At 46.3% G+C, this 72,089-nt stretch overlaps 1 protein-coding gene across 1 annotated transcript; it reads right to left on the bottom strand.

Moving 5' to 3' along the window:
* Positions 1–27,656: 27,656 nt before the first annotated feature.
* Positions 27,657–41,849, bottom strand: dusp5 (dual specificity phosphatase 5). Its single transcript, XM_038822279.1, has 4 exons — positions 41,359–41,849; positions 35,924–36,081; positions 31,614–31,833; positions 27,657–30,274 (listed from the first exon to the last, which is right to left on the bottom strand). The coding sequence occupies exons 1-4, from the start codon at positions 41,720–41,722 to the stop codon at positions 29,880–29,882; spliced, it is 1,137 nt and encodes a 378-aa protein (XP_038678207.1). The 5' UTR covers positions 41,723–41,849; the 3' UTR covers positions 27,657–29,879.
* Positions 41,850–72,089: the final 30,240 nt, after the last annotated feature.

Raw genomic sequence — 72,089 nt, 5'->3', positions numbered from 1 at the left:
GAAATTCCCTCCCCTTCCAGACTGCTTCACTCTGCCTCCACTTCACCCCGCGGTTCTTCCGAGACGCTTCTGTGCTTTAAAGGCGCCATGTCAATGAAAGTTCCCCCCTCTTCCCAACCGTGATCGTCTTAACGGGTCGGATCAGGCGTCAGCCGCCACCCGCCCACACTTTTCACAACTGACTAGTTCTTTGTGCTGGCGACAGACCCCCAACTCTCAACCGGGCTCTAATTAATACACGCAAGAACGGAGTTAAAATATATCCTGGCGGAAGAGGGTCAGAAACTGGGGAAGAGGCGGCTGCTGGAAGCCCGGCCTCGATAGGCCGCGGCCCGTCACTCAGGCTTCCCGCATGAGGGGTGGCGAACGGCCTGGCAGACACGGAATGGCACCGAGCGTTTATTCCCCCCCTCCCCCGCCGCCCGACCTCAAACGTCCTGGTGAGCGGCGCGGGCCCCGGGCTCGGCCCACTTTACCTGTTTAATGTACATCTCTCCGCTTCGGCCTTCAACCCGCCGCCTGTCCTCAGCGGGACCGGCACCGGATTGCGGTCCACGGCGGCTCCCTCCTCCCGCTCGGTGTTGGTAATTACTCACAAACTCCGCTGCCGGAGTCGCCGCTGGAAATACGGCGGAAAGAAAAACAAAACAAAACTCGGAAAGCGGCAAAACTCCGAGAAAATGGCGGCTCCACCGTCTTCTACCAACTCAGGATCGGGGGGGGACAGAAATATAGCAAGACGAATAGGAAGGATTGCAGCGTTGAAACAAACGTCCATTAACAATGTTGAGATATTTATGTGTCACTTTGTTCCCGCGCATTCATTTAACTTTAAAACAGGAGAGAGTTTTAATTTCCTACATAGTCTTATACCTTCCCTCCCCCCCCTATTGATTATTGGTGTGATCCCAGTGAGGTCAAAGGTTTGGCGCCAAAAGGCAGTCCCAGCGCCCGGAGCTGAACCGGACATTTAAAGGGGCATGTCATTATGTCCCTTTAAACGCTCCAGCCCTTTTTTTTGTCGGAGGGCAGTCATTTCAGAGGTAGACTGAGGGGTAATGTGAATTTCCTGCAGCTTGGCTGTTGCTGTGTCTGCTTTATTATTTCAAGGTTTGGGGATTTTTTTCTTTGCAGAAATCTGACTGCAAACATCCACAATATTTCTCAAAACAAAAACAGAAAATGCTGGATAAACCTTTACTCAAAATCTTTCTCACTGGTTTTAAACGTATTGGAAAATTATATGCCGTTCTCTAGGATCATAGAATCCCTACAGTGCTGAACAGTAAGATTAACACCAGGTTAAAGTCCAACAGGTTTGTTTCAAACACGAGCTTTCGGAGCGCAGCTCCTTCCTCAGGTGAATGAAGGAGCTGCGCTCCGAAAGCGCGTGTTTGAAACAAACCTGTTGGACTTTAACCTGGTGTTGTAAGACTTCTTACTGTGCTCACCCCAGTCCAACGCTGGCATCTCCACATTACAGTGCTGAAAGGAGACTATCGGACCATCGAGTCTGCACCGACTCCCACCACAGGTGGGAGTGAAGAAAGAGCTTGACGAATTGTGCACAACTATAAATAACAATGAAACAGAACACCCGGAGGCCTTGTTCATCGTGGCCGGGGACTTCAACCGGGTGGCCAACCTCAAGAGTGTACTGCCAAAATTCCACCAACACATCTGTCCTACCAGGGGTGCCAACACTCAACCACTGCGACACAAAAATCAAGGGCACCTACTGACCGCACTTCCGGCCATAAGACGGTACTCCTTCTCTCAGTGTACAAGCAGAAACTTAAGCAGGAGAACCGGGTTAAGAAGATCGTGCAGTGCTGGGCCGAGGCAATGTAAGAGCTCTTATGTGACTGCTTGGAGTCAATGAACTGATCCATATTTAAGAAATCGGCAACCAAGTATGCCACCACCGTCACAGACTTTATCAGCAACTGTGCAGAAGACTGCGTGCCAAAGAAGGTGGTACGTACGTTCCCCAACCGGAAACCATGGCTTAATCAGGAGATTGACTCCCTACTGAAGGCTGGGTCTGAGGCGTTCAGACAGTCGACTTTGACCTATAAGAGGAATCCAGGTATGACCTCGTCATAGTCATCAGGCATGCGAAGAAACAATATCAGACCAAGCTAGAGACACAGACGAACGTCATGGACTCTCATTGGTTGTGGCAAGGTGTAAACAACACAACAGGCTGCAAAGCGAAGCTGAGTAGAATCTCCGGTAGCAGCGCACCCCTCCCCGATGAACTCAATGCATTCTATGCTCGGTTCGAGCAGGAAATCATCAAACCGCTGTCAACTGCCCCAGCAGCCTCGGACACACCCATAGCTACCGTCCCAGCTTCCAAAGTCAGAGCAGCCTTCTTGAAAGTAAACCCTCGGAAAGCGACGGGTCCTGACGGGTCCCTGGTTATGCACTCCGATCCTCCACGGATCAGCTGGCAGCTGTGTTCACAACATGTTCAGCCTCTCCCTACTCCGTTCCAAGGTTCCCACCTGCTTCAAAAGACCACCATAATCGGTGCCAAAGAATAACCAGGCAACGTGCCTCAACGACTATTGTCCAGTGGCCTTGACATTGATCATTATGAAGTGCTTCGAGAGGTTGGTCATGAGGCACATCAACTCCGTACTCCCAGAATACCTAGATCCACTGCAATTCACATACTGTCACAACCAGTACACGGTCCACAGCAGACGCCATCTCCCTGACCCTACATTCATCCCTGGAGCATCTTGACAACAAGGACTCCTACATCAGACTCCTATTCATCGACCAAGACAACGTTATGATCAAGAAAGCACAACAGCGCCTATACATCCTCAGGAAACTAAGGAAATCCGGCATGTCCACATTGACCCTTACCTACTTTTACAAATGCACTATATAAAGCATCTATCTGGCTGCATCACAGCCTGGTATGGCAACTGCTCGGCCCAAGACCGTGAGAAACTACAGAGAGTCGTGAACACGGCCCAGTCCATCATGTGGCCGACCTCCCATTCATTGACTCTAGCTGCACCTCCTGCTGCCTGGAGAAAGCGGACAGCATAATCAAAGATCCCTCCCACCCAGATTATTCACTCATACAACGTCTTCCATCGGGCAGGAGATACAAAAGTCTGAGAACACACACTAACAGACTCCAAAACAGCTTCTTCCCCACTGTTACCAGGCTCCTGAATTACCCTCTTATGGACTGATCTGATTTCTTCACTCATCTTCTCTACTGAGTAATACTATACTCCGTATGCTTAACCCGATGCTTGTGTCTGTGTATTTACATTGTGAATTTATTTTTGCCTTATGTTAACTACAGCTCCGCCTTCAACACCATAATCCCAGCCAAGTTCATATCAAAACTCCAAAACCTAGGAATGGGCTCTTCCCTTTGCAACTGGATCCTCAACTTCCTGACCCATAGACCACAATCAGTAAGGATAAACAACAAAACCTCCTCCACGATAGTCCTCAATACCGGGGCCGCACAAGGCTGCATACTTAGCCTCCCTACTATACTCCATATACAAACACGACAATGTGACAAAATGTAGCTCCAACTCCATTAGGGGCAACACGGTAGCACAAGTGGATAGCACTGTGGCTTCACAACGCCAGGATCCGAGGTTCGACTCCCGGGTTGGGTCACTGTGAGGATTCTGCATGTTCTCCCTGTGTCTGCGTGGGCTTCCTCCGGGTGCTCCGGTTTCCTCCCACAGTCCAAAGAAGTGCAGGTTAGGTGGATTGGCCATGCTAAATTGCCCTTAGTGTCCAAAAAGATTAGGAGGGGTAATTGGGTTACGGGGATAGGGTGAACGTGAGTGCTTAAGTGGGTCGCTGCAGACTCGATGGGCCGAGTGGCCTCCTTCTGCACTGTAGGTTCTATGTTCATCTACCAGTTGGCTGATGACAAGACCGTAGTAGGGTTGGATGTCGAACAACGATGAGTCAGAGTACAGGAGGGACATAGAGAACGTAATGGTGTGGTGTAACGACAACAATGCCTCCTTCAACGTCAGCAAAACTAAGGAGCTGGCCAATGACTTCAGGAAACAATAGAAGAACAGATATACAGACAATTCACTGAGATGTATTAAAATTATAACAATAGGATAATTATATTAGGGGATTTCAACATCCCCAAAATTAATTGGGATAGTGTTATGATACCCTTGGCTAGTGCGTGTCAATTCCAGCCCACATGCCCCAGAGTCATAACACAACTGAATTAACCAATAATTCTCAAAAATACCCAAAGTCCTTTGCTGCCCAATAACTACTGTCAGCAGGTTTGTAAATGTAAACACAATTCTGTTTATTTCTAACAAGAACTATAATGAAATATGCAGCAGCACGACTGGTTAACTATAAGCAAATTGCTAATCCCCACTTTAGCCTGCCCCCACCCTCTACATACACACACAAGATAGGCAAACACAGAGGGGTCAAAACGTGTAAAATAAAACATAAGTGGAAGGAAGAAAGAGTCTTTGTTTCTGATGATGATTTTTAGCACACCTTTCTTTACAGCAACTTGCAGATTAAAGTCTTTGGTTTACAGCCTGTAATAGTCTCCTCTGTAGATTTGTTCATTTGTGTTCTCTGCAGTTCAGAAATTCAGCATTCACAGCTGGCGTCTGGAGAGATATAACACGTTCTGGACTTTGCTTGCACAGCCTGTAATGATTTTCGTGTAAATAGATTCACCCAGTCTATCTGCCAGTTCAGAAACAGAGCCCACACAGCTTTAATGGAGATAAAGGGAGGGTTGAGGGTAGCAGGACCTTTCTCGGGGCTGCCAGGATCAAGCTGAAACCTTGGAACTCTGAAAAGCATCCCAGTGGGATAGGTAACTGCCTGTTACCTGGCAGAATACAGCCTTTTGGGCCACCAGCCAAACAATCAAACCAGGTTCCACCTCTCTCCCTGGAGCTGAAAAGGCTACAGCTCCAGTTTAAACCAGCACAGACTTCTGGATTGTTCTGCTTCAATTAAAGATAAAGCTGCTTGACTTAAAGACATATGTCCATTAATTATCCTTGGATCAAAATCAGAACGGCCAAACAAAAGGAAAGGGATATGAACAGGAAGGACCATGACAATAGTCATAGTGTAAAGGGTTCAGAGGGGGCAGATTTCTTGAAATGTATTGAGGAGAGATTTTTATGTTCAACAAGGGACGGAGTATCGCTGAATCTAATTATGGGGAATTAAAATGGACAGGTGTACAATGGCAATGGGGGAGCATTTTAATGATAATAATCACAACACAATATGGCCGGAATTCTCCGGTCATCGGGATTCACTTTTGCAGCAATGTGTTGTGGTTTCAATGGGAAATTCCATTGACAAGCAGCAGGAAGACATGATCCAGCCGCCAGTGACACACGGCCAAGAAACACACGACTGGGGGACCGGAGACTCACGACCTGCGATTTAAGTTTGTTATGAAAAAGCAAAATGATGGGGCTGGATTGTCCCAAAATGGGGCTATTGTCCCCATGCCGGCATAAAGACACTGGCATTTCACTCTCGAGTTTCCAATAAAAAAGATAAGCCAATTCACTCACCTGCAGGGGGCTAGCAGGGACCCAGAGTGAATCACGCAGCTTTAGCTGCAGATATGGGCCCCTGCACTTTCGTTCTGGAGTCCGTACATGCGCACGGCCGCGACCTCCAGCGACGGCGCCGAGTGCCATGGCGGACTCGGACCGTGGAGGCAGCTTTCAAATGTAGGGCCCCCCGATCAACTGCGCCTCTCAAGATCCATCTGGCCCGATCTCTGCCCACAAGGCCCCCCCACCCCCGTGCCCGATCCCCCCCGCCCCCCACCAGGGCGGCGGCAGACTGAGTGCGCAGTCACCATGTGAGCATCCCAACCGACCATAGCATGTTAGTTCCACGCCATCGGGAACTCGGCCGGTCGGAAGCGGAGGATCACTGGGCGGGCCTCTGGCAATGGCCCCCCAGCTGCGCGGAGTACCACGCGCACACGCTGATTTTCGGGGCCCGGAGAATCGCCAGACTGGCGCCGGGCCCGATTTCGGCGCCAAATTGGATTCTCCACTCCTGCGCCATATGCGATTTCGAGGATCCGGCCAAAGTAGACTGGGGACTGTGGGAAAATCTACAGCAGAGCAGTGGGTTCGCTCAAAAACAAAATGATGAGCGTACAGGATGTTCTCTTTAGGGTGAAATATAGGAGCAACAACCCGAGAGAACCCTGGATGTTTAGGAATATTCAGGACAGGACAAGAAAGAAAAGAGAGGCTTTTAGCAGGTGCAAAGGGAGCAAATCAGCTGAGGCCTTAGTGGAGTATAGAAAATGCACGGGGGCGGAGGGGGAATTTAAAAATGCAATTAGGAAGCAAATAGGGTGCATGACGAAGCACAGGCAGGCAAGATTAGGGACAATCCCAAGATATTCTATCAGTATCTTAAGGGGAAGAGGATGACCAGGGAAAGAGTAGGGCCCATTAAGGACCGAGGGGACAATCTGTGCGCAGAGCCAGAGGACATTAATAGGGTGTTAAACAAGTAATTTGCAGGCTTAAAAGTGGACAAAACCCAGTGTCTAAATGAGTTGTATCCCAGGCTGCCTTGGAGGGGGGGGGGGGGGGGGGGGGGGGGGGGGCAAGGGAGGAAATTACAGGGGGCAGGATTCTCCAACCCCGCGCCGGGAACTGACCAAAGGTCATGCAGAATGCTACCTGTTAAATCTACATTTTGGGGAAAGCCTGAAATTCTGTGAAGCTGTACATAGATTTGAGTTTGGTAGAAAATCTGTTAATTGAACTCTGCAATGTATTATAATCAAAATCCACCATGGATGACCACTTATATAGTAATATAAAAATACAGTAATTAATTGTAGTAAGCATGGAGTTTAATCATAGACTTGCAAAAGGAAAATAATTGTAGGGAAATGAGGAAGAGGAGGGTGTAGGACAAACCAAATTGTTCTTTGAAAGAGCTGGCACAGGATGAATGGGCCGCACTAGTGTATGATTCAGTAATAGAACAATACAGCACAGGAGTAGGGCCTTCGGCCTCCAAGCCTGCACCAGTCGTAATACCAACCTTTGCCAAAACCCTCAGCACTTCCTTATGCCATATCCCTCTATACCCAACCTATCCATGTTTTTGTCAAGATGCCTTTTGAATGCTGTTAATGTATCACCACCCTCTGCGTAAAAAACCTGCCTCGCACATCTCCTCTAAACTTTGCCCCACAGACCTTAAACCTATGTCCCCTGGTGACTGACCCCTCCACCCTGTGAAAGAGTGCCTGCCCATCCACTCTATCAATGCCCCTCATAATCTTGTAAACCTCTATCAGGTCACTCCTTTCTGATGAAAAGAGTCCGAGTCTATTCAGCCTCACCACACAGTTAATATCCTCCAGACCAGGAAACATCCTGGTAAATCTCCTCTGAAGGTTTGCCAGAATTGGTCGCCACACCACCAGTTAGGTAACAGTTTGAGCTGCTACAAACACATTGGGGTGAATGCCCCAAAGTCATGTTTACGTTCCCAGTAATAGGGTGATTTTAATTTGATAGATCAAGAAGCATATGTTCCATTGTACCAGTGATCACTAAAAATTATAATAATCTTTATTATTGTCACAAGTAGGCTTACATTTACACTGCAATGAAGTTACTGTGAAAAGCCGCTAGTTGCCTGTTCGGGTACACAAAGGGAGAATTTAGAATGCCCAATTCACCAAACAGCATGTCTTTCGGGACTTGTGGGTGGAAACCGGAGCACCCGGAGGAAACCCACGCAGACACAAGGAGAACATGCAGACTCTGCACAGACAGTGACCCATGCGGTAATTGAACCTGGGACCCTCGCGCTGTGAAGCAACAGTGCTAACCACTGTGTGTATTTCCACATCTCCATATTGAAAATAAGTACAGTAAGGCAATGCTGGATTGGAATTTTAGGAACCTGTGACATTGACATAGTGTTCCGTGGAGCTCAGGAATGAATTGCAAATATTGTTAAATACATAGAATTACATAGATTTACAGTGCACAAGGAGGCCATTCGGCCCATCAAGTCTGCACCGGCTCTTGGAAAGAGCACCCTCCCCAAGCCCACAACCCCACCCTATCCCCATAACCCAACAACCCCTTCCAACACTAAGGGCAATTTTAGACATTAAGGGCAATTTTGGACACTAAGGGCAATTTATCATGGCCAATCCACCTAACCAGCACATCTTTGGACTGTGAGAGGAAACCAGAGCACCCGGAGGAAACCCACGCACACACGGGGAGAACGTGCAGACTCCGCACAGACAGTGACCCAAGCCGGGAATCGAACCTGGGACCCTGGAGCTGTGAAACAATTGTGCTAACCATAATGCTACCGTGCTGCCCATACTAAGACGACTGCAACCACATGATGTCAGGATAACACTTAGTTAAAACCTTTAGTGGTGAATAATCTAGTCCAGTGACAAATTTATTGTTAAGGGCAGGAGGAATTAATCATAGTTAAAAGTCCCTCAATAATGTCTGAATTGTTTGTCATAATTACTTATCATACTTACTGCAGTAGTATTGAGACCACATTTAGAAACTTCAACAATTTCAGATGACTGTTCACTATTTAGGTTTCCTCCAATCTTGCTCTTAACCATAATCTTAGGACACTTGCAAATTATAAAAAAAAGAAATCTTGAGTTTACATAGCGTTATGACCTCAGGACATCCCAACACACTTTAGAGCCTAGGAAGTAACTTTGAAGTGTAGCCACTTTAAAGTGAAATGAAGCTTAACTGGCCACTTTGTTTAAATGAGACAATGCCGGGTACCCTCTGGCAAGCGACTCACTTCCTGACTCACAAGCTTTTCCACCAGTTACAAGTTCCAAGGCAGGAGTGTGATAGAATTATCTCAATTGTCTGAACGAATGCAGGCAATCAACTCAAGAATCACGACACCATTCAGGACAAAGCAATCTGCTTGATTGGCCTTAAATATTCATTCCCTCCACCACCCATGCACGGTGGCAGCAGTGTGTACCACTTACAAGATGCAGCAATTCACCAAAGGTCCGTCGATGGCACCTTCCGAACCCACATCCTTGACCACCTAGAAGGGAAAGGGCAGCAGGTGCATGGGAACACCACTACCAATACCACCACCTTCCAGCACTCTCCAAATCATCCTGATTTGGAAATATATCACCGTTCCTTCATCATTGTTGGAGCAGAATCTGGAATTACAGATAGGAGTACCCTCACCACACAGACTACAGTTCAAAAATTTGGCTCACCATGACCTCTTTAAGGGCAAACAGCGATGGGCAATAAATGCCGGCTATGCCAGCGATACCCACACCTCATGAATGAATGCATGAAAAGAAGAATGTGGGTATACGTAACAGTCAATTTTGCACAGCAAGGCCTTGTAATGTTCTCTGTTCTCTTGGTAAGGATGGCTTTGATGTTCAACAAAGAACATCAAACTGTGTTGATTAACAAAGCTAATTTATTAACACTACTTATAACTGGATTCAAACATCTTCCTAAGTACAAAGGTTGCTAAAATAAACTGCTATAATTCTATCTCCAGAACTCTCAAATACACAACCATTTTTTCTCATGGCTAAACACCTTCTCCCAGAATCAAGGGTGTCAAGTGATCTACGTGACTGCTCTTGATCACCATCTGGTGGCGACATGTATTTACATAAAATTGTCAACCCTTCATTCACCATGCAATATTCATATTGTTACAGGCCCCATTTTAGCAATGAGGCAAATGATCTGATAATCTGGTTTTACAATATTGATTAAGGGATAGAAGTTGGCCAGGTCACCAGAGATGTCCATCTTTGAGAGGGCAAACTGTCTCACGGGTGCTCCGGATTCCTCCCACTAGTCCCGAAAGATGTACTGTTAGGTAATTTGGACATTCAAGGGGCAGCACGGTAGCATTGTGGATAGCACAATCGCTTCACAGCTCCAGGGTCCCAGGTTGATTCTGGCTTGGGTCACTGTCTGTGCGAAGTGTGCACATTCTCCCCCTATGTGCGTGCGTTTCCTCCGGGTGCTCCGGTTTCCTCCCACAGTCCAAAGATGTGCAGGTCAGGTGGATTGGCCATGATAAATTGCCCTTAGTGTCCAAAATTGCCCTTAGTGTTGGGTGGGGTTAGTGGGTTATGGGGATAGGGTGGAGGTGTTGACCCTGGGTAGGGTGCTCTTTCCAAGAGCCGGTGCAGACTCGATGGGCTGAATGGCCTCCTTCTGCATTGCAAATTCTATGATCTATGATCTGATCTTAAAGACGGCACCTCTGACAAAGCTGCACTGAGGTGTGAGTCTAAGTGGCTGAAATGGTACCGGAAGCCACAACCTTCTACCTCCAGTGAGAGGATTGCTACTGAACCACAGCTACAGAGTACAGAGGAAACAGGATTAATTAAGATTTAATGATGCAGCGCAAAAATAAATTGTGATGAGGAAGGAAGGACTGGGAAAGTTGAGGAGAATCGAAAAATGGTGCAACGAGAGCCTTACACAGTGAGAATACAGAGAGTAAAATGATTGTGCAGTGGGTTTGAATTTTAAGGAGGATAAGAGTGTAAAGTTCAGAGATACGATGACAACAGTTTTATAAAATAAAGAAAGATAAATATTGAGATAGAAGATCATCTATCTGACAAAAAAAATTTAATTGGAAATGTATAAAGGAAATGTACAAAATTAACTTTCTGTGACTGCACCTCCCTTCCTATTGGGAAAGTGTCTCAGCATTTCCTGTAGCTGCATAACTAACTTTAAATCCAGAGTTCTTGAGTACAGAAACCACTTATTCAGCAACGTGTTATTTAAAGTTCAAATAATGTAAACTGAACAAAGTTAGAGGGGTGGCCAAAAGCTTGGTCTAAGGACTAGGAATTCAGGAGGGTTTTAAAGAATGAGATGGAGCTGGAAAGGCAGAGATATGCTGGGGAATGCATGGTGCTTGAGCAGTTCAGACACAAGCTCCATGGTGGGCCAAGGGAGGAGGGATACCTGAGTAAGAGGAATGGATTTCCAGTAATTGGGGTGCAATTAGATCGCCTCATAGTCTAGACATTGCAGCCTTGCCTCACAATTTGGTCCAGTGCATCTGCTTTGCCATGGATGTCCCCTTGCAATGTGGTCGTTGCTTGCAAGTCGCATCAATATAAGAATACAGGAGATTTGAGCCTGCTCTTCACTTTAACACAATTTAGGCTGATTTTACCTCAGTTCCACATTCCTATCCTTAATTCCCTTAGACCCCCAAAAAAATCTATCAACGCCTGTCTTAAATATACTCAATGACTGAGCAGTCACAACTCTCTGGGGTAGGGAATTCGCAATCCTCTGAGTGAAGAGATTTCTCCTCAGCGCGTTCCGAGATGGGCGTCCCCTTATTTTGAGATGGTAGCTTCATGTTTCAGATTTTCTCAGTACCTACCCTGTCAAGTTCCTAAAACATTTTTAATATTTCAATTAAATCACCTCTCATTCTTCTAAACTGCAGGGAATAGGTAAAGTCCCCATAGTCCCAGAGGAACATAGACTATGTTCCCCTATGAGGGGGAGAACTGACCGGTGGTGATTTAACCTGAGGATCGCCACACCTCAGAAGAAGGGCAAGGCTGAGAAGGCGACGGGGCCTTCATGAATAACCAGGGAATATCGACCAATCAATCTATTCTCATTCTAGAAACCAACCGAGTGAACATTCGCTGTACTTCCTCCAGGGCAAGTATGTCCTCCATCAGGCGAGAAGACCAAATCTGCACAAAGTAATCAAGAATGGCCTCACCAATGTTGTGTATCATTATGGTAAGACATCTTTATTATTATGCTCCAATCACTTTGTAACAAGAAACATTTCCTGAATACCTGCATGTCAACTTTTTGTGATTCGTGCATAGTGATGCCCCGGTCTCTCTGAATGCAAATACTTCGCAGTCTCTTGCAATTCAAAAACTGTTTGACTTTTTCATCTCATACCAAAGGGAAAACTTCACACTTTTTCCACATTGCATTTCGCCTGCTGTTGTCTTGCCCACTCACTCAATCTGTCTGTATCCCTCTGCAGCCTCTTCCATCCTCCTCACTGTTTATTTTCTCACCTGAGTTTGTATCTTCAGCAAACTTTGATACATTACACTCAGTCCCTTCATCTAACCCATTACATTTTTAAAATTTAGAGTACCCAATTATTTATTTTATTTCCAATTAAGGGGCAATTTTAGCATGGCCAATTCACCTACCTTGTACATCTTTGGATTGTGGGGGTGAACGCCGACACCATCTAACTCATTAATATAGATTGTCAATGACTGAGGCCGAAGCAGTGATTCTTGTGGAACCTCAGCGGTTACAGCCTACCAACCTGGAAATGTCCCATTCATACTCTGTTTTCTGGCCATTAACCAGTTCTCAATCCATGCCAAGGTGCCCAGGTGGCACTGCCAGATGGCATGGGCACTGCCAAGGTGCCAAACTGGCATTTGTTGCGCGCCCGTGATCGGGCTGGGGGTGCCCTGCGTGGGTGTTGGGGGGGGTGGGGTGAACGGGAACCCTCCCATATTGTGTTCGGGCTGGGGAGGAAAGGTCTGGGATGGTATTGGGGGCCTTGGAGATCACCATTTTTAAATGGCATCCCGGTCTCTCGCTATAATGGGGAGTTCCAGCAGGCGGAGCTCTCCACTGTACAAAACGGGGCTATGTGCGGCTTACCGTTCAGGCCCCTTTGAATAGCCATGTGTTTCTCGGCATTGCAAGTGCAAGAACGGCTAAAAGCAGTCGGTAGGGGACTTTGATCCCTTTTGGGAGAATCGCGCCCAGGGTCCTTTGGATGAAATAGCCATTCTTTTAAGGGCTGGATTCTTCCTCCCGCTCGCCGCAAGAATGTTACGTGCGAGAGGCAGACAATGGAGAACTCCATTGACCTCGGACGAGATTCTCCGATCACAGCCGGAAAGTCCCGAGCTTTATCTTTACCAGAGATGGTAATCAGCATTTTTAAAGTACCTTGTCTTGAAACAGGGAGGTGTTCCATTGTCCCTTAGTGAATCACCCTGCAGCCATTCCTGTCAGTGGCTAACAATAGGTTCACAACCATCTTCGGGGTTTGCAACCATTTTAAAAAATCTAAAGCTCAGGTCTTTGGGGCCTCACGGTAGCATGGTGGTTAGCATCAATGCTTCACAGCTCCAGGGTCCCAGGTTCGATTCCCGGCTGGGTCACTGTCTGTGTGGAGTCTGCACGTCCTCCCCGTGTGTGCGTGGGTTTCCTCCGGGTGCTCCGGTTTCCTCCCACAGTCCAAAGATGTGCGGGTTAGGTGAATTGGCCATGCTAAATTGCCCGTAGTGTAAGGTTAATGGGGGGATTGTTGGGTTACGTGGGTTTAAGTAGGGTGATCATTGCTCGGCACAACATCGAGGGCTGAAGGGCCTGTTCTGTGCTGTACTGTTCTATGTTCTATGTTCTATCTATGTTCTTTATCAAGTGCATTTAATAATTCCATGATTATTTCCCCCATTGATGCGACCATCAATTCACTCAAGACACGAGAGGAAGTAAACTGTGGCTTTAATAGACTTACAACTGAGCCTGCCTGCGACCAGAAGAACTGAGGGCAGACTCACAAGACCGCAGCACTTTATACTTCTGGTAGTGGGAGGGGCCATGGGCAGAGCCCTGTACAAGCTGCTCATCTCCCCCTGTGGGCAGAGCCGCGCAACGGCTCATAGACGGAGCCCACAGGGACACAGTGATACACAGTGTGAATTATGCCTTATACATTCACCACACCCATCATCATAACGCTTTGGATGAATAGGCTGTTGTGGTGTCAAGCGTGGTGATAGAAATGTAGAGTTGGGTCTTGCAAACATTTGGAAACTCATGCAATGTGCATTATTAGCATCCATGAATGAGAAATGGTCTATCGTCTCAATCTATGACTCAGTGTGACAGAAATGCTGCGTTTAGCAATTGATTCAACAACCTAAGATTTGGAATCATTTCTATTGACTTTCTTCCAACCTTTCTCATGACCTTTGAAAATACATTGACCAGAGCCTGACATGATATCCCACAAGAGGTTGCAATAAATGTCATCCTTCATACATAGTCAAAATTACATTGTTGTTATCGAGATCTACGTACACATTCAAAATCTCATTTGCTTTGACAATCATTGGCATTCAATTTAAGAACAACTCATCATTTGGGCAACTGTCACATCTTTCCCGTCCCAACTTATGTCATTCAGTAACCTTTTATTGTTGCATCATGTTCACTACTTTTACTATCAATGCGATTTACGGGCAGCATGGCGGTGCAGTGGTTAGCTCTGCTGCCTCACGGCGCCGAGGTCCCAGGTTCGATCCCGGCTCTGGGTCACTGTCCGTGTGGAGTTTGCACATTCTCCCTGTGTCTGCGTGGGTTTCGCCCCCACAACCCAAAGTTGTGCAGGGTAGGTGGATTGGCCACGCTAAATTGCCCCTTAATTGGAAAACATGAATTGGGTACTCTAAATTAAAAAAAAAAAATTCAATGCGATTTACTTCACATTTCTCAGTTTCAAATGTCAGGTACTATCGATCCGTTCAATTGCTAAGTCTTTGTACGTCCTCAAACGATGTCCCTTTCCTCAGAGAATGTTGGGCTCCCACACTTCTGGAATAATTCGCAGGTTTAGGTATCCCACTTACAACCCCTTCAATGAGGTCTTTAATAAATATTAGGGAGTGGAAAGATCCCATGCTTTTATTGAGCGAAGACCTACCAGAGGAATTATTTAATCCTTTAATTTGTCGTGCTGGCCTGGGGTTGCAGTGTTTGCTGACTGGTCAGAATGCTGACCTCGTGATCAGGCGTCGGAGACAGAGGTTGAGGATCTTCCTGTTGTTGGTTGCCCTCTTGTCTATCCTCCACTGGAGACATTGTGGTAACCATCTGAGTGGTTGGCTGGTCTGACCAATGAAGACTTTCCGGCACCTGTAATGAAAATGGACTAACCTGCTGTGCAAAGAGAGGGGATGGTTCGGAGCTGGAGTCCCAGTCAGAATACGCTTTCTTGTTTGAGCTCCCAGGAACTTGCTGTTCTGTATAATTTACGACAGTGGTTGTCTTGAAATCTTCTGCCATTTTGAGGAGATTCAGGGATACACAAGCATCTCTGCTCAAGAGAGAAAAAAACTAGTTAAGGATAGCGTACGTCAGATCGAAGGTTTGTTTGCCGCCACACCTCAGTGGTTCCAGAATCACGCCAATGACCAGAATTTGGATTCCTCCAGGCCTCAAAGCCATTGGTTCTTTGTCCAATTTAAGGTTAATGAGATGGCCATTTATCAAAATGTTCACATTCCAATGCGAAAACTCAGGATCTTTGCTCTCAGCTCAGAAGCAATGCTGTGTGTCCTGTTAGTGTGCAGTCTTGACCTCATAAATCACTTTTGGGTCTTATGTGCAGATGTTTTGGCCTTGTACAGTTTGTTGAAGTATCCAATTCTGTTGCATTGAAAGCATTGGGTTGAAATTGCAGAATACTGATGTTACTTTGTGTGGTGAATGTGATTCACACGGGATTATAATCTGTATATATATGTGTCGACATTGTAAGTGCAGTTGCACTACCTGACCTCCGGGGGAGTAGCTCTGGGAATACTCGAGAGTTGTACTGGGCTTCTCCCTTGGCTCCGCCCAGGATTCCTCCCCCGGGAGCTGCTGTATAAAGATCAGTGCCACAGGGTCAGCCGGAAAGTTCAACGGCTAACAGGCTGGCTCTGTTGTAAGTATATTAAAACCGCTATTCTAATCCTACAAGCACGTGTCCGTAGAATTGTTGGTTCCAACACTTTGCCCCTCAATACTGGCATGGTTTTAATAATGGGAAATGGCTGAGGAACTGAACAGGTTTTTTGGGTCGGTCTTCACAGTGGACGACACAAATAACATGCCAGCGACTGATAGAAATGAGGCTATGACAGGTGAGGACCTTGAGAGGATTGTTATCACTAAGGAGGTAGTGATGGGCAAGCTAATGGCGCTAAAGGTAGACAAGTCTCCTGGCCCTGATGGAATGCATCCCAGAGTGCTGAAAGAGATGGCTAGGGAAATTGCAGATGCACTAGTGATAATTTACCAAAATTCACTAGACTCTGGGGTGGTCCCGGTGGATTAGAAATTAGCAAACATGACACCACTGTTTAAAAAAGGAGGTAGGCAGAGAGCGGGTAATTATAGGCCAGTGAGCTTAACTTCGGTAGTAGGGAAGATGCTGGAATCTATCATCAAGGAAGAAATAGCGAGGCATCTGGATAGAAATTGTCCCATTGGGCAGACGCAGCATGGGTTCATAAAGGGCAGGTCGTGCCTAACATAGAACATAGAACAGTACAGAACAGAACAGGCCCTTCGGCCCTCGATGTTGTGCCGAGCAATGATCACCCTACTCAAACCCACGTATCCACCCTATACCCGTAACCCAACAACCACCCACTTAACCTTACTTTTTTTTTTTAGGACACTACGGGCAATTTAGCATGGCCAATCCACCTAACCCGCACATCTTTGGACTGTGGGAGGAAACCGGAGCACCCGGAGGAAACCCACGCACACATGGGGAGGACGTGCAGACTCCGCACAGACAGTGACCCAGCCGGGAATCGAACCTGGGACCCTGGAGCTGTGAAGCATTTATGCTAACCACCATGCTACCATGCTGCCCAATTAGCAGCACTAACTAATTTAGTGGAATTTTTTGAGGACATTACCAGTGCAGTAGATAACGGCGAGCTAATGGATGTGGTATATCTGAATTTCCAGAAAGCCTTTGACAAGGTGCCACACAAAAGGTTGCTGCATAAGATAAAGGTGCATGGCATTAAGGGTAAAGTAGTAGCATGGATAGAGGATTGGTTAATTAATAGAAAGCAAAGAGTGGGGATTAATGGGTGTCCCGCAGGGATCAGTGTTGGGTCCACAATTGTTCACAATTTACATAGATGATTTGGAGTTGGGGACCAAGGGCAATGTGTCCAAGTTTGCAGACAACACTAAGATGAGTGGTACAGCGAAAAGTGCAGAGGATACTGGAAGTCTGCAGAGGGATTTGAATAGGTTAAGTGAATGGGCTAGTGTCTGGCAGATGGAATACAATGTTTTGTTTTTTTTAAAATTTAGATTACCCAATTATTTTTTCCAATTAAGGGACAATTTAGCGTGGCCAATCCACCTATCTGCACATTTTTGGGTTGTGGGGGCGAAACCCACCCAAACACGGGGAGAATGTGCAAACTCCACTCGGACAGTGACCCAGAGCCGGGATCGAACCTGGGACCTCAGCGCCGTGAAGCAGCTGTGCTAACCACTAGGCCACCGTGCTGCCCTGGAATACAATGTTGACAAATGTGAGGTTATCCATTTTGGTAGGAATAACAGCAAACGGGATTATTATTTAAATGATAAAATATTAAAACATGCTGCTGTGCAGAGAGACCTGGGTGTGCTAGTGCGTGAGTTGCAAAAAGTTGGTTTACAGGTGCACCAGGTGATGAAGAAGGCAAATGGAATTTTGTCCTTCATTGCTAGAGGGATGGAGTTTAAGACTAGGGAGGTTATGCTGCAATTGTATAAGATGTTAGTGAGGCCACACCTGGAGTATTGTGTTCAGTTTTGGTCTCCTTACTTGAGAAAGGACGTACTGGCACTGGAGGGTGTGCAGAGGAGATTCATTAGGTTAATCCCAGAGCTGAAGGGGTTGGATTACGAGGGGAGGTTGAGTAGACTGGGACTGTACTCGTTGGAATTTAGAAGGATGAGGGGGGATCTTATAGAAACATATAAAATTATGAAGGGAATAGATAGGATAGATGCGGGCAGGTTGTTTCCACTGGCAGGTGAAAGCAGAACTAGGGGGCATAGCCTCAAAATAAGGGGAAGTAGATTTATGACTGAGTTTAGGAGGCACTTCTTCACCTATAGGATTGTGAATCTATGGAATACATTGCCCAGTGAAGCAGTAGAGGCTCCTTCATTAAATGTTTTTAAGATAAAGATAGATAGTTTTTTGAAGAATAAAGGGATTAATGGTTATGGTGTTCGGGCCGGAAAGTGGAGCTGAGTCCACAAAAGATCAGCCATAATCTCATTGAATGGCGGAGCAGGCTCGATGGGCCAGATGGCCTACTCCTGCTCCTAGTTCTTATGTTCTTATGGTCCCTCTACTGGTCGATTAAGATATTATTTCCATTGGTCATGAGTGTCCTGTTTCTGTTCTGTTCAAATAACTGGTCAGTGGGGTCCTTTGTACCACAGTTTGCTTTCCACTCTTAAAATGGACCAGTGCTGCATATGAAATTCAATCTGCCTATCAATCTGGATAGCTTTCTTGAGCTGTAGATCTTCCTTTGCTAGCAGCATGTCTGAGAATGCATCATAGAACATAGAACATACAGTGCAGAAGGAGGCCATTCGGCCCATCGAGTCTGCACCGACCCATTTAAGCCTTCACTTCCACCCTATCCCCGTAACCCAATAACCCCTCCTAACCTTTTTGGTCAGTAAGGGCAATTTATCATGGCCAATCCACCTAACCTGCATGTCTTTGGACTGTGGGAGGAAACCGGAGCACCCGGAGGAAACCCACGCAGACACTGGGAGAACGTGCAGACTCCGCACAGACAGTGACCCAGCGGGAAATTGAACCTGGGAACCTGGCGCTGTGAAGCCACAGTGCTATCCACTTGTGTTACCGTGCTGCCCATCTGCTGCTACATCTGCTGCTTCTCCAATTATTCTATCCCTGATAAGATCAGATAATGCATACCATTAATGAATTAGTTGACAGGTTCCCCTGGCTATTGGACCCACTTATTAAATCTAGTCCTTTCGGGACTTTGTTACTTCTTGGATTAAAATAAACATTGAAGGAATTTAGCATTTCTTCAAATTTAGCAAATGATTTGTTGATCCCCTGTCCAGCAACAGTGTTATCCACTATCTGGCCTACCGAGTAAAGCAGCTTGTTAACTTATTGAGCATTTGTGTTTCTTCCCAGACCTGAAGCACTCATGTATCGAAGGAATCTTTTTTTTCTCAATGGCCCCAATGATGTGACTGATCTGAGACGTGGATAAGTCCAAATTGATCTAGAAGAGTGGATTTCAAATCGATGGTTAAAAAATGTTACACTGTAGGTTCAGCTTTAAGATGTTGCTGAAATTCAAGGTGGCGTCATCATTTCAAGGGCTTACCCACACTTGCCAGTTTTGTCAGGCCTTCACGGTAATGGCAGTCACGCCAAGCCTTGAAAGAATTTTAAACGAAGACGTCTTGAATTAATGGGTTGCAGATTTCTGCACTTCAGTATTGAGCTTTAGGATCATTAAAGCATTGAATCCTGGCCTTGGCTGGACTTTAAAGCTGATTCTTTTGTCAGGATTCTTCAGAATTAGGGCGGCATGGTGGCGCAGTGGTTAGCACTGCTGCCTCACACCACCGAGTACCCTGGTTCAGTCCCGGCCCCGGGTCACTGTCCGTGTGGAGTTTACACATTCTCCCGTGTCTGCGTGGGTTTCACACTCACAACCCAAAGATGTGCAGGGTAGGTGGATTGGCTAAATTGTCCCTTAATTGGAAAAAATAATTGGGTACTCTAAATTTATTTTTAAAATGATTCTTCAGAATTAATTACTTAACTTGTTTTCCTTTTGGGAGTGGGCTTGGATACAAGGGGTTCAGGTGCAGACTGGGGAATCTGTTTTTTCCCGACAGTTTTTAAATGGCAATTTCTGACCACAGAACTATTCAAAGATTTCTCAGGGCTTGCTTTATCCTGAAAATTAAAAAGCTTCAGGTCACCCCTGCTGGGTCTGCTGACTGCATTCTGGGAATTGAAACTGGATTTCCAGTAGGTCCCATGGCATCTTCTGCTGCAATGGGAATTTTAAATTACTGCCTTCAGCTTCCAAGCATTTCTTTGGAGTTTTTTCCTGAACATCTTCCTCTGTGCATGAATCCTTTACTGTCGCTTCCACCTATGGGTGGCACGGTAGCATGGTGGTTAGCACAGTTGCTTCACAGCTCCCAGCTTGAGTCACTGTCTGTGCGGAGTCAGCACAATCTCCCAGTGTCAGCATGGGTATCCTGCGGGTACGCCAGTTTCCTCCCACAGTCCAAAGATGTGCAGGTTAGGTGGATTGGCCATGCCTAATTTCCCTTTGTGTCCAAAAAAGTTAGGTGGGTTTACTGGGTTGCGGGGATAGGGTGGAGGCATGGGCTTAGGTCGGGTACTCTTTCCAAGGGCCGGTGCAGACTTGATGGGCCAAATGGCCTTCTTATGCACGGTAAATTCTATGATCTGCTTCTCGAGCTTTTCCTCAGGTCAGAAAGCTTCTTTCAATTTTTCTTTAAACTTGCAGGATGTTTGTTTTTTCTCCCCATCTTTTGTGGTTTTTTCATTCGCTGCCACCATGTTGTTGGGTGTTAGATACTGTTGGTATATCTTAAAGACGTCTTGTAGTCTTAAGTAGGTTAACTGTATGTACTTATTAATTACAATGACTAAATAGGTATATACAGTAAAGGGTTCACGTTTGTTTGTGCACATAGCTCCGTCCAACACTAGCCTGATCCCTAGGTGCAGGTCACGTGGTCTGTCACATCATTGTGTGGGTGGTAATGTACTCAGTCCTACATTAACCTTGTATATGCCAGAGACTTGTACTACATGCAGGACTTCTGTTGCCTCTATATCCCGTCCTGGAGCCAACCAACAACAGGCCATGTCCCAAGCTATGGAATAACCAGTGCTCCTTGTTCGAAGGAATATTGGAGCCAGGGAAAAGATGCAATTCAACTGAATAGGAAAGTATCAGAAAGGATATAGCTACAGTGAGAATCTTTAAAAAAACTATGGTTGTATTAACTGGAGCAGAGAAAGCTGAGGGAGGTGTAATACAAATGTTCAAATCATGAAAGGGTTGAAAGGGTAAATAGTGGTAGATGGGCAGCACGGTAGCACAGTGGTTAGCACAGTTGTTTCACAGCGGCAGGGTCCCAAGTTTGATTCCTGGCTTGAGTCACTGTGCGGAGTCTGCACGTTCTCCCCGTGTCTGCGTGGGTTTCCTCCGGTTTCCTCCAAGTCCCAAAAGACGTGCTGTTGGGTAATTTGGACATTCTGAATTCTCCCTCAGTGGACCTGAACAGGCGCCAGAATGTGGCGACTAGGGACTTTTCACAGTAACTTAATTGCAGTGTTAATGTAAGCCTACTTATGAGAATAAAGATTATTATTAAATAGTGGTAGATCATTTCCACTGTTTGGCAGATTGTTATGGAGGGCACTTAGATTTAGAATTGCCGCCCAGCACTTTTAATTTAAAATGTCTTAATTCAAATTGCCTGCAAATTCAATGTTTAACTACATTCTCATTTTGAAATGCTAATTATATTGCTTAATTCAAATTACTGAATAATTTAACACCAAATTTGTGCAAAAGAACCTTTGGGCCATTAGGAATGGATTATAGACCAGGAAACTGGAGGATAGATGTATTTCACATAAATAAATACAATATGGAATATAATATCACAAGTGGCTATTGAAGACAATTGAATCATAATGCTTAAGAGGGAACACCTGAAGAAGGGAACTATTAAGGAGAGCAGGGAACAAAAAGGTAAGTGAGACTAGAGTACATCGATCCGATGTTGAGCTCTTAATAATTACTGGTTTATGGACTGAAATAACCTTTGATTCTGCTTAAAATTTAATGGTTTTATGAGCTAGGAGAATTGACTCCTCGGAGAACTTCAAGGTATATATGTGTTTTGATGAGTTGCTCATTTGATGCTCAGCATTTCTGTAATAATAGTATCAGAATGTGCAATGGAAGCAAATTTGGTTGAATCATTTGAAAAGGAAGTGGGAGATTTCCTGATTCAGTAGGGAGTGGAGGGATATGGGTTTGGCTCTTGGGTGGAGTGATGTTAAAAAAAAAGGCTGTTAAAACAAAAAGACCAAGGTAGCAACCTTACATGTGGAAAAAGCAGAGCTATTGTGGTTGTGAGCTTTCTCTGGCAGCATGAGGTCATTAGTTAAATTGAGAAAATTGCATTGAAAGGCGAAGGCCAATAGTGCAGAATACCAGTGAAGTTGAAAAGAGTCGGATAAAACGATGGTGTGAATTATGAAGCAGCCATTAGATGACACCTTATTTTTGTTTTACAGTGATAGCACTGGGTAAAAGTGCAGGTTGTGTCCAACAGAGTTTAGAGCAGCCCATTCTAACATCTCAACCACATCAAAAAATGATTGTGGTATAGAAGTATGTATTACTGTGCTAAAAGACATGGCAATAGGTACTGTGTCGATTTAACACTTTGAGCCACAGAATTCAGTTCCTTAGCAGTATAGGGGCCATTCCTTATAAAAGTGGCAATCGTGTTGCTTTCTCTCACTTCCGGCATGATTCATGCTGAGACCTTCTTGCTGAGAGCATGGGCAAAGACGTTATGTATTTGTGCGGAAGCATACAGAGTACCGTGGCGTCAGTCAGCGTCTAACTTTGATTTGACACCAGCGCTGCCATTTTAGACCTCGCCTCTCTCTAGTTAATGCCTTCTCTTTTTTTTTAAATTTAGAGTACCCAATTCATTTTTTCCAATTAGGGGGCAATTTAGCTTGGCCAGTTCACCTAACCTGCACATCTTTGGATTGTGGGGGTGAAACCCACGCAACACTGGGAGAATGTGAAAACTCCACAGATAGTGATCCAGAGCCAGGATAGGACCCGGGTCCTCAGCGCCGTGAGGCTTCAGTGCTAACCACTGAGCCGCCCATGCCTCCTCTTAAATGTGCACAGATAAGCGAGGATCAAGCAGCACAAGGGATCCCTCCCATCATCCCAACTGCCCCCAGCAAGTGAAATTTATAGGGATCAACAACAATTTATAATGTGGTTGCTGATTACTTCTTACTAGCTGCTCGGGCTTGTGGAAGTGTTGGGTGCTTTTGAGGAGTTGGTTCCAGTTGGGGGATTCACAGGGAGTGATGCTCCATGTGGGGCAGACATTGGCTACTAGAGTAAGGCACACTGCTTGCTTCCATGTCATTGTAGCAATCCCCATTGGGCTGCAGCATGAGAGTGGGATGATGTAGAAGCAGCAAAGAAAGGCTGTGCTGTTAACAGAGGGAGCACAAGAGCTCTCAGCGGCAAGCCTTATCCACGTGGAGTCTACCGGGAGCATTTCATTACCTCCACCTAAGCCATGAGCAGTGTCTACACCACCCATGATCATGAAGGAGATACTCAAAGACCCATTCCACCTCTTTGATCCAGTCCTGGAGTCTCCGATTAGGGCAAGGATGGTGCTGGCAGTGGCTGGGAACATGGCCTTGGTCCTGATTTTCTTTCCATCAGGATCCTTCCAGCCTGGAGCGGGTGACCATATTTACCATCTCTCACCATTCATTCCCACATCAGAGAGGTGACAGAATGCCAGTTTGCCAGGGGAGAGCACTTCATTGCCCATTCTCCAAACAGAGAAATGCAGGTGGAGTCATATTCAACTCAAAACATTAACTCCACAGATGCTGTCGGACCTGCTGAGTATCGCCAGAACTTTCTGTTTTTGTTTGTTGGTGTGTGTGTTCTTGCCTGCCAGAATAACAGGCTTCCCCAAGGCGCAGGGTGCTAGTGTCTTCTCACATAAGTATTTGCAGGCATCGTGTCTCGGCACAGAGATGTGACACCACAAAGATTCCCACTCACTGAACGTGAAACCAGTCAGAAGCCACACACATTCTGCTGAATGCCTATAAACCTGGCAGCTGTCATGTTGGGTGGTTCATTTTGTGCCAATTTGCATTTCCAATGAACCTGGCAGCTGCCAGCTCAAACCAGAGAGTAGCTGTTGGATTATATGAATTATTTGCTCTCCTGGTGTGCCTCTAAATCCTAACCACATGTGGCCAGCAAGAGTACAATGAGACCTATCTGCTACAAGAAAATGTCATGATTGAGGGGCTGAGTCAATAGCTCAACCACTCAGCAGGAATGCTCACATACTCACTGGAGCAGGTGCCCTGATTCTTGTTGGTCTACTGTATCCACCACAACCTGGGCCATCATTACCAGGGATTCAGTGATCATCTCAAAAGGAGCAGGATGATGATCAGGCAGTGGAAGGGAGGAGGCACTTCCACAGTACAGCCAGGTTGTCCAGGAGCACATCATTTGTCTCCAGGAGCACATCATTTGTCTCCAGTTCTTGTGAGTATGGTCACAAATTCCCCATTGTACAACGGTCACACGCCTTCCTATCCCCTCCGTGATGGATCATCACAGTATCTTCTTGGCCACAATCCTGAAATAAAACCACCACAAAACAATCATTCCATACCAGCTTTATCTAAAACATCCACTATTCTGTATTAAACTCAGCTAATAAACTTTTGTGCATTCTCTTAGCACCCGTTGTTCCTCTTCCAGACCATGTTGCCACCCAATCATCATTATCTTGGTCTTCTTGGACTGTTATGTAGACCAACCTAGGCGTCACTATCACACGACTGGGGGCGTCATGCCATAACATAATATTTGCACTAAAGTACTTAATTGGCCATAAAACAAGTCCTGAGGTTGTGACAAGAAAGTATTTTTTTCTCTTTGGAAAAACCTTCCAAAACAGGTTTAAATTGGGACTTTTTGTTTTACCAATTAAGAGGCAAGTTAGCCACTTTTAGGGCAGCACAAGTGACTTCACAGTTCCAGGTTCAATTCCCTGCTGGGTCATTGTCTGTGCGGAGTCTGCACATTCTCCCAGCGTCTGCGTGGGTTTCCTCCAGGTGCTCCAGTTTCCTCCCACAGTCCAAAGACGTGCAGGTTAGGTGGAGTGGCCATGATAAATTGCCCTTAGTGACCAAAAAAATGTAAGGAGCGGTTATTGGATTACGGGGATAGGGTGGAAGTGAGGGATTAAGTGGGTCGGTGAATACTCGATGGTCCGAATGGCCTGCTTCTGCTGTAGCCACCTGGGGTGGCCACTGCCCAACACAAAATGGAAGATTACAAAGAATGCAGGGAAAATGGACATGTTGCAAAAGCAAGCAGCTTGCAGAAGCGCTTGTGTATTCTGACTGCTGCAGAAACCAGACAGCACTGTGAAAAAAACAAGTTAGCATACTAATGAGGCGATACCCAGTGATTCCCAGGTACAATGGAAACAAGTTAACTCAAATCGCTACAGTGAATAGAAGGCCAGACTTCTCGGCACCAAGAGAAGTCCAAAACAATAAGCCCCAAGAACCGCCCAGTGGTCGAGGGACTGCCCGGTTATTGGGGAAATTCAAATCAATCGATTGGGAAGAGACCCAATTGATTGTGAGTGTATAGAGGGTCCGCCCAGGTAGGCGCGAGACCCTGGGAGAGGTATAAGACAGAGACCCTGACCCAGCTCGCTCTCTTGACCAGCTCCTCTTAGCCAGCCTCTCCTTGACCAGCCAGCCCTCCCCAGCAGAACACCGTTGCAGCAGAAGACCTTGTGAAGGAGGGGCCTGGTCAGCAGCCGCCATCAAGTAAGTGTCATACAACGCACGCTACGAGAGTAGACACTCCTGACCCCTTTAGTCCACACCGACTGGAAGCCTGCGGATCCAGGACAAAGCAAGAGGCCGTTGTTCCCTGATCCGGCAGTTCCCTTATCCAGATAGGTATTTGGCCTGTTAGTGGTAGGATTAGCCTAGTCTTGTAGTTTTATATGCATAATTAGTAGATAACTGTATTATAATAAACATGTCTTGTTTGAACTTACTAACTGGTGTATGGAGTTATTGGTCTGAACTTGAAGCGGTATCTTAACGATACTGGCGACTCTAGAGCTAAGGAACGAAAGAGCCAAATTGAGTGTAAAGCACACTCACCCAGAACGAGCAACACTGCACTGTATGTTCTATGTTCTTAGCATAGCCAATCCACCTACCCTGTACATCTATGGGTTGTGGGGGTGAGACCCACACAGAGAATGTACAAACTCCACAGGGACAGTGACCCTGGACCGGGATCGAACCTGGCTCCTTAGTGCCGTGTGGCAGCAGTGCTAACCATTGCACCACCATGCTGCCCTTTAAAATTGGGACTATTGACCATTTCTGCGCACGCAAATATTTGGCGATTGTTAATAATGTTTTGAAGAGTTTCTAACATTGCACTGGCATTCAGGATTTCATCTATACACAGTAATCTAAATGGAAGGGAGTATGCCTGTGTCATTATTGTGGCATCTTTAGAGCATTGAGCTCATTTAACTGCTGTTGCTCTTACTGTGTACTGCATTACCTTCTTCTATGTTCATAGGTCAGTGGTATTAAATTAAAATAAATCAGTTGGATGTGAATATTGAAAAGTACAGATCCTTTAATCGTATTGGGTGGAGGTTAAATGCTCCTCAGTTAAAGGGATGGTCAATGATCGTCTTTACTACAATACTTTTAACATTCTACTACTTGCAGCTTGATTTCTATATCCATACTAGAAAAGGCTCATTCTCAAATCAGTTAAGGTACCCTAGTCCAGTGAACACAGAAGCTGATTGGGACCTGGCAAATGAAGGGTGTACTACGTTACATTATTTTAAAATATGCTTCAGGAAAACAGGAATGAAGACTTGTTATACAATCACATGCAACATTACACCCCTTTAAAAAGAGCCTAAGCTGACGCAGTGGTTTAACCCTGCTGGCTCACAGTGCCGAGGTCCCAGGTTCGATCCCGGCTCTGGGTCACTGTCATTGTGGGGTTTGCACATTCTCCTCGTGTTTGCGCGGGTTTCTGCCCCACAACCCAAAGATGTGCACAGTAGGTGGATTGGGGTAAATTGCCCCTCAATTGGAAAAAAATGATTTGGGGGTTTTTTTTGTTTTTAAAAAGAGCCTGAGCTCCATTGTTATCTCCATAATAAGATCAAAAAACAAGTCATGGTGTGAGGAAGGTATTTCTTTAAATAACTTTAAATTTACAGGGTGGCACAGTGGCAATGCTACAGTGCCAGGGACCTGGGTACAATTCCAACCCTGGGTGTCTGTGTGGAATTTCTACGTTCTCCCCATGGGTTCCCTCTGGGTGCTTTTCCTCATCGTCCAAAGAGGTGCAGGTTAGATGAATTGGCCATGCCAAAATGCCCCCAAGTGTCTAAAAGGTGAGGTGGGGTTATGGGTTTGCAGGGATAGGGTGGGCCTAGGTCAGGTGTTCTTTCAGACGGTTGGGGCAGACACAATAGGCCAAATGGCCTCCATCTGCACTATAGGAATTCTATGATAATATTGGTGTTGGGGAGGGGGGGGGGGGGGGGTGGAAATGGTGGCACAGCGATAATGTCAGTGGCTACTAATCCAGAAGCACAGACTTTAGGGGCATAGGTTCAAATCCCACTTCTGTGGCTGGTAAAATTTAATTAGAAGTGATGGTGTCAATTGTGAAATACCATCTCTGCCCTGTGTATAACCCCAGACACACAGCACCGTGGCTTCAACTGCCCTCCAAAATGGCCTGGCAAAGCCACCAGGATCATGGGCAATAAATGCTGGCGGATGTCCACTTCTGCCGAAAGAATAAATATCAAATAAACTTGTATTTTTACCCCCATTTGAAATATTTTATTGACACTGTACAGGGAAACATACAAACAGCACTGCACATATTCCCAAAGTGTATTGCTCATTTACAATAGGATATTGCAACATTCCCTGAAAACATCTACAGGTTTCATAGATTAATTCACAAAATCCTGAGACAAACTTGACATCAATGACTCCATTTCAGTGCTCAGAACTGTACAATATACCAGTAGGACAGCTGGCAAAACAGGACGGGGGATTCAAAAGTTGTTTCAAATCATTGTAACTGTAGAAAGCACCTAAAATCACATTAACATTTATTTTCAACCTTCAGAGGTAGCAGTGTTTTAATATAGTCATGAGGTGGTATGATTCACGCCCGCATGGGATGAGGTGGTAGGGTTACCTAAATATACACATCCAACCTTAAGTAGTCGTCGTTGCCTTGTTTGTTTTTTTAAATAGGGAAAAAAACTTCTTAAAAGCAGTTTTGGTGAAGAGGGGAAAAAAGTGATAAATTATACAGAAATAAATCATAGAATTTACAGTGCAAGAGGCCATTTGGCCCATCGAGTCTGCACCGGCCCTTGGAAAGGGCGCCCACGCCTCAACCCTATCCCTGTAACCCCACCTAACCTTTTTGGACACCAAGGGCAATTTAGCATGGCCAATCCACCCAACCTGCACTTGGACTGTGGGAGGAAACCGGAGCACCCAAAGGAAACCCACACAGATACGGGAAGAATGTGCAGACTCCGCACAGACAGTGACCCTGAGCAGTGAAGCAACTGTTCTACCCACTGAGGATACTACATAAATGAAGGAGTTTGATAGTCTGGATTTCAGTATCAAACTGCAGATAACAAAATGGTGTGACGGGGCAGATTTAGACTAGGGAGGCTCAATAATAGTGCGAGGGTTTAATACAGGTATTAAATCCTGCTCCAGGCTGAGCCATGAGAGGAGGTTGCAGTGATTTCCTCTGTGGCAGAGGCAGTGAGGCATGAGTAGACTTCAAATTCCCACTCAGGCACAACTTTGGTGCTGCAGATGGGCCTCCGTATGTGGAGTGTGACTGATTTTCAAAGACAGCCCAGGGGACTATCCTAGTGTCCTGCCAAAAGTGATCCCTCAAGCAGAACAGGCTGGTCATTTACCGAATTGCCAATTTTGGAATTCTGCTCGGTCTGCTGTGTTTACCTCCATAGCAACAGCGACCATACTTCCAAATGTGTCCTTTTTTCGTGGGACATCCTAAGGATACTATATAAATGCAAGTTCTACCTTTTCAAGAATAATTCACTAATTTGTTGTAGATGATCTATAATAAATGTGTATATGTTGAAGGTATACAGCTATGGTCCCTTAGGCTCAACCCTATGGTTTTCAAACTTTTGTGACCATCATGCAGAATAGGTTTTTGTTGCTGCAGAACAAGGTGAAATCTCACATTGGAGTAAAAGCTGATTTTCATTTAATTAATTCATTACAATTTGGCTTTCATCTGAAGTGGAGGTACAGAGACCAAAATTCTGAATGGGGGGCCTTTATTCTGAAACTATAAACCAGAACAAAGATCACAGATCATGACCATCGATAAAACTGTCCTTCCCCATTCTTTTGAGTTGTGGCTCTTTTCTTTAAATACATTGATAACATTTACTTGTTCTATCTAGTGTAACACAGCACATATAAAACCGAGACTGTTCATGCAATTGTTCGATACCAAGACAAGAACACATAGCCCTGAATTGAAACAAATAGTTAAATACAGAAGCATTGAATACACTGTTGATGCTACCTTTGGTTTGCATTGATTTACTCAGAATACTTGAGTCACAGAACAGTGAAAGATCCTAGCTACAAAAGGCTAGGTGGATGTTGATCTGATGTGGTACATGTAACCAAGATGATAATCAGCATAAACTCCATTCAGGCATGGTATTGAGCTGCCTTCCCATTCCATCTTGATGCTCTCATGTTACGATTGTATGCCTACTGCACATTGGCATGGCCACGGTTTCCATGCAGTTTTTGTCCAGAAAATGTGCCGCCCTGATTTGGTTGCTGACGTTGGGGAACCATCGCAAGGTGGAGGGCTAAGCTGAGCAAGCACAAAATACTGCAGGAATTGATGAGACCACTTAAAAGCAGCCAGGATTCACCTTTGTTTCAGCAATCCATCATCAATTATATTGCTTTCATTCCGAAGTTTGTGATGTGGCCGTTGCATTTCAGCAGGACAGAGATACCTTTATCGGACTGAATTCAAACTGATGGGCCGGTGACGGTATTGGCACTGTACTCAAAAGTGAACTGGGAAAAGTGTAGACTGAACTTTCCAAACTTTTGTTGTACGTCAGTTCGTCTGCCGAGCAGGATACTGTCTCTCTTTTGCAGGATTTGACGGTCGGGGTGAGGGAGAGGATTTCAGATTCGTACTGCAATAGCTGGTTCATAAATCCAAAATTGGGAGAAATAGTACTTCTTCGTTCTTTAATGTAGTCAAAGGCTTCTTCCAATCGTAGCTCCTTGGACCTCATGAGATAGGCCAAACAGATTGTGGGTGACCGGGAAATACCTGCTTCACAGTGGACTAGGACCTTCCCTCCTGTGTGTCTCACATGATCTGCAAAATAACATTAGCTCAATTTAACTGATCATTAATGTATAATCCCAAACTATTTGGTAATCCCACTACATCAGTTAACATATCTTCAACGAGGTTAGGTAATGTTACACTATATAGAAAATTGCCAACTGCAAAGTCTAAAAGATGCTTTAGCCTAGAGGGGCAAAAGCATTTACTTGGTAAAACTATATTCAATAGTTAAAATTTCGCCCCTTTTTTCCCCCCAATTTATCACCTCCATTTGTTAAGGTGTTAACTTTAAACTGAGGTCGAGGTACAGTTTCACAGTTGGACAACCTCCATTACTACATCCAAATGACTATTTTAAATAGGTGAGCCTGAACACATGGTGAGTTATTCAACTATTATGGCTATCATGGCTAAGCCCAATTCAGTTCTTGTGCAACATCCACATATTCACATTTTCCATCAAGAATTGCTGAATGTCAGATTTATTTCTCTTGCTCTAGTTCACAGGCACAGAGGCCAAAAACAGCTCCACTGCTGTCACTTTTAAGCTCTAAAGAAAGAATGTTCCACCCCAAGGTCCTCAGATAATGAAGCAGTCCTTGCCCCACATGCAGCAAGACCAGGACCACATTCAGATTTTGGTCACCGTGTTGGACAATGATCATCTCCAACAACAGAAAGTCCCCTTCACATTTGGTACCATCATTAAATTTCTCCCCCATCAATATCTTGGGGGTCCCCACTGAGCAGAAACTGTACCAGACATACAAATATGGTGATTAAAATAACAAGTCAGACGCTGAATATTCAGTTGTTGCCGATTCAAATCCCAAATCCTGAGAAGGCACAGCTCAGGTCCTCAAATTGCCTGGATGAGTGCAGCTCCAACTCGAAGCTCAACAACGCCCAGGCCAAATCAACTAAGGTGGATGGGTGGGCTCTCCAAGCACCTTGACCTATTAGAACTATATTGAAGTCTGGTGAATTACTAGCAAGGTTGAATTTGGAAAGAGAAATAGTTCATAAAATAAGAGTCTTCTCAAAAACAAAAGAGGAGAAAAATAATTACTGACCATCACTATTGATCCTTGAAATATTATCCCAATTTCTGCGATCAATTGGAATGAAATGGACATTCCCATTCGGGTTTCCTTTTTAGGAGGTTATTGTGGAAGGGGGAGCAAAGTCTAATAGAATGAATTCTTCGAAGGCACAAGAAATTTGCATCGTATGAAAAGGACCCATCTAAATCATATAAAAGTGACACTGTTCACAGGATAATGACCAAAATTGGTTAAAAAAAATGCCTATACCAACAGATATTAAAAGTTAATTGTGAAACGAAATCACCATGATAGTTACATACCAATGAAGTCTATTGCTTCCTGGAAATGGGAACTCATGTCTGCAGTTGCACTATCTTCTACAGGGATGAACTTGTAGTGATATTTGCTTTTGAAATACTCTGCACAGTCACGAGATACATTCAACAAAGCACTGATGTGGAGATCATCTAGAAAGTCTGGTCTGGAGGCGTGGTAAGCGCTACCCAGGTATAGAAAAGGCAGGATTTCAACAGGTTTCCCCTGGAAAATTAACACAACAATCATGATAAATAATATGAAGAGAGGGAAAGAAACACAATTGTATTGTAAAGTCACAATAGTGACAAAGTAATTATACAACAATTCCAGTAGGTGATTAAAGATGTTTATATTGAAAAGAGGTTTATATTGAAGAGACAATCTCAAAACATGCATTTTTTAATTGCCTAATATTCAGCCTCGCCTTTCTAGACCACACATCATTCTCACAAGTTCCTGGGCAAATAGATTTCATAGAATTTACAGTGCAGAAGGAGGCCATTTGGCCCATCAAGTCTGCACCGGCTCCTGGAAAGAGCACCCTACCCAAGGTCAACACCTCCACCCTATTCCCATAACCCAGTAGCCCCACCCAACACTAAGGGCAATTTATCATGGCCAATCCACCTAACCTGCACATCTTTGGACTGTGGCAGGAAACCGGAGCACCCGGAGGAAACCCACGCACACACGGGGAGGATGTGCAGACTCTGTGCAGACCCAAGCTGGAATCGAACCTGGGACCCTGGAGCTGTGAAGCAATTGTGCTATCCACAATACTACCGTGCTGCATAAAATAGATTGGGTTTGGACAGGATAAGTGAGTTGGCAAGAAAGTGGCATAGGAATGAAATGTGGAGAAATGCGAAATCCTCTCTTTGGCAGGAAATAGAAAAGCAGAGTTTTATTTTACATTTTGAAAAAAAGTGAGAAAAGTTGGTCTTCGAGGAATCTTGGTGTCCTTGTACACAGATCACAGTACATTCAACACAATTAGGAAAGTAAATGGTAAATTAATCAAATTATAAAGGGGTTGGATAATTAGTGAAGAAGCCTCACGTTAATTCTATAGGGCCTTGGTGATGATGTTTTAATCATCTGACCCAATATATCCTTTTGTGGCTTGATATCATACTTTGTTCTATAACAAAGGCTTTTGTGAAGAGCATTTGTTACATTAAAGGCACTATGTAAATATAAAAATTGTTGAGGTTGGAGAAGTGTTTTCATATCAGATTATCAGTCCCTACGCAGAAAAACAATTCAGGCTTGGTACCTTCTGGAATTTGAGAAAGGAGTGTCCTTTCCAAAATGTGTCCTGACTTATGTCACTTCCCCTCTTGAATCCTACCTCTTATTGTCCATATCATTCTAAAGTGAATGCAATATGGATTCAGCTCCAGGATAGAAGCTAAAACAAAGACTATGCTGTAACAGCTGAACTGTAGTAACATTGCCATTGGGAAGGCAATGCTCCAACCACATCTGTGTATTCAGGAACATAAACAGTAAACAGTTTCCAGAGGTTGTTTTAGGAGCCCAGTACTGCTGTGCCTACTAATTAACTGAGGAAACAGTGCTAAAGGAAGACATCAGTCACATCTCTACATCCTACCCATCCAACTAAAGTGGCAGACAACTTTAGCTACATGGACACTTGCATCAGTGAGTACAAGTGACCCACAGTGATGATCCGTCTAGCTGGAGAGCGCTAATTGCAATTGAAAGCATGACATGGATTGACATGAAACTATTCTTTGAGGATATTTATTACAGATGTGATTTTTGGCCTATCTTAGTTTGGTTATAATATTTCAAGTATCTCGTATTAATGCCAAGTTTACACTTGTACACCATTCCTCTTCCTGCTTTTTCACTTCACACAGTATTCAGTAAGCAGCTCCCATTCTCAGGGGTTGGGCATTTACACAACTGAAGATCCTCTATCTTCTCAATGTTGGAACCACATGGTGGATCAAAATGTTCATGAGCCAACATGTTTAACAAAATGGTGGATGTATGTGTAATATCTGTGTGCCATTACAGCAAAGGTCCAGGTGCTTCCAACACAGGAAAAAAAAGACAATAAAACTTTGAGCCATTTTGATATACTTCCTGGATGCTGATTATATTGTAGCGTTTTTGGAGCAAATATGCACTTGGGCAGGTCTAAAAAGAAGTGTAACTAAAAGGCATCTTTTGTACATCGATGAATGCTGTTTATGATATAGACAGAGAGTTCGCCTGCCATCAACAGTGCTCCTTAAAATAAATGACTCAATCTCTGGAGACTCTGCCATCAGAGAGTCACATTTTTACCTCGCTGATGGGCCACCCACCCATCAGATCTCTCGTCAGAACTAAATTTGTTGAACAGATTCTCAACCCTTTAGCTACGGAAATCATTGGAGTGATAGGGGTGAGATTTTGTGCAATGTATGGTGTCACCTTGTTGTGGAATGGAAACTGCACAGGATTCGCTCAGGTATAACTTTGACGCATATGGGACTAGTGTAAACAAAAATAATCTGACCTCAAAGGTTAGCCACCTTCTTTCTTTAGTGCAAAAAACAATTACTATATAGAAATGTTTTATTAAGATTAATTGATAATATTAAATGTTCATTTAATTTTGAACAGATAACAGGAAAAAAATGTTTTATGTTAATTTTGCCGAGGGTCATCTCCACTAGCACTAACGCGTTTATTACCCTGAGACTCCAGTCAGGAGACACGAAAAACCAGATTATCTTGATTTGAAAACTCACTTGACTGCAATACAGTTCACATGCTCTTGTGCCAGACTCTAGGATGCTTTCCATATGCCAGATATCATGCAATCTCTGTAACCCTTTCAAGTTCTTTAGCCATGCTCTCAAAAAAATCTAGTAAAGTGGAACAGGCAAAAATATATGCGCAACAATTTGATTTTTTGATGCCACTGACGGCCGACAATATTTTGCATTATTTCAACATTTGATTACAAATGACCCGAAAGGTATTTTTCACTGCCTCATGTGATGTAATTCAATCTCTGGTTCAAGTTAAATTGTGAATGTCAGGCTTCACTTTCGAGAGGGAGGGAGGAAGATGGGGAGCATAGCGCACAAAGGTTCGGATATTAATTTGGATTTCAGGAGCACTCTTGAACTCCAGTCAGAAAGTTGTGGACTTGGGCAGCACAGTGGTTAGCACTGCTGCCTGATGGTGCTGGGGACCCAGGTTCAATCCCTGCCTCGGGCCATGTGGAACATAGAAAAATACAGCAGAGAACAGGCCCTTCGGCCCACGATGTTGTGCCGAACCTTGTGGAGTTTGCACATTCTTCAAATGTCTGCATGGGTTTTCACCCCTACAACCCAAAGTTGTGCGGGATAGGTGAATTAGCCACACTAAATTACCCCTTAATTGGATACTCTAAATTTTTTAAAAGTCATGGATTTAATAACTTAAGCATTAGAATCTAGGCTGACATCCCAATACAGTAACAAGAGAATATTGCACCATCGGGGGTGTCAACTCCCAGATGAGATGGTAAATTGAGGCCCTGTTTGCCCTCAGTTGATATGAAAGGTCCCATGACAGGAGCAGGCGAGTTCTCCCTGGTGCCCTCCCCAATATTTATCCCTCAATCAACAACATCAAAAAAAAAAGGTGATCTGGTTATTACCACACTGCTCTTTCTGGGAGCTTGCCCTGCACAAGTTAACATATGTTGTCTGTTACGTCGGCTATTTTGTAACCCTGATTACACCACCTTATGCAATATAAATTCAAGTCATTTATTTTTTAAAAACTGTCAATTTTCAGCATGTCTGTTTTAATGAAAATCATCTGTTAATTCAAATGTATATTCGCTCTGGTTTGTTCAAACTGAACTAATGAAACACCCACTTCCTGCACCAGACAAAAACACAGGACACAATTCACAGAGAAAACAGGAACACTTGTCTTTTATGCAAAGCAGAAGCAAAATAGGGAAGTCAAACGAAACAGAAAACCCCTTAAAATAATGCACGTAAAAACCCTCAGGAAACAGGAACTGGGTCAAGAAAAAAAAACACCTTCCCACATTACTCGTTCGCACCGTCTTTGATTCAAGAGCTAACCTTTAGAGCAGCTCATTTATATGCGGACCCAATTATGGCAGTGATGTCATGCAGTGATGACAATTACGAGCAGTGGCTTTTTAAAAAAAACAACTCGTTCTGATGTTGTTTCCTCTTCTGCGGCACTTGTGAAAGGAAACGTACTCTAAAGTTAGTCTGTCCCTCGGCACAGGGCTCAGTGTTTATTCTCCAGCCTTACACACCTGATCATAGACTGGTCTGCGGTTGCTGCAGGGCTTTTCATGTTGGTTGGTACGGCTTGCATCGGTTTCTTTAACCTCTTGCACACCGGTGTAGTTCAAGCTGGGCTTTAGCTCGCTGCAACATTCCGGATACTGAGAGTGAAAGTCTTCATAGCCTCCTGTAGACAGAGACCAAAGGAGAAAACTGTTCACACTTGCGTCTTTCAACCCTGATCCAACAACAAAAAGGAACATTCAGCAGTAACCTCTCTTGTGCAGAAGAACGCCTAGGTTTGCCAACTCTAGGCTTTAAGAGACTGGATCAATATTGTTTCTTGGCTTTGGATTTGCGTCTTTTCTCATGTAAAAGATATGGTTGTCATCAAATTGAATACCTGCAATAGGGCATGCTAAATGCCATAAATTAAAAATACAAAGCAGAATACTTGGGAGGTTTTTAGTATAGCATACTGACAGTGCAGAAGGAGGCCATTCAGCCCAATGAGTCTGCACTGACCCTCTGAAAGAGCACCCTACCGAGGCCCACACCCCCACCCTATTCCCATAACCCCAACTAACCCTACTATTGGACAAAGGGGCAATTTAGCACGGCTAACCCACCTAACCCACACATTTTTGGACTGTGGGAGGAAACCGGAGCATCTGGAGGAAATCCACGCAGACATGGTGGGGGTGGAGGAAATGTGCAAACTCCAGACAGTCACCCAAGGCCAGCATCGAGCCTCAGTCTCTGGCACGGAGGTAGCGCACCATCCCAAAATTAAATTTTAGCAGCTGATGGTGGGTTTTCAACTCCTGCCCCTAAAGCAGGAGTCTGGGCTCCTAGCCCACTGCCATTCCCTCTGTGCCAACATCCCCCCCCTTTTGGGGGATGGGTCAGATTATTTATTTTCTCTCTCTTCTTTATGTCCCTTCTATTAAATACAACGTCCCCCGAGTGGAAAGCACACAACAATCTTACAGAATGTAAGAAAGGCAGGCTGACAGAGTATAAATGGGAGGGCAAAGAGGAACCAGAGCAGACCAGTGGAGCTTAGGAGAATGCAAACAACAGAGGACACAGGGGTGACAAGAAAATCACCGTCATTAATATCCCAGGTCTTAGACTATTTTAATGCGGTAACTGCATTCATACAGCCCTTTATTAGCACAGGGGCTTCTCCAGGAGTGACTACCAAACAAAATTTGACACCATGCCACAATATAATGATATGTGACACCACACGCACAACACTACTGCCAGCAGAAGCATTTGGTATCAAATTGAGTGAATTGTCTGTAATTGAATCGCCATACTTTGGTAGAAAGGGAAAGAAGTCATTTGGATTTATAAAAAGCAAATTCAATAAGAACAAAATTGATGCTGGGGCCTTTGGGGCATGTTTAAGCTGGGCAGCAAGGTTTCATAGTAAACACATGATACAAACTGAATCAAAAGCCATCAACACCGCAACCTGCGTGGATTCCACTATCAGCTGCCTTTGCTGGCTGAAACATTTTGACTGACACAGAATGTAGTGAGTTAGCCAACTGATATGCAGTACAGAAATGATTACTAATGGAGCTTCAGGCACTGAAATGCGAGTCACGAAACTTGCCCAGTCAATTACTCAATGCATTATTTCATCTTTTTTCTTGGAAGAATTCATACTCATCCTTTATTACCAAATGTTGTTTATTCTTCAATAACACTGTTCCAAATTTATATCTAAAAAAATATTTTATGCCAGCGCGACATTCTGATTAATAACTGTGGGCAGCAGGGATGGATAGTGGGAAGGTTTTAACAGCTACCTAGAAATGATTCAATCCTTACAAGCTTATGAATTTTCCTGCGCAAACACTGCCTTCAGATAAATTGCCAACCTATTGCTCACTGGTGTTCTCAGTGCTGATATCAGTTTCTGCTACATGATACATACTTAATTATCACTTCACGCCCAACTGCTGTGACACATCCAATATAATAAGATAGTATTCCAGCCCATGAACTTATGCAGAAATACTGAATGTCACGCCTTCTATCCCATAGCCTCCCTAATTTCTCATTGCCCTTGGGAGGAGATGATGGTGTTCTGGTACTATCACTCGGCTAGTAATCCAGAGGTTTAGAATCCAACCACAGTAGCTAAAACCTGGAATTGGAAGCTAGTCTCAAGGCAGGCAATGAAACTAGCATTGATTGTTGGACGAACCCCATTTGGTTCACCAATGACCTTCAGGGAAGAAATCTGCCATCCTTACCTGGCGAGTGTACTCTACATTTAATAATAATCATCTTTATTATTGTCACAAGTAGGCTGACATTTTAAAATTAACACTGCAATGAAGTTACTGTGAAAATCCCCTAGTCGCCACTCTCTGGTGCCTGTTGGGGTACAGTCAGGAAAAATTCACTTAACAGCACATCTTTAGGGACTTGTGGGAGGAAACCGGAGCACCCGGAGGGAACCCACGCAGACACGGGGGAGAACGTGCAGACGCCGCACAGACAGTGTCCCAAGCTGGGAATCGAACCTGGGACCCTGGCGCTGTGAAGCAACAGTGCTAACCACTGTGCTACCACACGTAACTCCAGACCCACAGCAATGTGGTTGAGTCTCAACTGCCCTCTGAAATGGCCAGTCAGTTAAAGGGCAGTTCGGGTTGGGGAACAAATGCTGGGTCTCCTCAGTGAGGCCCACATTACATGAAAGAATGTTTAAAAAGCAGTGGCTTCTGATCGTTTTTCAGGGACAACTAAATCTAAATGAAATAAATTCCTAGAGAGGGTAGATATTTGAGGCTTTTAAGAAGGAGTTAGATCAACATCCGCTGAGGTAAAAAAAAATGTTTGTATATAAAAACTTGTATTCATAAAGCACCTTTCATGACTTCATGTTGGCCTACTCTGCAAAATCTTCTGCCCTATTTCAACAAGTTCCCACAACAGCCATGTGATGTGACCAGATAATTTTTTTTGCAATGTTAATTGAGGGATAGATATTTTGGCCAAGCCACCAGGGATAACTCCAGTGGGCATTTTCTCTCTCCTTCCTCTCCCTCAAATGTCAAAAGAACCTCCTGCAACCACCAGACATACAGGACCGCAGTTTAATGTTTCATCTGAAAGACAGCACCTCCAATGTGGAGCCACAACCTCCCAACTTGGGAGGGGGAAGGGGGGGGGGGGGGGGGGGGGGGGGGGGAAAGAGAAAGAGGGCTACCAACTGAACCACAAAATAAAGGATTAAGAATTATGGAGCTATGAACAGTACTCGTTTGATTTGTCTTTCACCAGCAGGGGTGAAATTTACGGTTCCTTGGCTTCAAGAAAGATTGAGTGGGAGGAGGTTAATCATCCTTGGGCTGTGTATTGAGTGGGTTTGGTAGGCAAGTTGCGTTGCTCCAGATTTCCTCGAGTAATTTCCATATTTGTACCATTGCTCAAATACACCCCCCTCCCAGCTTCCATGTCAGGTCTGGATATCTTAAGAGTTTTTTTTTTTTAAATAGAGTAATTTTAGCACATAGGCGGCCGACAAACAGTTTGTATTTCCCCTCCCCAGGTTATTCATTTATAGCGGATAAAGTTCATCTTCACCACTTCTGTGGTGAATAGGGGACGCAGAGTATTCCCCTATCCCAGAACCCATTTAATTTCCATTGATTTTAGTGAAAGAAAAAGTGTCCACTCAGGATTGTGATTATGTGGTGCTGTACTGGCAGACAGCAGGAACCACGGTATTCATCTCACTTCTTAGTAATCACACAGGCTGATTGCAACAAATTCTCTGACTGAGGGGAAAAAGTCGAAAATCTGTCCATTCGGCGGACAGTTGACCATGTCCATACCAAGGGTGGACAGATTTGTACATGCCTGTGTGATTGCTAAAAAGAGCCCATTTGATCAGTCAGTAAAACTGGCCTCATTTTCACCAGTGGGGGAATAGCAAGCACAATTATTTGAGATAGAAATCACTGTTACAGGTGCAACAAATCTACCCTCTCTAATGGCAATTTGAAGAAAAAGGAACACAAGTTATCAAATATCACTTCCCATTTTACAAATAGAAAATAAATTGATGATCGCCTTGGAGAATGGTAATTGGGTGCTTGACAGGATATCCCATTTCTTTGTAGGGAAGTGCTATTTTTCCCACCGGTGTTCGGTACATTGCTAAATGGAATCAAATCAAATTGCTGTTGCAATTGATACCGAAGGACTTGGATTACCTTGCAGCACCAGGAGACTGATGCAATACCTTGCTATAACTGTAACATTATATTCTGCAGTCTCTCCTTCCTTCCTTATGTACGGTATGCATTGTTTGTACAGCATGCAAGAAACAATACTTTTCACTGTATACTAATACATGTGACAATAATAAATCAAATCAATACATATGATGCAATGCAAACTCAGTGGAATGGATATGTAGTTAAAACAGGCAGGATTCAATTTGTATTTTACCGTAATGTTATTGAGGCTTATAGAATAGGAAGTCTTTTCAGCCCAATATGTCTGGTTGGCACTTACAATTCTGCTCTCCCTACAGATCTGATTTTCTTCCATTAGCCTTAAGGAACAACCACTGAACAATATATAAAACATAAGATGCTGGAAATGTACAGCAGATCAGTCAGCATATTTTTTTTTTTTAAAACAAAAAAAAGGTGAAATGATGCTTTGCGTGTGACCAGCAGTGAGGTGACTTCCAACAGTCACACCTGAAACATAAACCTAGGTCTTTCCTTTCAACGTGACCCATTTCCTGTAAGTGTCCAATGTATTCTGAACTTGTTTCAATCATGGGGTGTGTTTTCTTTAAACTCCCAAGGAATTTCCAACTGGACACCCACGCGCTGCTCAATTTCCTATCATTTTAGTCAATTGCACATCATTTCAGTCCCAGTTTCGTGGCGGGGGCGAGGGAAGGGGGAAAAGAGATGGATGGTGGTAATTTGCATACCCCTCAATGCGGTGTTCCAGGTTCGTGTCTCTCAGTTCCTGTTCCTAGTCTAGTTCCCGAAACCTGCTGCTTTTGAACGTCCTTCATGAATATTAGAAGAGCTTAGCCAAGTTATTCTATGTAGGTGAACTCCTCCACTCATACAACCCAGAAGGCAATCTCAGACCTAAACCTTACTTCTAAGGAAACCGTGATCACAATGTTGCACGAGGTTTTAAACGGTCTTAAAATCCGTACAACAAAAAAAAAAACAATTCATCAACAGCATTCTCTGAAGCGTTACATTTTTGACTGGCATTTTTAATATTATTACATACAATATTTTAAAATGGACTGTTTAACGCCACAAAAGACTGCAATCAGCACCAATTGGCTACACTAGTATGTACTGGAAATTACAAAAGGGAATCTATAGCACCAAACTGCAGAGGTTCTTTTACAAGGTTTGATACACGGGTTATTTTTCATCTCAATCTCTCTCACCTTTAAGGAAATAGATCCTGGCTGTTGATGTGACAGCGGCTAAGGTGCTTAACACGATCTGCGCAGTGCCGTCCTTGCTGGGTCTCGGACTCTGCGAAGTTCTCTCGTCCAGGATCACCACGGTGGACACCCTGCCCTCCCGGAGGCGGACTCTGGCTCTCTCATCCGGGATGACGAACTGCAAGGGCACGGGACCCCCTCTGGACCTGCGGACCACCACCGAGTTCAGGTTCACGCTGTACGAGCCCTGGACGTGGGAGGCCGCGAAGGACAGGAAGGGTCTGCAATCCAGGATCAGGCTCCTACCCGTTTGCTTCCGAATAAATTTCTTTAAGCGCTGACCGTCAATGCCCGAAACCGTCATGCTTAAATTTTTTTTGTATTGGAGGGGAGAGGTGGTGGTGGTGGGGTGGGGGGGGTGGGCGGTTATGAAAAAAAAAATTAAAACTAAAACTTCCCCCGTTTTCCGTTGCGAGGGTGATTATTTTCTCCGCCCGCGGGCGCGCTGTGTATCAGTCTGGAGAGGTGATCCCCGGGCGGCATTTATATAGTGGGGAGGGGGGGCGGAGACTGCCGGTCTGACGTAGATGCCCATATACGGGCCGTGACGCCACGGGGACTCCTTATAGGGATTGTGACGCGGCGGCGATTCCCATATTTGGAGCCCAGGACGCCCAGGTCGCCGCCCTGCAACTACGCCCCCCTTTCGCTGGAAGGCCGGGAGGAAGTGGTGAGCGTTACTCACTGAGGGCAGCAGTCAAGACGTAAAAGAGAGATTGAGATGCTCGTGAAGAATGTGAGCCTCCCCCCTGTGTGTATATTGGGGGGGGGGGGGAGTCAAATGGGTGTTTAGAAAAAAAATCATACCTTGTGGGTGGTGAGTGAGATTAACCCCCACCCCCAGGCATCTGTCTGTCTACTTATACCTCCCTGCACAACATATTTGATATAGATATATGATTAAAATTTCCAAACAACCCCCCAGTAAACACTCAGGCAAAGGCAATCTGATCCCACCCAGCCATAGACTGTTCCCAGCCTGTTCTGTCCTTAATCCACATTTCCATCGTCAGCAGTATTTTGCCTCTGGAAATATGGATAGTATGTTTGCTACTCTGCCACCCATAAGCAGGTCACCGCGGTGAGTCAGGAGTACATCGATACTGGAGATTAGAAATCCTGTTGGATATATTGGCAGCTTTGTTCACCCCCCCCCCCCCCCCCCGTTTCTCAGTGGGGATGGGACCTGGGCAGTGATACATTCACTGGTGACTACTTATCTCGCCCACTGCCATTTGAGAGAGTGGGCCAGCGTTCGCACTCCTTGGCAGCGATTTCTTGGTTTGGTGTTGGAGGCGGGACCGGAGGCGCAGAGAGCGCGGAATCTTGCTACTGACCACATGGAATGAAGCCTCTGCTCCTCTTCCCAACCCCCGGCACTGAGTGCGGAGGGGCCCCAATGAAGTCACCGTTCGCCCATCTGGGTCAGTGTTTGCGTCAGTGGCGTCTGTGCTGAGGTCTGCACTGATGCTCCAGACCGCAAATAAGAGTTGTGCCCTGAATGGATTCTCATGGAAACATTAGGAATTCCTCGATGATCAGCTGCACGATGGTGTCACTTGCACCATGTGGCAGTCTCTGGCTGGACAACATGGGCAGCTGGTGAGGCCAAGTGGAGGTGGGGATCTCTTGCTGGCCAGTACGTTCCCACCTCGGGGCTATCCTGAAAGTGGATAGCTGGGAGGATTGGGGATGGCAAGCCAATTAAAGGCCAAAATGTCTAGTAAGGGCACCCCATTGTGGCAGGAGAGGGCACATGGCACTTGGCAAGGGGATGGAGGCAGCCTCTTAGCAGCACAGGTGAGAAGTAGAGCTTCATCCTGTTAGGGACTCCCCCACCCACCCAACCGTCATGGTCATTGGGCTGGAGACACACCTTGAGATACCAACTCATTCTCTCCCCTCCCTCCCCCCCCCCCCCCCCCCCCCCCCCACACCAGCAGCTCTGACTTTGAGTTGTGGTGCTGTCGATCTGTCTCCTCTTCAGCTTCGGGAGTCTATCCACCATCTTAAGTTGGACAGCAAGCGTGCAGCATGAGCCACTAATTGGGCAATTCCATTCCTCCAACATCAGAGTCCCAACACCAATACAAAACTGGGGGCGTAGTGGCATCAACTCAGTAACCCAGAGACCCGGGGGAATGCTCTGCGGACCTGGGTTTGAATCCCAACATGGCAGATGGTTGAAATTTGAATTAAATGAAAATCTGGAATATTTTTTACTTTTATTCTTTTCTCAGAGTTACAAAGCGCAGAGTGGAGAGGGGCAAACCCCTAATCCATCTCCTTGCTTGTTCCAAGAAAAATTCAAATAGAATCCAATTCATAGAACAGTACAGCACAGTACAGGCCCTTCGGCCTTGATGTTGTGCCGAGCATTGTCCGAAACCAAGATCAAGCTATCCCACTCCCTGTCATTCTGGTGTGCTCCATGTGCCTATCCAATAACCGCTTGAAAGTTCCTAATGTGTCCGACTCCACTATCACAGCAGGCAGTCCATTCCATACCCTAACCACTCTGAGTAAAGAACCTACCTCGGACATCCCTCCTATATCTCCCACCCTGAACCTTATAGTTATGCCCCCTTGTAACAGCTACATCCACCCGAAGAAATAGAGTGGACATTCAGAGACTATCTATCCCCCTCATCATCTTATAAACCTCTATTAAGCCGCCCCTCATCCTCCTCCGCTCCAAAGAGAAAAGCCCTAGCTCCCTCAACCTTTCCTCATAAGACTTATCCTGTAAACCAGGCTGCATCCTGGTAAATCTCCTTTGCACCCTTTCCAATGCTTCCACATCCTTCCTATAATGAGGTGACCAGAACTGTACACAAAACTCCAAATGTGGTCTCACCAGGGTCATGTACTGTTGCAGCATAACACCGCGGCTCTTAAACTCAAGCCCCCTGTTAATAACCGCTAACACACTAAGGCATACCAGATCCAGGCACTACACCTGATCTCATGCTTGATCCTAGCCAAAAGTTCGAGAAGCAAAGAAAATCTGGAATTAAAGGCCCAATGATGACCAAGAAACCATTGTTGTAAAAATCCATCTGATTCACCGAACGCACCCACCACTGTGTGGTTGACTCTTAGATGTCCCCTGGAATGGCCTAGCAAACCGCTCAGTTCAAGGGCAGTTAGGGAAGGGCAATAAATGTCGGCCCAGCCAAGGGTATCCACATTTCCTGAAGAGATTAGAAAAATGAAAAGCTGTAACGTGGCTGGAGTGCAGAAGAGAATAGTCAGAAATGATCAAGTAAGATGAGCCATTGATGGGGGAAAGCTGGATTTGTTGTTTATTTTGTGCTCTTCTGAAGAGATAAGTTGTACTGCTGAACATAATTGCTGTTTTGTCTGTTCGCCTTACTGTGCAATAAAGCAGTTATTGATTAATATCATCAAGTATTTGTTCAGTCTGCCATCAAGGAGATTAAACGTATGGAAGACACTAAAATCCATTGTTAAATCCCTGGGTTACTCTGTTATTCAAGATGATATCGGGCAGCATGAGGTTTAGCTAAAAGATATGACACTCAAACCGATTACAGGAGTGATTGATGTCACTGATGTTAAGGCTGATCAAATTTGAAACATCCTCTAACTGAAGAAAACCACAGTGCTATAACAATAAGGTCAGGAAATTAAATTAAACTGGGCAATCACAGAAAAATATCGAGCTGCAATGGCTACTTCTCTGAATTAGACACCAGAGTTGAGACAAGCCTATAGTACCTGCCAAACTACAGCAAGTCCATGATGTAGTGCGAAAAGATAATTTGAACACAAAACAGTCCGAACAAAAAAGAGCATGACAGAAGTTTACACCTGGTTGAAGTGTGCTTTTCCTGGTAACTAGTCCCCGGCAATCAAAACAGTATTGAAAGACCATGTCGTTTCTAGGTGTTTCCCTGTACTGGGTCTGCCGGAATCTTCCTAGAGGGCTGATACCTCTTTAAGCAAACATTACAATTTTTACATAAACAGACACTACTTGAGAACTGGAATACAAATTATTAATACCATTATGTGGTCAGGATGGTTGTACTGTTGCTGACAATGAAGCCACACCTAAATGTTAATTGATCTTCTTCAGATGCTGATTCACCTGCTGTGCATTTGCAACATTCTCTGTTTAATCTCTTCCACATTGTCAGCCCAGTGCTGTAACTTGTTTTTAGGGAGCTCTGAGGTTTTCAAAACTCATTCAGAGTAAATGAATGACTGCGCTGTGACTGCGTCACTTTGCCTGATTCAGTTAAGTAGATTATATCAGGGCAGACTGATGTCTTTCCATTAAAATGATTGCAAGGAAAGTTCTGATAATTGCTACACGTAACTGATTAACATTTTAGAGTCATGTGTAATTGTACATTCAGTAGTGCTGGTCACGTCCAAGTCTCAAAGTGTAGCTAATCCGCTGGTGACTGGTGCCACTGCAGGACTGGCATTCTAATAACAGGAGCTGCCCATGCAATGGCAGAAGGAGGGCTACCCTAGCAGATGCCAGTCTACAGAGGTGATATCACCAAACAATTAGAAGGCCCTTAAAAAGGTTCCACTGTTAGGTCAGGGTCTTTTTTGTCAAAGTGCAGTTCAATGCACCCGATCACTTGTATTCGTCATTTTCTGACCATTAATTTGAACTGAACAGTTGACTGAGAACATCAACATGCCTGATTCAATGTTTATGAAAACTAATGGTCAATATAAGGAGCACCGTAAAGTGGACACAATGTCCTCTTCCATCCATTCTCCATGCTACGAATGGAATTGTACAAAAGATATACTTGGAGGTTGAATCTGGTGATATGATCGGTGAGAAATTGTAAACTCTTCCATTAATCCTTCGGCTCCTGTCATGTCCAGAGAAACTCCAGTCCCCACAGTTTCTTTACATTACAGCTCATACACTCGGACACGAAAACAAACCATTAAAAAATAATCATAGTATATCATCACTAAGGCATCATGAGTAGCTTATATACTATACTATTAATCCAGAAGGACACAAATTAGTATCTAAAATACTATAATGAGGATATATTGCACTGCCTGAAATGCCATCTTTCAGAAATGTCTGCCCACTCAGGTGGTTGGAAAGATTTTCTGGCACCATTTCAAAGACAAGGAACAAAGAAAAGTACAGCACAGGAACAGGCCCTTTGGCCCTCCAAGCCTGCGCCAACTATGCTGTCCGTCTAACCTAAAACCGTCTACACTTCCAGGGTCCATATCACGCTATTCCCATCCTATTCATGTATTTGTCAAGATGCCCCTTAAACACCACTATCGTACCTTCCAACACCTCCTCTGGCAGCGAGTTCCAGGCACCCACTACCCTCTGTGTAGAAACCTTCTCTCGCACATCTCCTCTAAACTTTGCATCTTAAACCTATGTCCCCTTGACTCTTCCACCCTGGGAAAAATCTTCTGACTATCCACTGTGTCCATGCCCCTCATAATTTAGTAGACTTCTATCAGGTTGCCCCTCAACCTCTGTCGTTCCTGTGAGAACAAACTGAGTTTATCCAACCTCACCTCATAGCTAATGCCCTCCATACCAGGCAACATCCTGGTAAACCTCTTCTGTACCCTTTCCAAAGTCTCCACATCTTTCTGGTAATGTGGCGACCAAGTGTGTTCTAACTAAGGTTCTCTTCGGGGATGGTATAGAGCGGGCATTAGACAGCTGAAGGACCTGTTTATCGACGGAAGGTTTGCGAGCCTGGGGGAGTTGGAAGAGAAATTTGGGCTCCCGCCGGGAAACATGTTTAGATATCTGCAGGTAAAGGCATTTGCTAGACGGCAGGTGGAGGGATTCCCTGCGCTCCCCGCGAAGGGGGTGAGTGACAGGGTGCTCTCGGGGGTCTGGGTCGGGGAGGGGAAGATATCCGATATCTACAAGCTTATGCAGGAGAAGGAAGAGGCGTCAGTAGAGGAGCTGAAAACGAAGTGGGAGGGGGAACTGGGGGAACAGATCAAAGACGGGACATGGGCTGATGCCCTGGAGAGGGTAAATTCTTCCTCCTCGTGTGCGCGGCTTAGCCTCATCCAATTCAAGGTGCTGCATAGGGCCCACATGACTGGGACGAGGATGAATAGGTTCTTTGGGGGTGAAGATAGGTGTGCCAGGTGCTCGGGGAGTCCAGCGAACCATGCCCATATGTTCTGGGCATGCCCGGCATTGGAGGAGTTCTGGAAGGGGGTGGCGAGGACGGTGTCCAGGGTGGTGGGATCCAGGGTCAAGCCAGGATGGGGACTCGCGATCTTTGGGGTTGGGGTAGAGCCGGGAGTGCAGGAGGCGAAAGAGGCCGGTGTGCTGGCCTTTGCGTCCCTAGTAGCCCGGCGAAGGATTTTGCTACAGTGGAAGGACGCGAGGCCCCCAAGCGTGGAGACCTGGATCAATGACATGGCAGGCTTTATTAAGCTTGAGAAGGTTAAATTCGTCCTGAGAGGATCGGTGCAAGGGTTCTTTAAACGGTGGCAACCTTTCCTCGACTTTCTGGCTCAACGATAGGGTACTGGGACAGTAGCAGCAGCAACCCGGGGGGTGGGGGGGGGGGGGGGGGGCGTTGATTATGTTAGCTTATTTTATTTAAATTTGATTTATCTAATTTTAATTTATGGTTAAGTTCTCTTGTTTGGGGGGGGGGGGGGTGGGGGAATGTGATACATGTGATGTTACGGTATGGGGGGAATTGTGGGTGTTATGGGGCTGTTAGTTGCATATTACTGCTTTTTGCTATACTTTTTGTTATATTTTCTGCAAAAAATTCCAATAAAAATTTTTTTTAAAAAAACTAAGGTTCTCCACAGCTACAACATGACTTGCCAATTTTTATACTCAATGCACCTGCTGATGAAGGCAAGCATACCGTATGCCTTCGTGAATACCTTCTCCACCTGCATTGTCACTTTCAGTGACGGTGGATCTTTAAACCCAGATCAATACTTGTCAGTACTCTTAATAGAACATAGAACATAGAACAGTACAGCACAGAACAGGCCCTTCGGCCCTCGATGTTGTGCCGAGCAATGATCACCCTATTCAAACCCACGTATTCACCCTATACCCGTAACCCAACAACGCCCCCCATAACCTTACTTTTTAGGACACTACGGGCAATTTAGCATGGCCAATCCACCTAACCCGCACATCTTTGGACTGTGGGAGGAAACCGGAGCACCCGGAGGAAACCCACGCACACACGGGGAGGACGTGCAGACTCCACACAGACAGTGACCCAGCTGGGAATCGAACCTGGGACCCTGGAGCTGTGAAGTATTTATGCTAACCACCATGCTACCGTGCTGCCCTGGTTCTGCCATTTACTGTAAATTTCCAACCTATATTAGATCTTCCGAAATGAAGTACCTCACATTTGTCCGGATTAAACTCCATCTGTCATCTCTGTGCCCAAGTCTGCAAACGATACATACCCTGCTGTGTCCTCTGACAGTCCTCATCACTATCCACAATTCCACCAACCTTTATGTCGTCCACAAACTCACTAATCAGACCAGGTACATTTTCCTCCATGTCGTTTATATATAATACAAACAAAGGTCCCAGCACTGCTCCCTGTGAAACACCACAGCCCTCCATTCAGAAAACACCTTTCCACTGCTACCCTTTTCTGAGGGCCACGAAGAATCCAGCACGAGTTTGTAGAATAGAAAGAAGTAACAATTATTTACAATTACATATATATATAGAACATAGAACATAGAACAGTACAGCACAGAACAGGCCCTTCGGCCCTCAATGTTGTGCCGAGCCATGATCACCCTACTCAAACCCACGTATCCACCCTATACCCATAACCCAACAACCCCCCCCTTAACCTTACTTTTATTAGGACACTACGGGCAATTTAGCATGGCCAATCCACCTAACCCGCACATCTTTGGACTGTGGGAGGAAACCGGAGCACCCGGAGGAAACCCACGCACACAGGGGGAGGACGTGCAGACTCCACACAGACAGTGACCCAGCCGGGAATCGAACCTGGGACCCTGGAGCTGTGAAGCATTTATGCTAACCACCATGCTACCCTGCTGCCCCAAATATATATATGTTGTATATATATATATACAACAGCAGCAGTACTCCCTTGCTGCTCACTCCTCGTCTCTGCTAATGATTCTCCGCCCTCCTCATTGGGGAAGCTCATACTCCCTAAGGATTGTGGGATTGCCATTAGTCCCCAGCCAGTAGTAAGCAGGCAGGTTATCACATCCCCCCCCCCCCCCCCCCCCTCCCGCCCCAAAGTCCAGGAATCCACTGAAGACCCTGGCAAAGGAGGGCGTCGGATTCGTTTTGCCGCAGGCCGGACACCATTTACACGAGGCGCTCGATCAGGCAGCGTGTAACGAGACGGAGAACGGCGCTTCCATGATGAATGGCGTAACGGTTGTACATCCACGGCCCGTGGGACCGAGGACTCCCCCTCGGAGGCGTCCTGTGTCTCCATCTCGGAGTCGGAGCCCACTGCCTCCGTCATCTCGGCGTCCCTATCTCCACTTGGTTCTACAACAACCTGCGCAGGCTTTGAGTGCAGCGCCAGAGGAAGAACTTGAGGAATACTCTCCACTGTGTCTGGTCTCTGCAGCTGTAGACGTGATCTCTGGGGGCAGGGAACCTTTGGAAGAAACGGTCTTCTGGACCGAACATGGCCCACATGCTTGTGCCGGAGACACTGGAGACACCTGGGCTTGCACCTGGTAACAGATAGGGCCCGTTAGGTGATAGATAATGCCAGGGTCCCACTGGGGACCACCATTTCGAACGAACACTGGTTCACCGGGTGCAAACTGCCAAATCGGCCGATGCCGAGAAAAACCATGTCTCTGCCATTCTTGAATGCAGCATACTTTTGCGCCAATGTCCTGGAAAACCATGCTAAGGAAGGTGCGAAGTCTCCGGCCCATTAGGAGTTCCGCGGGAGCTACCCCAGTCACCGCATGTGGAGTGGTCCTGTATGAAAACAAAAAATGAGCCATTGTCGTGTCCATGGACCAGGAAGACTTTCTTTAGGCCCCTTTTAAATGTCTGCACTGCGCGCTCCGCCAACGCATTGGAAGCCGGGTGGTATGGAACGGTGTGGATATGGCGTATGCCGTTCATCTTCATGAACCTCGCAAACTCCTCACTTGTGAATGGAGTGCCATTGTCTGTGACCAGCACCTTGGGGAGGCCATACGTACTGAAAGACAAATGCATCTTCTCGATTGTTGCGCAGGACGTTGTATCTTATGCACCTCTAGCCATTTAGACTGGGCATGGATTAATAGAAGGAACATGGATCCTTGAAAAGGGCCGGTGAAATCCACATGCAAGCGCGCCCAAGGCCGCCCTGGCCATTCCCAGTGATGTTGGGGCGCGGCCGGCGGAAGCTTCTGACGCTCCTGGCAAATGGAGCAGTTTTGGGCCACCTTCTCAATGTCAATGTTGAGGCCTGGCCACCAGACATAACTCCAGGCCAACATTTTCATTTTGGTCACACCTGGATGCCCATTGTGCAAGTCTCTCAGTATCAGCTCCTGTCCTTTTTCCGGGACGATCACATGTGACCCCCACAAGAGGATACCGTCTTCCACGCTGAATTCGGACAGCTTGGAGGAAAATGCCCGCAGCTCGCCTGGGAGCTGTCTATGCTGCCCACCATACAGGACTATGTGCCGAACATTTGACAGGACTGGCTCCGTCCGGGTCCAGTCACGGATCTGTGATGCCGTGACAGGCAAAGAGTCCATAAAATCTAGGGTTGCAACCACCTCACCGGTCATGGGGGTCGACATGGGGCCGGTCGACAAAGGCAATCGGCTCAGTGTGTCGGCATTCACTATCTGGGTCCCTGGTTTGTGCTCCAGAGAATACTCGTAGGCAGCGAGCAACAAAGCCCAGCGCTGGATCCGTGCGGAAGCAATGGGCGGTATTGGCTTATCCTCTCAGAAAAGTGTCAGCAGAGGTTTATGATCAGTCACAATAGTGAAGTGGCGGCCATACACATACTGGTGGGAGCGTTGCACAGCAAAGACCACTGTCAGGCTCTCCTTGATTTGCACATACTTCTTTACCTCTGCAGTCAACGTGCGGGAGGCGAAAGCTATCGGCCGCTTGGCCCCGTTCTCCATCTTGTGGAACAGGACGGCCCCAATACCATACGGGGATGCATCACACGTGATGAGCAAAGGCTTTCCAGGATCATAGTGGGTTAGTAACCCAGATGACGACAATTGTTGTTTTACCCGCCGGAAAGCGGTTTCTTGCGGCTGACCCCAAACCCAGGTGTGATTCTTCTTTAACAGAAGGTGCAACGGGGCCAGCGTAGTTGCCAGATTGGGGAGGAACTTTCCGTAATAGTTTACGAGGCCGAGAAAAGAACGAAGATGCGAAGTGTCAGTTGGGGAGGGGGCCTGTTGAATTGCGCGCACCTTCTCTGCGACGGGGTGCAAGCCTTCGTGGTCCACCCCATAACCCAGGTAGACTACATCTTTTGCCTGAAAGACTCACTTTGTACAATGTGAATGGACTCCAGCCTCTGAAAAGCGTCTAAGTACAGCCTCCAAATTTTCAAATGTTCCTGCTCCGACGTCCCTGTAATCAAAACGGTGACACGTGGTAAACCTCTCAAGATCCCCTCCATGATGCGTTGAAAAATAGCGCAGGCAGAGGATACCCCAAAGGGCAACCGTGCCTATTCATACAGGCCCCGGTGTGTATTAATAGTTAAATATGGCCGGGAGGCAGGGTCCAGCTCCAACTGTAGGTAGGCGTGACTCATATCTAATTTTGTGAATGAGAGTCCGCCTGCAAGCTTCGCGTAGAGATCCTCTATGCGGGGCATTGGGTATCAGTCGAGCCGGGAAGCCAATTCACTGTAAGTTTATAGTCACCGCACAAGCGAACTGTGGCATCTGGCTTCATTACAGGTAAAATTGGCGCTGCCCAGTCAACAAAACGGACGAGCCTGATAATATCCAAGGACTCCAAACGAGTGAGCTCCCCTTCTATCTTATCGGGCAAGGCGTAAGGCACCGGGCGCACCCGGAAATAGCACGGCGTGGCCCCGGTTTCGACTTGGATATGTGCTAGGGCCCATTTTATTTTTCCCACACCGGGCGGAATACATCTGGGTACCGTCCTAGTACCTCTGTCAACCCTCCAGATCCTGTTTGGAGGATGTGCTGCCACTGCAGCCGCAAATGGCGCAACCAGTCCCGACCCAACAGGCTGGGCCCATGGCCACGCACCACGATAAGTGGGAAACGCCCCTCATGGCGTTCATAAACAACAGGGGTCATCGTAGTTCCTGCAATGTCCAGTGGTTCCCCCATGTAGGTGGCCAACCTGGCCTGTGTATCGGTTAATGTAAGGTTCTGTATACCCTGCTTGATGCGGTCGAATGTCCTCTAGGCGATCACGGAGACCGCTGCGCCAGTGTCCAACTCCATCTCAAGCGGATGACCATTGACCCGTACCGTCACCTTAATGGGGGGCCACACGGGGAGCTGTCACACAATGCAGCTGCAGGCAGTCGTCCTCCATCTCCACGTCCTTGGGAGTAGTCGCCGCAGGTTCATCCAAATGGAAGTTACGGCCCCTGGGCTGGCCCCACTTTCTGTCGGAACGACGGCGCCTCTGGTGCCCCCAGGACCGGTGGGGTCGGCACCCACAAGTCCGACACTGACATGGCCCCTCATCCATCGGTTCTGGAGAAGGCTCTCTTCGGGGAGGAACGTCCGGCAGCCACTGGCGTTGATCCGGACGCCGCCCCACCCAAGGTACCGCAGGGGTGCGAGGAGACGCTGTTGGACAAGGTGTGCACCTCCATTCCCTGTAGCTCCTGCACTCCCCATGCTGCGCTCTCTCGGGACAATACTATTTGAATGGCCTGTTGAAAGTCAATGTTGGCTCGGCTAACAAATTTCTCTGGGTGGACGCGTTGTAATACCGCAAACCAAATGGTTGCGTAACATTTCTGACAAGGTCTCGCCATAGTCACAGTACTCCGCAATCCTGCGTAGCCCGGATAGAAACTCTGCAAGGGATTCTCCGGGGGTCCTCTCAGCGGCATTAAACCGGTAATGCTGGACTATAGTGGACAGTGTTGGGTTAAAATGTTGCCCCACTAAGGTCACAAGTTCATCAAACGTCTTGGTGTCCGGCGCAGCTGGGTACGTAAGGCTCCTAATCACCCCAAATGTATGCGGGCTGCAGGCAGTGAGCAAAATGACCACCTGGTGCTCGTTTTTGGTGATGTTGTTTGCCCGGAAATAGTAACGCATCCGTTGTGCGTACTGGTTCCAACTTTCCAGCGCAGCATCAAAGACATCCAAACGTCCATAAAGTGGCATGGTGTAACAGAAAAAAACTTCCAACCTGTATCCAACAAAAATCCAGGGAGGTGGTTTCAGCAGTGTAGACAGCTATTCACTTTAACCCTCATCGCTAGTTTTGTGAGGGCCACAAAAAATCCAGCACGAGTTTGTAGAATAGAAATAAATAACATTTATTTACAATTACATACATATACAATAGCAGCAACAGCAGCAGTACTCCCTTGCTGCTCACTCCTCCCTAGCTGGTTCCATACTGGCCAGCTCTATTTATGCAGGAACTCTGCTAATGATTTCTCCGACCCCCTCATTTGGAAAGCTCATATTCCCTAAGGATTGTGGGATTGCCATTAGTCCAGCCAGTGGTAAGCAGGCAGGGTATAACATACCCTCTATCTTCTATGACTGAGCCATCTTGCCAGCTCACCTCTGAACCCATGTGACGTCACCTTCTGTACCAGTCTGCCATGAGAGACCTTGTTAAAGGCATTACTGAGGCCCATGTAGACAACATCTACTACCCTACATTCAACATCATCTTCATCACTTCCTTGGAAAACTCGATCAACCTGTGGGACAAGACATCCCCTTCACAAGGGGCTGGTTTAGCTCACTGGGCTAAATCACTGGCTTTTAAAGCAGACCAAGCAGGCCAGCAGCACGGTTCGATTCCTGTACCAGCCTCCCCGGACAGGCGCCGGAACGTGGCAACTAGGGGTTTTTCACAGTAACTTCATTGAAGCCTACTCGTGACAATAAGCGATTTTCATTTCATGTTTCATTTCAAAACCATGCTGCCATGTTCACTTGCTTCCAAATGGGAGTAAATCCTATTTCAAAGCATCCTCTCCAATAATTTCCTTAGCACTGACACAAGGATCACCGGCTTGTAATTTCTTGGATTATCCTTGTTAGCCTTCTTAAACTAAAGAGCAACATTAGCTATTCTCCAGTCCTCTGGGTCCTCACCTGTACCCAGTGAGGATGCGTAGAGGAGAATTCTCAAGCCCTACTGAGTTGAGGACTATCTCAACAGATCAGTCTTGATCTCACTGAATGGCAGCACAGACTCAATGGACTGAATGGCCTACTTCTGCTCCTATGTCTTATGGACCTACGGTCAAACCAATATATATCAGTCAGCCGACAAGACTAAAAATAGGCTATTTAATCGTTTTCACATTGCCGTTTATGCAAGCTACTGTGCCCAAATATGGCACCAAAGTTTTTGAGAATTCAACATTGATGACATTTCAAAAATACTCAATTCGCTGTAAAGTGCTTTGGAATGTCCTAAGGTCAAAAAAGCATTAGGCTCCCAGACGAGAAACCCAAAAATGTGCAATTTGTAAAACTGTGAGGAAAGGATACTTTGACCATGAGTGAAGACGCTGACCAAGACGTATCTTTTATTTTACACAAACTTTAATTTAAACACAGAATCAATCACATTAGTAACAAAGTAACAGCTTTACAGTTAACAGTTCCAACAGTTCTCAAAGAAAAGGAAAAACGGTACCTTACTCTCTACACCTCCAACTATATATATTTACCAATTAAGTAAACCAATCTAGTTCAAAAAGCACTGATCAATAAAGTTAGTGAATTTCAGTCTTTCTTTCTCAACTTTTAACGTTCCATTTTCCTCACATCTCAAAGTGGTGAAAAAGCATTTGCAAAAACGTTTTCCCTTCTTGCTACATGTAAACTTTTCAAGTTAAATGGTTCTAGCAATAAACTCCATCTAAACAGTCATGCATTTTGATCTTTAAACTTCTCCAGAAACTTCAATGGATTATGATCTGATTGAATTGTCTCTGATGAATTGTTATCAACAGAAATGTAAAAATGTTGCAACGTCAATACCAAACTCAATGCCTCCTTCCCTTTTTTAAAAATATTTTTATTCTCCTTTTTCATATTTTCTCCCAAACTTACACCCAACGGGCTGCATGTGGCACAGTGGTTAGCACCGCTGCCTCACGGCGCTGAGGACCCAGGTTCGAATCCCGGCCCTGGGTCACTGTCCGTGTGGAGTTTGCACATTCTCCCCATGTCTGCGTGGGTTTCACCCCAACAACCCAAAGATGTGCGGGATAGGTGGCTTGACCACACTAAAGTGCCCCTTAATTGGAAAAAATAATAATTGGGTACTCTAAATTTAGAAAAAAAAATTACAACCAACAATAAGCAATAATCAGTAATGAATGCAATGTCAATCCCCATATCAATAACAACAATCCCATCCCAAACCCCCAAACATCAGCCGCATGTTAACATAAACAAATAACAAAAAGGAATCACCCAGAGTCACCATTAACACAAACAGCCACCCTCCCCGCAACTCTCCCAACCCCCCCCCCCCATGTTCAATGTAACCCAATTCTTGAAAGTGCATAATGAATAACGGCCATGAATTGTAGAACATCTCCATCCTTCCCCTCAGTTCAAATTTGACCTTCTCGAGTCAAGAATTTCAGTAAGTCCCCCCGCCACGTCAGGCCTCCTTCTCGATGATCGAATATTAATAATCAGGTAGTTGCTTTTCTCTGTGTAAAGACTGAGGAGAGAAGCTTCCAGGAGCCAGCTGAAGCCATTTCTTGTCAGATTAAAATCCTATGGCAAACCACAAAACTACAGACAGACCTGGCTCTCACCATTAATTACATCATAATGCATTCTTTGGTCTCCTCCCATTGAGATGTCCCATGGATGTTTATCCAGGACCACGCACCAGCCCTCATAAATTATATACACACCAAGGATCCTCCAAAACCAAAACAATGTTCTATCAACCATCTTCTGTAAACAAGTAAATGGTTAAAATCAATGATTATTTCACTTTTATGACCCCTTAATTGCAGCTTTAGAAGACACAGTCTGTATGTATATGAAACCAGGGTTTTTAATAACATTACTGCAACAAATATAAAATATAATACATAACAATTTCCTACATTCATCTCAGAATGTGTTGTATTAATGCACGTTTTTTCTGAAATCTCTTTGTACCAGGTTCCTTTGTGAAACAATCTGCTTCACAGAACTTTCTGTTTGAGACAGATTGGATTTTAAAGCAATTTAAGAGGCAATTCTACTCTGGCAAATAGTCTGAAATTTTCAAAATATCCCTCCAATTGTGTTTAGTTCAATAACACCAATGACTTGACTACAAATGATCATTTGAGACAGTGTAATTCAAGGATTGATGATGCTATAAAAGTGCTGTTCAGAACTTATAGCCTAGAAATTTGAGGATGCTGAAACATTTGCAGCCACAAAATTGTTGCAAAAATGGGTTCACTTCCACATTCTGAGTCTGGGTCCATACTAGAAACTCGTGTTAGGCCCTTTACACGTGCACATAAGGGAGCCTAATACCTCTTTGACTTCTCCTTTGTAAAATTGATCTTCCCAGAACTCAATTGTATAAAAAAAGTTCTACATGTGGCCTAATCAACAGTACGAAAAGAGTCCGCAGGATGGTGTTCAACCTTCGAAGATTATAAATGTGGAAATTAATATTGCTGCTGGCTTCTGTAGTAGCTAGGGAAGGGAAATGAAGAGAGTAATGCCTGCGAGGGCGTAGAAGTCCTTCCTGCCGCTGCATCATAGAATTTACAGATGGAACACAGACATTTAGCCCCTCATACCTGGATTGATACTCGCTCCTCAGCCGCATCATTCTATTCTGATATTATTGGTACCTGTCTCCACCCCTGCCTCAGCTCATCTGCTGCTGAAGCCCTCACCCATTCCTTCGTCACCTCTAAACCTGACAATTCCAAGATTTTGAACAAGTTTTGGTCTTCGGTCCTGATATCATCTTTTGCGGACTGGTGTCAAAAATGTTTTATTGCTCTTGGTGAGTACCTTGAGATACTACATTTTAAAAATAAAATCTTTTTATTGGCATTTTCAAAATTATATACATTGCTGTTCGTTTTCATTTGTTGTACAGTCACAAAGGTTCCTTCTTCGGTTTCTCTATTTACAGTCTGTTGCCGCCTGGCTCAACCTACAATCCTCCCTAATCGCCCCGCCCTCCAGCTCCTCTCTCCTTGACCCCCCCCTCCCTTCCCCCCTTTTTTCACTGCTGTTCCCCATTTTTTCTTGCTGGGTTTTGCTACCTCACCTTGCTCCTCCCTCGCTTTCCTCTTTCTATCTTATCCTGGTTTTTTTCTCCCTGGCTACTGGCTATTTATTTATTTATGTGTTGGCCACAAACAGGTCTCGGAACAGTCAGGTGAATGGCTCCCATGTTTTGTGGAAGGCCTCTTCTGATCCACGGGTGGCGAATTTGATTTTCTCCATTTGGAGAAATTCGGATAGGTCGGACAGCCAGTCTGCAGCTTTGGGTGGTGCTGCTGACCGCCAGCCGAACAGGATTCTACAGCGGACGATCAGGGAGGCAAAAGCAAGGGCGTCTGCCTTCCTCCCCATGAAGAGATCTGGCTGGCCTGATACCCCAAAGATCGCCACTTTCGGGCATGGCTCCACCCTCACCCCCACCACTTTGCACATTAGACATTGCCTCGAAGATGGCTGTCCAGTACCCAGAAAGTCTAGGGCAAGACCAGAACATGTGGGCGTGGTTGGCCGGGCCTCCTTGGCACCGTTCACATCTATCCTCCACCTCCGGGAAGAACCTGCTCATTCGGGTTCTGGTCAAGTGGGCTCCAGGTATCAGATATACTACATTAAAGGTGCTATGTACTTGTTGATTTCCTGGCCGGCCTCCTTCCAAACTCTATAAATATGAGCTCACCCAAAACTCAGCACCTGTCAAGTTTGTGCTTGTCCACCTACGTTGGTCCGGCAATATGACCTGGTTTTAATATTCTCATCTCACTTTTAACCCCCTCCGTGGCTTCACCCTTCCTAATCTCTGCGACCTCCTCTCGCCTTGCAATCCTCTGAGATCTCTATGTTCCTCAATTGTAACCCTTTACGCATCCCCAAGTTTTGACCAGCTGCCTTGGACCCTGAGCACTGGATCCTGCCACCTTGCTTTCTGCCTTTAAGTCACTCTCTAATACCTAACTCTTTGACCTATCTTTTTCCATTGGTTCCAATACCTTGAGAAGTCTTAATTCTCTGAAGATGCTAAATAAATGAACGTTGTAGTTGTTTGTTACGATTGGATGTCTATCTTTGTCAAATAATTATCCACTTCCTTTTGATAGATGTCTCGACAGCTTCTTGTAAACGTATTTTACACCTCAAGAATCCATTGTCTGAAAATAATCTTGAAAACTGTGCCTATTTCCCATAATTGTAAGTTTCAGTTCCTTGTTACTGATTCACTAACCAGTGGAAACAAGCTGCCGTCACTCAACCTCTTTAAAAACCACAATAGATCCCATGAAAGCTTCCACCAACAAAAGTCTTTCTTGATTATAGCCATGGGGTGGCATGGTGGCACAGTGGTTAGCACTGCTGCCTCACAGCACCAGGGAAACAGGTTCGATTCTGGCCTCAGATGACTGGTTTGTGTGCAGTTTGCACATTCACCCCGTGTCTGCGTGGGTTTCCTCCGGGTGCACCGGCTTCTTCCCACAGTTCAAAGATGTGCGGGTTAGGTGGATTGGCTGTGCTAAAATTGCCCGCAGTGTTCAAAAGTGAGGTGGGGTTATGGGGATTGGGGGGCGGGGGGGGGGCTAGTTAGGGTGCTCTTTCAGAGGGTCAGTGTAGACTCGATGGGCTGAATGGCCTCCTTCTGCTCTGTCGAGATTCTATTCTATGAACCTTTCATTCCTGGTTACTTGCTAAAGATTATTAAGATACATCTGACCCTGCTCTCTGCCTCTTAGGTGCCTTTCAGTTTGTTATATTCCTGAATTGCCTAAATCTTTTGCAGAAAATCCTTTATGCGTCACCTTTTAAACACATCCTGAAAATCAATATTTATCCTTCACCATGTACTGTTTAATTGTATATGAATCATTCAAGTTAAATTAGTCATGCACAGCTTGTCTTCTTTCGATCAGTGATCCCTTCATGCTTTTCCAACAGTTGATTAATTTTACCTTTATCATTTTCTCTGCGGAACAGGGGAGTGACACGGGCAGGAAAATGGCGTCATTAGCTTTAATCGACCTGCTCCAATTTCCATTGAGGCCCACCACATGGGTGGCTGGAGCATGTGCCCGAAATAAACAGCAGGCCTCCTTCACGTGCAATTCAGGGTCCTAATGACATCATGAGAACACCAATACGCAATTTGAAGGGGCACACGGATGGAGATTGCCACACAAATGTTCCGCCCAGGCGTTGAGCTCAGGAAACAGTCAGATAAATGTTTTTTTTAAAAAATGTTTTCACCAAAGTTTTCAATCTCACAAAATCTTACATTTAAAAAAATAAAATCCCTGAAACATCAAACAAGAAAATAAATACAGGAGAGAACACAATCACACACATCCCAACGCCACTCCACCCCTCCCCAACCCCTTCCTTCTCCACCACAATAATTCCTTGAAGTAAATAATAAAAGGTCGCCACCTGCAGTGGAGCCCTTCAACCGATCCCCTCACAGTGTGCTTATTTCATTGAATTTACAGTGCAGAATGAGGCCATTCGGCCCATCGAGTCTGCACCGGCTCCTGGAAAGAGCACCCTACCCAACCCCCCACCTCCACCCTATCCCCATAACTCAGTAACCCCACCCAACACTAAGGGCAATTTTGGACACTAAGGGCAATTTAGCATGGCCAATCCACCTAACCTGCACATCTTTGGACTGTGGGAGGAAGCCGGAGCACCCGGAGGAAACCCACGCACACACGGGGAGAATGTGCAGACTCCGCACAGACAGTGGCCCAAGCCGGGAATCGAACCTGGGACCCTGGAGCTGTGAAGCAATTGTTCGAACCACTATGCTACCGTGCTGCCCGGTATTAACCTAGGTATAAAAATTCCATTAGATCCATTAGATCCCCTAACCATGCCGGGGCACTTGGTAGGTCACCCCGGGCGATCAACGAGGCGAAGGCAAGGACATCTGCCTCCGGCGAGTCCAACACCTCAAATATAGCAACCAAAGAGCAGGATTCCAATTCGATATTGAGAATCGCCACCCAAAAGCTCACAGGTTTGGGATATGTTTGAGGGTGGCCAGGCCCCCCACTCACACCTATCATCCCATTCTGGGAAAAAACTACTCATCCTCTCCTTGGGTAGGTGCACCCAAAGATTAATGTGGATCAAGCCCAGCCGCACACACGCCGGCGTGTCGTTCAGCCTACGAAGGGCCTCACTCCACAACTCGTCAACTACTACCGGCCCCGACTCCCCCTCCCACTTCGCTTTCACTCCATCCACTGAGCTTACATCTTCTGATAGGATCCGTCCATAGATCCAGACGTGATACCCCCTCCTCCGACTCCGCAAGTAAAAGGATGCTTTCCATTAGAGATGTTGGCCGCACCTCTGGGAAACTCGGGAAAGTCTTCTGTACTAAATTCTGAACCTGCTGATACCGAAACAAGTTTGACCCCATGATCCCGTACTTCATTGTTAATTTCGCTAATCTATTAAATCGCTCCTCCAAAAACGAGTTTCCGAATCTCTTTCTTTCCCCTTTGCCCACCTCGCCAGCTCAAACAGGTGGTTATTACAAATAGGGACCAACTTCGACAAAGACCCCAGCCTAAAATGCTGTCTGAACCGCCTCTTTATCCTTAAAGTGACATGATCACCGGTCTCACCAAATATTTTGTCAGCCTAAACGGGAGCGAAGCTGCCACCAGCGTGTCCAACCCAGAGCCCTTACATAACCTCGCCTCTACCTGTACCTCTGGGTCACTACACCATCCCAGCACCTTTTCTATGTTGGCTGCCCAATAATAAAAAAAATCAAGTTAGGCAGCGCTAGTCCCCCGGACTGTATGTCCCGCTGTAAAACTGTCCTCCAAATTCTCAAAGTCTGGCCCGCCCAAATAAAAGAAGTTATTAACCTGTTTACCCTTCCAAAAAAGGATTTAGGGAGGAAAACAGGATAACATTGAAGGAAAAGCAGAAACCGTGGAAGAATGTTCATTTTGGTAGACTGGACCCTGCCCACCAAGGACAAAGGCAGGTGATCCAACTTGACCTTACTCACCAGCCTGGCGGAGTTCAATTTAATAATAATAATAAAAATAACCTTTTATTGTCACAAGTATGAAGTTACTGTGAAAAGCCCCAAGTTGCCACATTTCGGCGCCTGTTCGGGGAGGCTGGCACGGGAATTGAACCCGCGCTGCTGGCCTTGTTCTGCATCACAAACTAGCTGTCTAGCCCATTGAGCTAAACCACCCCAATTTATGGAGCTATGCCCAGTCTCAGACAACTGGGACACCCATATACGTGAAGCTTGATCTGGAAAGGTGAAAGGGAAGCCCCCCCCCCTCCCCGGGTTGGTTCCCCTCCCCGTGGGGTCTACCGGAAAATACTCATTCTCACCCAGATTCAACCTATATCCTGAAAAAGAGCCATAGTTCTTCAGAAGCTGAATTATAACAGCAATCGCGGGGACTTGTCCCATAAAGCAGTAAGGCGTCGGCGTACAGGGACACCCTATACTCTACCGTCTCCCCTAATTATCCCCTTCCACTTTCTTGAAGCCCTCAAAGCCAGAGCTAAGGCTGGATCGCCAATACAAATAGGAGGGGAGACATCAGACACCCCTGTCTCGTTCCCCGACCCAATTGAAAGTGCCCCTACTTCAAATTGTTGGTACGTACACGAGCTGACAGAGCTTTATATTATAGGTGTATGCATGGAAATGAACTTTGGGCCAAACCCAAACTTCTCCAAAGCTGTAAACAGGTACTTCCATTCCACCCTGTCAAATACCTTCTCGACATCCAGAGACTACCTCAGGATCCGACCCGCCGGCGGGGAGAGAACTACATTTAACAGTCGTCAGATGCTAGACAAAATCTGCCGGCACTGAACAAACCCTGCCTGATCTTCACCTATTACCCCAGAAAGGCAGGGCTCTAACCTCATCACTAGCACCTTAGCCAATACTTTGGCATCCACATTCAGCAATGAAATAGGACTCACATTCCACAGGATCCTTAACTTTTTTCAACAGAGGGGAAATTGATGCCTGCACCAGAGTCACTTGAAGGGAACCCCAAGCCAAAGAATACTGGAACATGTCCACCATCAATCGGACCAACTGTCTGGCAAACGTCTTATAAAACCCCACTGGAAATCCACCTGGCCCTGTGGCCTTACCTGTTTGCATCAGTCCTATAACTGCCAAGAATTCCCCAGGACCTAGTGGTGCCTCTAACTCTTTGAGCTCCTTCTCCCCCACCATAGGAAATTCCAAACCCTCCAAAAATACCGACATTTCCTATTTGCCAGGAGCTCCGGGGTCGGGTCACTCGAATGCTTGTGGTTCACCTCCAGAATATTGTTAACTAGCTTCTGGTACACTTTCGGTGGCGCTTGAGAGCGGGACGGCCGCATCGGGAAGAGCTCCCGCCGGTGGCCACGATTTGCGGCGCTTTCGGGGGGTTTCCCCGACTTTTCGATCTCCATCCCCAACTATCGACGGCCGTGGGGACTGTCACGGGCAGCTAGCGGGGCCGGTTTGAAAACCGGCAAAGAACCCCGCGCGGGTGTCAGGTGGCGGTGCCGAGGCGTCGGGCCCAGCATGCGCTCGAAGGGCAGAGCAGCGGGGCTGGAGCCAAGCGGGGGCCGAGGAGGCAGGCCCGAAGTCAGGGCGGGATGTAAAAGTGATGTCCCGTGTCAGGTGGCTCCCCCCTGGAGCGTGCAAAGAAAGTTGTAGTCCAGTCCCAGAGAAAGTCTGGAGGGGTGTAAGTTGGGTGAAAGTTTTTTTTCTCCCCCCCCCCCCCTTCCCCCCCAAACTTTTGAAAAATTGACTGTTTTTCAAAGGAAAAAACGGTTTGAAGAAGGACAGGAGGGTGAAGGGGGGAAAAGGGGAAAGAAAAAAAAAAGGAAAAACAATACGCCGTTAAAGGTTGCGAAAAGCAGCGTCGAAGAAGGGAGGAAACGCGGTTACGCCGCTGAATGAGAAGACGAGCAAAAGTGCTGACAGGATGGCGGAGGCCGAACCACATGGTGGGGCCGCACTACTTACGGTGGAGAAGATGACCGAGGTGATGGCGGTAGAGCTGGAAAAACAGTTTGCGAGGCACTTGGAGGCTTTGAGGAAGGAGACGGCGGCCGCATTGAAACCAATGAAGGAGGAGGCAATCGCCCCGGTGAGGGTGGCTGTGGCAAAGACATCGGCCGAGGTGAGAGAGCAGGGCGAGTAGATAAAGGAAGTGGAGGAGGCCGTGACACAGCACAGCGACCAGCTCACCTCGATGAGGGACAAGCTGCGGAGGGTGGTGGAGGTCAACAGAGGACTCCGAGCAAAACTTGAGGACTTGGTGAACCGCTCGAGACGGCACAATTTGAGAATTGTGGGCTTTCCCGAAGGGACAGAGGGCCCAAGGCCAACACAATACTTTGCTAAGAAGTTGGCGGAGCTGATGGGGGAGGGTGAGAATCCCTCCCAGTACGAGCTAGGCCGAGCTCATCGGTCATTAAGGCCGAAGCCCAAAGTGAACGAGCCGCCTAGAGCAGTAATTATCTGCTTCCATAAGTATTGCATGAAGGAGAAGGTGTGAAGCTGGGCGAAGCAGAAGCGTGAGGTACAGTGGGATGGTGCGGTATTTCGGATCTACCAGGACGTGATGGTGGAGTTGGCAAAAAAGACGAGCGGCGTTTGGGCAAGTGAAGGTGGCACTGTACAAAAAAGGGAGTGCGATTTGGTATGGTGTACCCGGCGAAACTGAGGGTAACGTATGAGGCCAAAGACTTTTATTTCGAGACAGCGGAGGCGGCTGTGGCGTTCGTGAGGGCAGAAGGCTTGGGACAGACATGAGGAGCGGAACTGGAAGAGGGACTGTGATTGGGGAGCTGGAAAATGTATGAATGCTACAGCTTTCTGTTTACTGATGTGTATTGTAATTTACTTCTCTTTACATTGTTATAGAGTACAAGTTAATGGTTGGGTTGATTGGCGTTCTGTATTGCGACGGTTATATCTTATTTTAGTGAATTGTATGGGTTGGGTCGTTGTTTTTGTTTTTTCTTGCTCTGGGACTGGGTGGAAGGGGACGATATATCTTGGCGGCGGGAGCCACCCGCGCTAGCTAACTAAAGTCGGCTAGTGAACGGAGGTGAGGTGAGAGGAGGACTGCGGACATTGGAGCCTGAGTAGCAGGTTTCAATGGGCCTACAAGGCGAACGAGGGGAGGGGAAGGGATTGATGCTGGGAAATGTTTTTTCAAAAGGAAATGTAAGAGGTTATTGGGAGGGGGGAAGGGGTTCGATGTTAATAATGGATAGGGGCGGGTCAGGCTTATGGGGCAGGGTCCGATGGTATGATGATGGTGGATAAGAAGGGTGGGGGGGGGGTGAGAGACCCCCAGTTAGGATAGTCACGTGGAACGTGAGAGGGTTAGGAGGACCGGTCAAGAGGTCAAGGGTGCTTGCGCATCTTAAAAGTTTGAAGGCCGATGTAGCAATGCTGCAGGAGACTCACTTGAGGGTGAAGGACCAGGTGAGACTTAAACAGGGCTGGGTTAGTCAGGTGCTTCACTCTGGATTTGACGGAAGGGCTCGAGGGGTAGCGGGAATGGTCGGCAAAAGGGTACGCTTCCAGATGGAGAAGGTGGTGGCAGATCAGGGGGGTAGATATGTGATTGTGACAGGGGCGCTGGAGGGGAGGTTAGTGGCGCTGTTAAGTGTATACGGTCCCAATTGGGAGGATGTGGGATTCACAAAGAAGGTGTTCGGGGCCATCCCTGACTTGGACACACACAAACTGATTGTGGGGGGGGGGGGACTGGAACTTGGTGCTGGAGCCAAGGTTGGACAGGTCACGGCCGCGCTCGCTGGTCCCATCAGGGGGGGCGAAGGCGTTGGCTGGGTTAATGGTGGAAATGGGAGGGGTGGACCCTTGGAGGTTCCTGCACCCAGGGGAACGGGAGTACTCGTTTTTCTCAGCAGTCCATAAGGTATACTCGCGGATCGACTTTTGTGTGGTGGGAAAGGCTTTGCTGGCTGGGGTTAAGGGGTCGGAATACTCAGCAATTGCAGTGTCAGATCATGCTCCGCATTGGGTGGATATGGTACTGGAGAAGGGGGTAGTGCAGAGGCCGGGGTGGAAACTGGATGTGGGGCTTTTGGGGAACCAATTGTTCTGTGAGAAAATTGAAAAGGTAATTAAGGAATATGTAGGTTTCAACTGTACGGGTGATGTGTCGAAGGCAGTCGTCTGGGAGGCTCTAAAGGCGATGGTGAGGGGTGAGGTCATTTTGTTTAAGGCCAGGGTGGACAAAGAGGAGAGGTTAGAGTGGCAGAGGGTAATAGATGAGATGTTGGAGGGAGATAGGAGTTATGCAGAAGATGGGGACCCAGCGAAGCTGGAAAAGAGGAAGGAACTACAGGCGAGCTTCGACCGACTACCTACCAGGAAGGCGGTGCGCCAACTGAGATGAGCAAGGGGTGCAGTTTATGAACATGGAGATAATGCAGGTTAGCAGGTCAACTCCGGAGGGAAGCAGCGGCAAGGGAAATTCTCCAAGCGAGGGATAGGGCAGGGAAGTTGGTTGAGGCCCCGGAGCTGATTAACAAGGTTTTTGAGGAGTTTTATGAGAGGTTGTACAGGTCCGAGCCATCCAGGGGAGATCGTGAGATGCAGGTATTTCTAGATGGGTTGGAGTACCCGAGGCTAGGGGAGGGGGACAGGGCTACATTAGAAGAAGCAATAGTGGAACAGGAGATAAAGGATGCGATTGGGAGGATGCAGTCGGGGAAGGTGGCAGGGCCGGATGGGTTTCCGGTGGAATATTATAAAAAATTCAAGGATAAGCTGGCATCCCTGATGGTGGGGATGTTTGAAGAAGCAATACGGAAGGGGATGTTGCCACAAACCTTGGGGAAGGCATCGATTTCACTGTTGCTAAAAAAGATAAGGATCCAACGGATTGTGGGTCGTATCAGCCCATATCACTTCTGAATGTGGATGCAAAAGTATTGGCGAAGGTACTGGCGGGTAGGCTGGAGGAGTGCCTCCCGAAGGTAATAGGTGTGGATCAGACGAGGTTCGTGAGAGGGCGGCAGCTTTTTTCGATCATTAGGGGGGTTTTGAACGTCGTTATGGCACCGGTGGAAGGGAAGGAAACAGAGGTGGTTGTGGCATTGGATGCCGAGAAGGTATTTGACCGGGTAGATTCGGGAGAACCACAGATTTGAGCCAGGGAGGTGGGATGGAAGTTTTCGGAAATGAGAAAAGAACAGGATTAAGACGCTAAAAGATTTGTTTCTTAGGGGTCGGTTTGCAGGATTGAGGGAGATGGAAGTGAAGTATGGGCTGGAGCAGGGAGAAATTTTGAGATACATGCAGGTTCAAGATTTTGCCAGGAAGGAGATACAGAGCTTCCCGGAGGAGCCGGCCTCCACATTGCTGGAGGAGGTGCTGACGACAGGGGGACTGGAGAAGGGGGTAGTGTCAGCGGTGTTTGGAGCTATTTTGGAAGAGGATAAGGCACCACTGGAAGGGATCAAAGCAAAGTGGGAGGAAGAGTTGGGAGAGGTTATAGAGGAGGGGGTCTGGTGTGAGAGCCGATTCTTTGAAGGAGTAGAAGATGTGTGTCAGTGTTGCCGGTGGGAGTGGGGGGGGGGGGGGGGGGGGGGGGGGGGGTGGCGCTCGTCACGTTCATATATTTTGGTCCTGTCCAAAGCTAGAGGATTACTGGAAGGAGGTTTTTTAGGGTAATTTCCAAGGTGGTGCATGTGAAACTGGACCCGGGTCCCCGGGAGGCCATATTCAGGGTGTCGGACCAGCCAGGGTTGGAAACGGGTGCGGAGGCAGATGTTGTAGCCTTAGCCTCATTGATTGCCCGAAGGTGGAGCCTGATGGGATGGAGAGCAGCCTCTCCACTCTGTGCCCTGGCATGGCGAGGGGGACCTGTTGGAATACTTGACCCTTGAGAAGGTTAAATTTGAACTGAGGGGAAGGACGGAGGAGTTCTACAATTCATGGGCATTATTCATTCTGCACTTTCAAGAACTGGATAACATCAAACATTAGTTGGGGGGGTGGGTGGGAGGGTTGGGGGGAGGGGGGAGGCAGTGTGTGTTAATGGTGACTATGGGTAATCCCTGATTCCTTTATGTCATTTGTTTGTGTAAACATGCGGGCTAATGTTTGGGGTTTGGTGGGAGGATGGGATCGTTGTTGTTGTCATGGGTATTGACATATTTGTTGCTGATTATTGTTTATTGTTGGTGGGTGTAAATTGGGGAGAAAATGTGAAAAAGGAGAATAAAAATATTTTTTAAAAAACTAGCTTCTGGCACTCTTCTCTTACCTCCCTTGTATGATTCAATTTCCCCTCTGATAACTGCTTTCAAGTCCTCCCACAGTTTTGAAAAAGAGACAGACCAATTCCCATTGAACCCCCCCCCCCCCCCCCCCCCCCCCCCCCCCCATACTTATCTTGAGCCTTAGACATGCGCTCACATGTTACCGGATGTTGAATTGGGCCCACCTCTAAAACCAAGACCATCAAGTATGGAGCACGGTCCGAAATGACTAAAGCCAAATATTCCAAATAATATGACATACTCATTAAAAAAAAGTCCCTCCTGGAGTGTACCTTAAGTAATAGGGAAAAGAACAAAAATTCTTGACCCCCTGGATACATGAATCGCCATGAGGCCGCTCCCGCATTTCTTATTAAAGGCCGCCCACCTCTTCGCCAACTCTGTTCCAACGTCCTGATATAGCCGGATATATCCATGTCATGTCTCAATTTCAGGACCCTCTCCTTCTCTCGAAAGCTGTGGAATCTTACAACCATTGCCCATTGTGACTGGTTCACCTGAGGCTTCTGTCAGAGCGTTCGGTGGGCCCGATCCAACACTGGTGGGGACATCTGTTTATCTCCCCCATCAACTTCCTGAATATTTGAGAGAAAACTCAGTGGGATCTGCTCTCTCTATTCCCTCCGGCAACGCAATGGTTCTGCGGTTCTGTCACTTTGACCTGTTCTCCAGGTCATCCACTTTCAAAAAAGAACAAAGAACAAAGAAAACTACAGCAGAGGAACAGACCCTTCGGTCTTCCAAGCCTGTGCAACCATGCTGCCCGCCTAAACTAAAATCTTCTACACTTCCTGGGTCCGTATCCCTCTATTCCCATCCTATTCATGTATTTGTCAAGATGCCCCTTAAATGCCACTATCGTCCCTGCTTCCACCACCTCCTCTGGCAGCGAGTTCCAGGCACCCACTACCCTCTGTGTAAAAAAACTTGCTTCATACACCTCCTCTAAACCTTGCCCCTCACACCTTAAACCTATGCCCCCTAATAATTGACCCCTCTACCCTGGGAAAAAGCCTCTGACTACCCACTCTGCCTATGCCCCTCATAATTTTGTAGACCTTTATCAGGTCGCCCCTCAACCTCCGTTGTTCCAGTGAGAACAAACCGAGTTTATTCAACCGCTCCTCATAGCTAATGCCCTCCATACCAGGCAACATCCTGGTAAATCTCTTCTGCACCCTCTCCAAAGCCTCCACATCCTTCTGGTAGTGTGGCGACCAGAATTGAACACTATACTCCAAGTGTGGCCTAACTAAGGTTCTATACAGCTGAAACATGACTTGCCAATTCTTATACTCAGTGGCCCGGCCAATGAAGGCAAGCCTGCCGTATGCCTTCTTGACTAACTTCTCCACCTGTGTTGCCCCTTTCAGTGACCTGTGGACCTGTACACCTAGATCTCTCTGACTGTCAATACTCTTGAGGGTTCTACCATTCACTGTATATTTCACCTTCAGGATCTTGTTTCTCTTCCCCACCAACGAGACCTCAGCCTCCAGTGAGGCGATTTGATCGCTGGGCCTCGACAAGGTTTCCTCCACTCCCCTCACCCCCTCTCCTGGCTTTTTCACAGCCTCCGAGTTATTCTCCACCTGCTCCCGAATCACACTAAGTGCCTCATCAATCAATTGTTTGAGGGTTTCCATCATCTCCTGCCCTTGTTTTCCGAAGTGTTTGCCAAACTGTTTCTCAAACTCCCAGACCAGTACCCCCGCCAGCATATCTTCCGTAATAGGATCTCGCTGCACCCACTGGAGTTGACTCCGCCACCTTCCCTCCTGGTGAGCCATGTGGACTCCCCAAACCCGTCGAAGGGTTTTGACTCGTAACTTTCTTTCCACCAGCCTTTTTTGAAAATTTTGACATGACTTTGTTGATGGGTTCACTAAACCTTTGGATAGGCCGCGTTTGTTCACCAAAATCCCCTGGGGACCGGGTAGGAATGGCCAAAAAAAACCAAATACCTTGGCAGGAGCTACCTAGCATGCAACCATCTCCTACATGTCGCCACCGGAAGTGTCAGAAAAATAGATTGTTTTTCAGAAGGAACAGGGACTCAAGCAGGTCCCCTGAGATTTCCATCCTGTTTTGACTGCTGAGAGGCCACAGATTATCAGGAGTTCTCTGAGGAAGCTGCCTGTCACTGGTCTCCGTCATTATCACCCCTTCACCAGCACTTGGTATCTCACCACCCGTCACAGCAGTCATGCCTGTTGGCTGCCAGTAATGAAGGGGCAACTAATTGGCAAATCCATCATCGATGCCCATTTTGCATTGCATTGAAGTTTGGGACAAACATTGTGAAAGGCACCAGAGGCGGCTGCGAGCTCATTGTTTGATTCATGCAAATGGAAGCTAAGTGCTGTCACATTCCAGCATACTACTATTTGAGGTTGCCATAAGTCTAGGGTTACTAGGCCTGTGCTGTTTACAGAAAAAAGTTCGAACCAAAGATTAGTGAGAACCATTGAAAATTATTTCTGCGCTTTTTTTTTTTCTCCACTACTGCCTCTTAGATGCTTAGTCTATGGGGCAAGTGCTTTGGGCCCTTGATCCCTTCTGCCCATCCATCATTGATTCTCAGATAATTACTCTCCTCCTATCCCTCCCAGTCCTGCGAATGTCTTGTGAGCAAGTTGACTGTTTCTTGCCATGCTTCCTCTGCCTTCTCTGCTTGACCCATCCTGGAACCCAAATCTGCCCCTATAGGTGCAGCAACCTCAACCGTTCTATCCACCTCTTATCCAAACATTCAGGAGAGAGTTAGCAATGGGGTTTGTGTGAAGTTAGGGTGCACACAGATGCAATGGGGCATGGTGCCATTTTCAGTGAACGGTATAAAATAAGAAATGTTTGCGAGAAGCCTTCTCAAACAGCTTTCAGTAGAAGCAATCATATGTTCGAGGGATTTAGCACATACTTTGTTGCAAGAAAAAGATGAGAGGGAACAGCAGGCAGGAACACTGAGCTGATGGCAGTTCTCCATCTTTCACACAATCTATAGCGTCAATATCCAGATTCTATAATAAACCGACTTGTTTTTGAACTTCTTAATTATCTATACAGAGCTTATAATTCATTTGCATCAGGAAAGAACAATTATTTGCAGGAGTTTTACTGCTGCTATCTACATATCGTGGTGGGAGTTCTACTGTTTTACACTGTTTGATATATTTCAGAGAATTGTTAACAACTCCCTCATGCTGATAGCTCTGACTCATACTATTATTAGTTGACAGTCGTGGATATTCTTGTCATGGTAACACAATGGTCAGATTTACTTTTGTGTTCTTTCTCAGATCCTGCAGCTTCTAACTCGCCTCTTTCCATGTTGAGAAAACGCATTGACAATTGTCGGCTAATTGCAACGGACTCAGATCCTCCTTCAGCAGGATGGTTAGCATCACTCCCAAAACATGGACTGTAAATACTCGCGGACGTCGGGAGATAAAGCTGGCTTACCGAAGTTGTTATTGAGACACTGTTGTCGAGGAGTACACACTTTGAAGAAGCTTTTCCTTTTCAAACAGTTAAATTGCTTGCTAATTGGCCGGCTGAGTACTGCCTTCATTGCTACAATCATTGTCGGTTTTCTCATGATCAATGGAAATGAATAGATTAGAGATATTCCAAACCCCCAAGAACAAGAGGGCTCATGTGTGAGGACTTAAAATATAAAAAAATTAAACCCAACTCCACCCCATCGGGAACAGCCCCATCCCCTCCCCTCTTATCATCTTAATTGAGGCATGTGAAGGGAGTGTGAGGGCGGGGCAGCACGGTAGCACAGTGGTTAACACTGTTGTGTCTCAGCGCCTGTGTCCCAGGTTCAATTCCCTTGACCGCACGTTCTCACCCTGTCTCCGTGGGTTTCCTCCGGGCGCTCCAGTTTCCTCCCACAAGTCCCGAAAGATGGG

This window comes from Scyliorhinus canicula, chromosome 16 (assembly GCF_902713615.1).
Source record: "Scyliorhinus canicula chromosome 16, sScyCan1.1, whole genome shotgun sequence".
Lineage (NCBI taxonomy): Eukaryota > Metazoa > Chordata > Chondrichthyes > Carcharhiniformes > Scyliorhinidae > Scyliorhinus > Scyliorhinus canicula.
The sequence above is the reverse complement of the archived record's forward strand: the minus strand, read 5'-3'. Positions and strand labels throughout refer to the sequence as shown.

Bases quoted from the DNA above. Each gene is read 5' to 3' on its own strand.
- dusp5 (XM_038822279.1), bottom strand. From the start codon at position 41,722: ATGACGGTTTCGGGCATTGACGGTCAGCGCTTAAAGAAATTTATTCGG. The intron at 31,834-35,923 runs GTGTGTAAGGCT...TTAATTTTCCAG, and splicing joins GCAGACCAGTCTATGATCAG to GGGAAACCTGTTGAAATCCT. The intron at 30,275-31,613 runs GTATGTAACTAT...GTTATTTTGCAG, and splicing joins GGAAGCAATAGACTTCATTG to ATCATGTGAGACACACAGGA.